Source organism: Ochotona curzoniae, unplaced genomic scaffold, assembly GCF_017591425.1.
Source record: "Ochotona curzoniae isolate NIBS_2020 unplaced genomic scaffold, NIBS_Ocur_1.0 contig_3819, whole genome shotgun sequence".
Lineage (NCBI taxonomy): Eukaryota > Metazoa > Chordata > Mammalia > Lagomorpha > Ochotonidae > Ochotona > Ochotona curzoniae.
The window spans coordinates 43404965-43477053 of NW_024466004.1; positions in this window are offsets into that span (position 1 = coordinate 43404965).

The window sequence follows — 72089 nt, forward strand, 5'->3', positions numbered from 1 at the left end:
TTTCATTTTGAAAATTTGTGTGACTTGAAAGAACTGCTACAGGAAAAACACTTAGCTCCCAATACACCCTGAGAATACCAATTAAGAGAAATTTCAACATATACATTGTATATACAGCTGCCTGGATTATGACTTGTAAATCAATATGGAGACTAGATTTATTTATTTTTTTATTACAAAGTCAGATATACAAAGAGGAGGAGAGATAGAGAGGAAGATCTTTTGTCCAATGGTTCATTCCTCAAGTGAGCTGCAACGGCAGGTGCTACGCCAATCCAAAGCCAGGAACCAGGAATTTCTTCCAGGTCTCCCACATGGTTTCAGGGTCCCAGAGCTTTGAGCTGTGCTCGACTGCTTTCCCAGGCCACAAGCAGGGAGCTGGATGGGCAGTGGAGCTGCTGGGATTAGAACCGGTGCCCAAATGGGATCCTGGCACATTCAAGGCAAGGACTTTAGCTGCTATGCCACACCGCAGGGCCCAAGACTAGATTTATTAACTTTGGTCATTTATACACATGCGGAGGATGTATTTCATCTATTTTTAATTTTGAAAACAAGAAATTACACTTTAGTTTGCATTGAAGCCATGCTTCTTTGTTGAAAGAAAAATCCAATCAGTTTAATATTGTATTCCACAAATTGTTTTTCATAGATTTTGGAATCTTTTCAGGTTATAGAACCATTCCAATATGAATGAATTAAAGTATCATTTCAATAAAGTTTTTGGTGAAATCAGATTGTAAAATTATTACTTCCCAACAACATTTACTAAAGAGGCCTTCCCATTTGCTTGGACTGTCATTGGTCTTTTTGTCGAAGATTAATTGGCTGTACCTGTGTGGGTTCCCTTTTGGTGATTCTATTCTATTCCATTGATCTTCCTTCCTGTCTTTGTGCTAGTACCAGGCTGTTTTGATAACCACTGCTCTATAGTATGTCCAGAGGTCCGGGGTTGTGATTCCCCCTGCTAACTTCTTATTCTTCAGGATGGTTCTAGCTATTCGTGGTATTTTGTGTTTCCAGATGAACTTTTGAATCATTGTATCCAGTTCCGTGAAGAATGTTTTGGGCAATTTGATTGGAATTGCGTTGAAAATGCATATAGCTTGTGGTAGTATAGACATTTTAATGATATTGATTTTGCCTATCCAGGAGCATGGTGTTGGGACAACTGGCTGATAGCCTGTAGAAACAAAAAGATAGACCCACATCTATCACCATACACTAAGATCCAATCTACATGGATAAAAGACCTAAACCTACATCCAGAAACCTTCAAACTCTTGCAAGAAAATGTAGGAAATACCCTGCAAGACCTAGGAGTAGGTCCTGACTTTCTAAGAAGGACACCAAAAGCAATAGCAGTTGAGAACAGAATAAACAAATGGAACCTCATCAAACTAAGAAGTTTCTGCACAGCAAGGGAAACAATCAACAAAGTAAAAAAGCAACCCACAGAGTGGGAGAAGATCTTTGCACACGATATAGGCGATAGGGGGCTAATTTCCAGGATATACAAAGAACTTCAAAACAACCAAAAAAACAAAACAAGCAAGCCACTCAAGAAATGGGCACGGGAAATGGGCAAACATTTCACAAAGGAACAAGTCCAAATGGCAAACAAACATATGAAAAAATGTTCCAGCTCCCTGGCAATAAGGGAAATCCAAATTAAAACATCGATGAGGTACCACCTAACACCAGTAAGATTGGCCCACATAAACAAGAACACCAACGACGCTTGCTGGCGAGGATGCGGGGAAAAGGGAACCCTACTCCACTGCTGGTGGAGCTGCAGATTGGTACAGCCTTTATGGAAATCAGTCTGGAGAACACTCAAACAACTCAAAATCTGCATACCATATGACCCAGCAATTGCACTCCTAGGAATATATCCAAAACACCTGTTTTATGACAAACCAACATGCATCCCTATGTTCATAGCAGCACAATCAGTAATTGCAAAAACATGGAGGCAACCGAAATGCCCATCAGCAGAAGATTGGATAAGAAAGCTTTGGTTCATCTACTCCATGGAATACTACTCAGCTATTAAAAAAAACAAAATGCAGTTCTTTGTGGCTAAATGGGCACAATTGGAAACTATAATGCTAAGGGAAATGAGCGAATCCCAAAAGATTAGATACCACATGTTTGCCTTGATTTAACTTGTAATTTTTGTTTGGTTGTTGGTTATTTTTTGAACCTGTCATTGATACTATCTCAACCCAAATGTTTCGAAGAATGGAACTTGCATTATTTTTAACATATTGTTTACCCAATACTATCTCAATTAATTCCATAATGTTGTATATTGATACTGAGGTTTTGTTGGGGCTTTTAACTGACCGGATCTTTACTCTATTAGCCCTATCTTCAGACTAGAGAAGGTCTCCCCAAGAGGCCACTGAAGTTATCTGGACAATAAGACGCTGGACTTTATGCTAGATATGTGTTTGCAAGGAACGAATCTCAACTGAACTTGAACCGTGGTTATGCATCAAGGTGGAGGAATCCACCATGGGGGGAGGGGTATGGGAGGGGTGGGGGGAATCCCCAGTGCCTATAAAACTGTATCACATAATACAATGTTAACAACAATAAAAAAAATTATTACTTCCATATATAGTTTGTTTTACCACAGCTTTTTTAAATTAAAGCTAGAATATAATTTTATTTTTTAAAGGTTTATTTTTATTATTTTTTTATTGGAAAGGCCAGATATACAGAGAGGAGAGACAGAGAGGAAGATCTTCTGTCTGATGATTGACTCCCCAAGTGAGCGCAATGGCTGGTGCCTATCTGAAGCCAGGAGCCTCTTCCGGGTCTCCCACGCGGGTGCAGGGTCCCAAAGCTTTGGGCCGTCCTCGACTGCTTTCCTGGGCCACAGGCAGAGAACTGGAAGGGAAGCAGGGCTGCTGGGATAGAACCGGCGCCCATATGGGATCCCAGGCATGCAAGGCAAGGACCTTAACCACTGCGCCACCGCGCCGGGCCCTAGAATATAATTTCAAAAAGAACCAATAAAGATTAAAAGGTTTAATTTGGAGGAAAACAACATTTTACTTTGAAGGTTAAAATTAGAAATGAAATGAGCTTGGTGCAATAGCCTAGTGGTTAAAGTCCTCTCTTTGCTTGGACTAGGCTCCCATATGAGCACTGGTTCATATACTAGCTGCTCTACTTCCCCATCCGGGTTCCTGCTTGTGGCCTGGCAAAAACGTTAAAGACAGTCCAAAGCCTTGGCACCCTGAACCCGTTGAGGAACCCAGAAAGCTTCCTGACTCCTGGCTTCAGATTGGTGCAGCTCCTGCCATTGAGGACAATTCTGGAGAGAAGCAGCAGACAGAAGATCTTTCTCTTTTTCCCTTTTGCTCTGTATAATCTACCTTTCAAAAAAATCTTTAAAAAAAAATGGAATGAAATACTTACCATGATTGATATTTAGACAAAGTAAACTGCTAATGGTGACAACTACTGGGTTATAGTAAATTAGAACTCTAACTAATTCAATATTGGATTTTACACAATTGCTATTATTTGCTAGGTGTGAATTTATCAAAGATTAACAATATTTGAAGACTGCTTCATTTGGGGGCTATATAAGCCCCGTGAGCAAATGTTCACCATACAGCATATTTTATTCTTTTTCCATATTTATGTTTTCATTAATGCAACTCTAAGATTAAACAATAGTTTAGAATTTTATGGGCCCAGAGCAGTGACCTAGCAGCTAAAGTCCTGCCTTGAATGTGCTCAGGATCCCATATGAATGCAGATTCTAATCCCAGCTGCCCCGTTTCCCATCCAGCTTCCTGCTTGTGGCCTGGGAAAGCAGTCGAGGATGGCCCAAAGCCTTGGGATCCTGCACCCACTTGGAAGACCAAGAGGAAGATCCTGGTTCCTGGCTTCGGATCGGCGTAGCATTGGCCATTGAGGCTGCTTGGGGAGTGAATCACTAGACAGAAGATCTTCCTCTTAGTTTCTCCTCTCCTCTGTGTATATCTGACTTTCAAATAAAAGTAAATAAATCTTAAAAAAAGAAGTTTACGAATAATGTTAGTGATTGAATTTCTCAAACACCCTGGAAATGTTTGGTTTTATAAATGCATTAATAAATATAGATCATCTTATTTTAATGTTACATTTTAAAATTGCTATTATTAAATTAATGAAAAGCAATTTTAATTATCTGTATTTATTATATTTAAGATGGAAAATATTTTTTATGAAACAATTTTGAGATTTGTATTTTAAATCAATACAATTTTTGAGAATCTTACCTGTGTACCATAGAAATTGAGTACCTTATTGTCCTAACTGCATTTTGGTTTAGTTAAGTACTTTCTTGTTAAAGATTTATTAATAAAGCTATTTTTGGATGGTTTTTTGAAACATAGCTGTGGTTAACTATGAAGAAAACAGATTATTAGATTTAAAATCTCGTGGCATATTCAGTTTATCATTTACAGTGTCATCAATAACTGATCATTTCATTAGCTTCAATGATAATGTTAGTCATACCAATGCTTTGTCTTATAGTAGGCATGCTAGCATTTGAATTTTAAAATGTTCATTTTCAGTTACTATTCCTAAAGGAAACTGTATTTAAAACAATATTTTTTTAGATATGATTATAGTAAGGCTATATACTTTAATGTTCATGGAACTAACCGCAGGTAGCAAAAGACAGTTTATTCATTGAAATCAAGGTCCAGCATGGTGGATCAACTGTCTGATCCTCTGCCTGCCAGCACCACTAGTGCATTAGCGTTTAGATTCTCATCTCCGTAGCTACATTTGCAGTGGAAAGAAAGAAAGAAAGAAAGAAAGAAAGAAAGAAAGAAAGAAAGAAAGAAAGAAAGAAAGAAAGAAAGAAAGGAAGGAAGAAAGAAAGAAAGAAAGAAAGAAAGGAAGGAAGGAAGGAAGGAAGGAAGGGAAGGAAGGAAGGAAGGAAGAAAGAAAAGAAAGAAAAGGAAAGAAAGAAAGGAAGAAAGAAAAGAAGGAAAGAAAGAAATAGAGAGAGAAAGAGAGAAAAAGAGAAAGAGAGAAAGAGAGAAAAAGAGAAAGAGAGAAAGAGAGAAGAGAGAGAAAGGAAGGAAGGAAGGAAGGAAGGAAGGAAGGAAGGAAGGAAGGAAGGCAGGAAGAAAATTGAGAAAAAGCAACAAGATCATCGAGACTTATTGAGGCTACTATCTCCAGGCTGCTCAACAGCATACTTGATGTCAAAAGTGTACAAACACACACACACACACACACACACACACACACACACACACACACACACACACATTTATCTTTTCCTTCATAACATCGTTACATATTATATGCTCATCTTGGTTTACAAACTAAAAAGTGAAGTTCAGGGAATTAAATAAATTAGTTCCCAATATCACAGGTAGATACTTTCATGTTTCCACTTCACATAATATAATAAGGTCTGGGCTATATCAGCTGTCTTAATGGCAGTATTAGTCTCACAGGTCCCAGTACACAGTATAATGTGGTATCTATTGTTCTGGGGTGCTCACTGTACATTCCAGTAAAATGCAATGTCAATGATTATTTAAACATGACCCACCCACCCACTGGGGTCTAGTTCCTAAAAAACAAAAGAAAATTAATGAAGATTTGTTAAGAATAATTGACTTCTCTCATAAGCGAAAAGTTTAAAATGTCTGAGTTAATTAACACCGTCTGTTAAAATTATATAACCTCCTTGTTATGCTATAATGTCTCAGAAGTTGTTTCCGAAAAGGCAATCATGAGAAAATGAGAAACAGAGAACAACCCAAATTTTTCTTCACTGCTTCTGCTAATAACAGTAAAGTGTGTACAGGCTCAGATGGATTTACACAAGTTCCTTTTTTGTTCTGGTTTCCAGCTTCAACATCCCACCTTGAAATAACTGTCTTTTTCTCCTCGCCTCCATTGTACGCAACCTGAAATATCTGAAAACTCCCATATGAATTGAACATTTCTAGAGATAATATCCACATGGGAGAGATAAGATTCATTGATCATGATACTAAAAAAAAAATCTTGGGATTATCAAATTCCTCATAAACATCAGCTCTCCTATTTCCATTCAGTAAAAACTGTGACAAAAATTCTTTGCAGACAGACTCTGGCAAGTGTTGCCCATTTTAGCTCTGCTACCTGAATTGATCAATACTCATAACAACAAAATTGCTTTAAAATTTTACAAGGATATTTCATTTTTGAAAATGCAAAGCAGCAACAGAAATCATTGACATCAAGATGGATTGCTTCTGTGTAGGTACACTTAAATACATATACAGCTGCGCTGACATCCAACGGCACTACGTGAAGGGTTCGTGTCTGGGTTAGACACCTGGGATTACAGGTTTAAGTTGTTGCTACCATTGTTGCTGGTAATGGTTTTTCATACTCTCACCTCTCAAAACCTGCATTCCCTACATACAAATTTATTTTGACTCAATGATCAAAACACCTTTGATGAGGTTTGGAAAAATTAAGTAACTGGGTGTTTAATCATTATCTACCATAGTATTGCCCGGAAGCTTGTTAAAATGGAACTTGAACCATGAAAATAACTTTGGCATTGCATTTATAATTTCTTCATATCATTTTTATTATGGAGCACAAGTATCTATTTCTAGAATTGTCCCCTAGGAGTGGAGTTTAGAAACTGTTTGGAGAGGCAGGTAACATTTGGTCTCCCACATCCCGTATACAAATGCCTCCTCTGCTAGCTTCTTGCTATTGTATTAGGGTCTTTCAGTCCATGAGCCATATAAACCCCACAAAATCATAGGTCTGATATTGCCAAGGAGGTGGCTACCAGTCATGAAATTATACCCTTCTTATCTGAGTGGCGTTTGGCAAAAGCAAGCAAACAACAAACAAAAACAAGAAAGAAAAATCCCCACACCTCTTAAATGGCTCAAGCAGTTTGATCTGTGTACCTATATGGAAGACCCAGGCTGGCATCCTGCTCCATCACAGCCCGGTCCTAGACATGACCCACCAGAGGGAAGGTGCCACTTTGTGTCTATCTCTTTGTCTTAATCTCTCATCCTTTTAAGTACAATGAAAGTAAAGAGGTACAATTTCTTACTGAAAGAATTTAAGTTCCCAGACTTTGTTTCCAGTGATTTCAGGGAAAGTTACATTTTGAAACAGTAGGCAATTTTGGTTTTAAGTTTTTAAATAAAATTAATTGTGTTAACATTAGTTTTTAAGAACTTGCATGTGACAGGTGCTGAAGTTGATATTGAGCACTCTCTTTTTCAATTTACAAACTAAAATATGCCTGCACAACATATAACTCATGGTTATTTGGCACAGAAGTTCATGTTAAACTCTCAGTTTTTCAGCTATTACAAAAAAATGCTTTCTATGAAGCATGCTTATAATACTCATGGTTGTTCATCTTACTGCAAAAGAATCCCCTAGTAATTGTATGTTATATTCCAAAGTTTTAAAAACTTTAAAACTTTACTATTGTACTTTGAGCTTGCTAGGGGTTTGTCAGTGGCTACCTCTGACAGGTCCCTATAGTTACATTGATTCTCTCTGCTTTAGAGGGTTTAGCCAAAAAGAAAATGCTTTTCTTGAAAATATTAAAGTGTTGTATAACTGTGCTATCAAAGCCCTGTTGCTAAGGGAACATTGGGCTCTGATTTAGCACCATGTCAATGGCAGCTTTATCTGTGAGTAGACTGGTAAATCCAGGGAGAGCTGTTAATCTTAAATTAGGATTTAGGATGAATTTCAAAAGAGCATTCTAAATCAAATCTAGATAAAACCAACATTAATTTGGCTTTGGTTAATAACAAAATGGGGTGGGGGAAGGATGTTGTACAACTAAATCTTAAGTAATTGTTTTGGATTTTTTTAACAAGAGGGGATACTTAGTGCTGCGAAAGTATGCTTAGAAATGCAGCCTGACTTCTCTGTCAACAACAAGTTGAGAGAGAGAGACAGAGAGAGAAGTTTTAATTTTAATCTCCATCCTGGATCTTTATCTTAAATGGTAAAAAGAGGTCAAAAACCTGTCAGGAAACGAGCGGCCTCTAGATCATAGATATGGTCCTCAATTTCACAATTGCAAATAGCACACTTCTGTCTTCTTTTCCTTCCCAAACACTGTTCTTGGTCAATTATATAGTACATACACACGCACAAATATAATTTTATTTCAAAACATTAAATTAGCCCTTGATAGACAAAAAGTGAGCATTCCCCTTTCCTATTTTTATCTCACTTCACATTCCTCTCCCCAGTTCTCTCTACAGTTTTCTTGAAATTAAAATATATTTTGTTGCATTGGAACATTCTTTTTATTATAACATTTTAACTATTAGTTTAAAAAGATGTAAAACAAAGATTGACAAAACTATATTTTCAGCAACACTGATACACATATCCATTTAGTTTCTTTTTTTTTTTATCTTAAGAGAAATAGCTCCCGCATACAACTGATTCCTATCAATATATCTTTGGTTATATCCACTTTGCTGCAAGAAGTAGAATTTCACTCTTCATTAAAACCAACTTTGCATACAACATTCCATCTCAAGGATGTTCTGCAGTTTAATTATTACCTAAAAGACAATTTCAGTTCTTTCAGTCTTTATTTTGGTTTTGGTCTTCTATTTTGCTTATTTTTTTGTCATTAAAGCAACACTGTATTGAATATTATGTAATAATCTCTCTGTGGACAAGGATTCACTTGTAATATAATACTAATATTACAGTTTCTAGATCAAATTATTCATGTTTATACTTTGATAGATAAATTACAATATTACTTTTTCTATTCTTTTACCAATTTATGCTCATGGAATTTTGCTAACACTTTAAATTACATAAATGTAACAAAATTATTATTCCTTCTTTGCAATTTAAAATTTCCTGGTTACTACTGAAATATATTATTTTTATATTTTATTTGTTAAATATATTTATTAATAAATAAATAATTAATACTATCCTTCAGTTTTTCTGCAGAAATTTTCCTTGTATTTTTAAAAATTTTTTATCACCTAGATGTTAGAGACAATACATGGTACTTGTATTTGTTTTACATATTTTGCTAAATATAATATACTCTGATTTCATCCATTTGCTGGCAAATTACAGGATTCCTTTTCTTCTTAACAGCAGAATACTATTTCATTGTGTATATACTGCCAGAAACTTTGGTCCTTTGTTTTGATATAGTTACCTCATTTCGTTGTATGTTTACCTATTGTGAACAATGTTGCCATAAACATGATGAAGCAAGTGCCATTCAAATGAGGTCCCCTTTCTTGTCCAGAATATATCAGCAACTCAAAAAACTCAACTGGTTAGCATATAGGCAAATGATTTTTTATATATAAATGCTCAGCCTCACTAGCCTCAGGGAACTGCAAATTAAAACCACAAGAGACACCACTTCACCCTCTCAGAATTCTTCACCCTAACATGAGGTAAGGGGGATGTCAAAGAACTGGTTGTTTTTGTCTGTTTTATATACATAAAATTGCATAAAATAGTCTATATTGGCTTTTATTAATTCTTTCTTGAACCCTTGTTTTCTCTACAATGACTATTTAAATTGTTTCTGTTAATCATATTCTTCCACAGAGAATCATTTCTGTTTTACAGATTGGAAACTGCTGGAAGTTAGAAACTGTATCTTTTAAATTGATTAGAACAGCACGAAGCATGATTACTTTAAAGATGCTTGATAAAACTGTGTGAATATGTGTTAAAATAATGACCAATATCTAATCCACACATTTGTCATAAAAATGTAGTAATGGGTCTTATAACCTGATTTTTGTGATTAAAAGTCAAAATAAAACCTTACTGAATCTGTGCAGGGTACACAGAGGATGTCTCTGAACTGCAGCAGAGTATCGGGTCATATGGTCATGTTCCTGTGGACTACACAAAGGTAGGTTCCTGTGTTAATTTGCTCAGCTGTGACATATATTTATAACCTATGATTAAACTCATAACAGTCTACCCAGAACAGAGCACAAGGTTGAGAAGAGTTTGAAATGGTAAATGAAAAGAGGATTTATGACTCTCCAACTTAGACATTTCTGCTCATCAAAACCAATTCCCTCAATTAGTGGTTCAAATAGTTCATTTCTCATTGACTTACCTAAATAATTGCAATCATATATATCCAACAATTTTGTTAACCTGCTTGCAAGATAAAAAAAAAAAAAACCTTCACTTTTAAATTGGTGACAAGAATTCTCATATCACAACAGACTTCAAGTCATTAAAGCATAAGGGGCATACTGGCTTTTGAAACAGGTTTGTGGATAGATATAAGTAACTGCCTTTCATTTTCTAGAATTTAACGGAGAATGTAAGCATTTGTAGGTACCACACTCTGTGCAACACTTACGAGGATGCTGGACATTTGATAAGGGACAGAACATTTGACTTTCTTAAAAAAAAATTAGAAATAGCTCAGTACATGAGTACTAATAGGACAGTATAATTTATGGTCATGACTAATTAGTAATGACTACAGCCATGTGTGACCCAAAAAGCAAATGATTCTGCCCTTTCACTTAAATATATTTTAGGCATTGGCATCAAATTAGAACAATTTCTCTTTTTTATTACTCTATTATATCTTGAAAAGAAAATATTTTTAAGTAACCTTAAAACTGTACAAGATACGTAAGATAGCAAGAAGGATTAGTCTACCAGAAAGATCATTAGGAATATCCTTCAGAAAGGATTATGTGTCAAAAATTCAACTTTCTTGTGTATAAAAATTTGTCAAGTGAAATGCATTTCAATATAGAAGGAAAAGCTATCCATGTGTGGTAATAAGCATTTTAATTATTGCAGAGTATAAATATGCATGTCATGTAGCAATAAAGAATAATCATTATGTAGCAGAAATAAGATGAATAAATTAAAAATAAGTTGATACATATATTGAAAGGTTTATGAATCTTGATGCTACAGATTTCTTAGACTAGCAACCTCTGTGTCTTTATTGCACGTTAGGAACTGTTCTATGCACTGCAAGATATTTCGCAGCATCCCTAAAATCCATCCACCAGGTATCACTAACACTACCTCTACCGTAAAGCTAAGAATGTCTATCAACAGTGTCGAATGTCCTCTCTAGCAGGCAATATCATCTGGTTGGGAATCGCTCACATATTTTGTTATTGTTATCACTGTGGAAGAAACTTCCTCACAAAAAGTTTGAGTCTGTATTCAGCGTTATTCTGCTTTTACTTGAAAATTTGTTTCAAAGTGGCCTCATTGGTTGTAGAAATTGAAATGATTTCATTTTCTACTTGATAGAACTTTCATAATCAATGTGTATGAGCAGTTTTAGTTAATAATCACTTAGTATGACCGCATGTTAAAATTGTTGATTTAATTTTAGACACTTATTTTTTTGCTATAGGCATATTTTATATGAATGAAGTGAAACAAAGTTATATTTATAAAAAAGTTTATTTGATCCTCTTGAAGAAATAGATAATTTTAACAACTGTAATAACTGGACATTGCTAGAACAATGCTAACACAGGGGGTAAACAGCTGGCACTTGTACAAAATAGTTGAAGTCAGTCAGAAAGCCATTATTATGACCTTGTGCTGACCACATTCTATGAAGTGTTACATGATCAGGGACAGGGAAGTTGGTTAATGGAAGTTATATAGTAGCTAGATGTATCCTTGTCACACTTCATCTAAACTGATACATTGCAATGGTCCACACTGCTCAGACCCGGCAATTACTGTCCAATTCCAATCTATTCCACACTGCCACTATAATGAAAAATAATTAGGAGCCTGAAAATGAGTTTTCACATGAAATGGTTTCAGTGCTTGGACACAATCGCCTTTGGCAGATGGCTTTGGGTTTGCTTTAATATAATAAAGACAGTTAATCATCTCTAAAGAGTGCACTGAATGAATAAACTTTTAACACTATTTTCTACAATGAAACTCTTATATTGATCAAATGTTTAACGTTCAGGAGTGGTGGCTGCCTTGGTTGAATTGTTGAAATGAGTGTGCAAATCACTGCAAAATCATGCACTAAAAAAAAGAAAAATGGTACAAATTAACAATCTCTTTTTGCTGGGAAAATTAAAAAGTAGAACCAGAAAATCAAATATTTTTCCTGAACATTACAATGATAAAAATAGTTGAAGATATTTTTACATGTGTGTATGAACACCTGGCTATGGTAAGCACAGCATAAACCCCTACATTATATAAGAAATGCATACCTGTATGTAAATATATCCACATATCTGAAATATAATATTTACATGTAACTATGTAATACATAAAATTTAAAGACATATACATTTCCTCTCCAGGAAAAGAAATCTCTTTGTGAGAAAGAAAGGAGGGGTGAGATGCTGGCACAGAAGTCACGACCTTTGGAGCATGCATGCCTCTATCACAGTACCTGGTTTCTGGTTGGGCAAGTGCTCCTGATTGCAGCTTCTTGTTCATGCTGCATTTTGCAAGCACAACATAGTGACCCCATTACTTATATCCTGGGCATCCATGTGAGATTGCCAGATGGCTCTTAGCCTGACCTATGATTCAACGAGTGAGTCTACTGGTAGGCTTGCTCTCTGTCTCTCAAATAAGCAGAAAAAATAAATGATTTTTAGAAATTACAAAAGAAAGCTGGAAAATTAGAAAAAAATAAATATGCATCAACATTCTATAAGAACAAGAAATCGATGAACTGCAATGGCCATTTCTCCACTGAAAAATGGTTTCATTAAAAAAAAGAGTAAAGCATAAATGATTTAGAATTAAATTGATTTATTACATTCCTACATGGGTAATCACTATTGAAACATTTGTGAACAATCTATATTTAAGAATTGAATTGAGTTGTGTTCTACAAGTATTGTTTATAGATACAATCTATCATTTTCAGAGATATATTGGTTGTACTTAGGTACTCCATTTAAAAATTTAAAAATTTAATTAAAATCTTATTAAAAATTGTATCCATATTATTTAGGGCAACTCAGCAGGAAGAAATATTTCTTCTCCAGATTATTTGATTTAGAGAATGCAAAAAGTTTCCAAAACTTCAACACAGTTTGAGTATTTATATTCAAGGACACTACTATTTAAAAATATGTGATGCAATCTTCTCTTAAATTCATACATATGTTTATATCAAATATGTTTATCTATTTTCTGGCTAGGTAAATATGCCAGCATCACAATCAATTTTCATTTCTTTATAATGTTTTATCTTAATCACCTGCCACTGAAGAAATATGTAATACTGTGAGATGTACTTAAACCTATTAAAAATGACAAACTTATTCTGAAATATGATTACTGTTTCCTGCTCTATTTGCTCACTCGTTGTACTTCATTAGAAATCATTCTTATAGATTTTGAACTCATGACTGTGAAGATGAGTATCTGTAAGCAGTATAACCTTTCTGGACACGGCATTCCTAATTTATTCTTGCTTGTTAACCTATATTCTATCTAGATATTTGATTGTTAGTTATTTCTGTTCATATTTTCCAAGAAACAACATATTTTAATATTCTGATGGCTTGATAATGTGCTTTTTGTTTGTTTATATGGTTCACTTGTTTAAACCTGGTTGAGCATACATCCATGAGCCACAATTCACTTCTGTATTTTAAATCCCTATTGTTTTACTTAATAATTAAAGTATAAGTCTTGTATTTCCCGTTTGTGCTCTTTTAAATTTATAAAGAATTAATACACAATTAAGTATTCATGAGTACAGCAATATTGGCAATCTATAATAGTGTAAACAAGATCACAATGGAAAAATCTTAAAAATGTCACTTTTTAAGTAGCTGAAAGAATATAACATGAGCCAGTTATAATCAATACAAAGAACAAGGGGAAGTTTTGCACAGTCTCTAACTGAATAAAACTATGCTAAACTTTGAAGTTTTATTTTGAAATTTTACATTTAAAACATATGCATACAAGCATAAATATTATGATTACTGATGAAGTACTATGTGTTGTTTCATTGCATATATACATTATATAATACTTAATTAGGATAAGTGCATTTAATATATACAGCATGTTATATTTAATCACAGTGAAAATATCCCAAATTCTATCTCTAGCTTTTCTATAGAGAAGCATACATTACATTACATTATTTTTAGCCATCTTTCAGTCCAATGGTACCCCACAACTTCTTACTCCTATCAATAATCTATCATGATTCTTTAAAGCTTTGTGGAACTAACATGAAGTTCCATTTTATAAGATTAATCAACAACTTTCTCCACTTCTGTACTCACCCTTTCAGAAATCCCAGTCTCAAGTCAAGATACAATCTCACTAGGAGGAGGGATAGCAGCAATAAACAGTGCGCCCGAATAAACTCGGCTTCACCGACTTATTCAAATAAAATTTCTCATGAAATCCATCGCATTCTTTTATACAAATTAGAATGTTACATCACAGATTAATTTTTTTATGTGATTGGATTTGTTAATATATCTAATGAGTGATATGTGTGGAAATTATCATAAATTTAGAAGTGAGAGACACATGTAAGAGTCTAGGATACACTATTTAGTCATAGGTCACTGTGAACTCAATGCCTCCAAAATGAATAAAGCAATCTCTGATGAAACTGTCAAGTATTTTAGCATGTATGTGTGGCAAAATAATTCTGGCTGTTACTGCATGGAAATGGAAAATGAGAGGCATAAATCAAATGTATATATTGAGAAAACTTCTAGGTAAAACAGAAGACAGGATTTATTTTGAACATAAACTGAACTAATAATATAACATTACACATTATACAGTTAAGACAATTGATTTTAAAAATATAAAATTGATATGTGTTGATGGAATAATGAAGAAGAGTAAAAAGCAAAAGACAGATTCTGTTTTATCTTTTTTTTTTTAAGGAAAAACAACCTTGTGGAATCCTTTCAGAATTTGTGAACCCAGAATGAATAACTTTGCATTCTAAGAGTCATTTTTAGACAAAAGAAAAAAGAATCTGTTTGTATACAGGTGTATATCTGCTTTATATTTTGAATAGTGCATATATGATCGATAAAAAGAGTGACAAAATGCCAAAGTTCATCAACAAGCAAGTTAGTAAAATATTCTTTTGAAAAAAAAGATTTTTACCTTAAAATAACTTCAATACAAGAGATCTGCTGCTACACCCCAATGAAAAATATTCATAAGTTGATTACAGAAAATGGTTATGTATCACGTAAGAGCTCATATTTTATACATTTCTATAACAAACTGGAATATGTTATAATAGTGATTTCCAAAGTAAAACAAAAAGGCCTATTGCGTCTATATACTTAAGCATGAGGGAAACTCATGCATATGGTACCTGCAAATGTTTAACTAGTCTTCAACTTGAGGGCTCGGTCATAAAGTTCCAAACCTTTCTTCTTATTAGAGCTTAGTCCTAATATATTTACTGCCTGCTTTCCAATGTATATTTCTTCTAACATAGGGAGCTACCAAGCTGAGTCATTAGGACATTTTTCAGTGTATTTTAAGAGTTGTGCTGTAGTTGATTGTATTTTACCTTTATATCTGTGCCTATGTTTCTGTGGAGCTATTTCTTTCTTTAACAAACTCTTTATTAAAATTTATGTCAACCACGTAGTGAAGCGTGACATTTGTTTGTCACAATCTCTATTTTTAAGATCAATAAACGCCTCCAAATTCACTTAAAATCTCACTAAAGCTGATCTTAACAGTTATCCAACATGCTTCTCTCTCCAGCTTGACATGTTGCCATTTATCATTATCTTATGTTTATATGTGCTCAGCCAGCTCACTATTCCTATGACAGTGCTCAGATCCAGGTCAATTTGAATTCATTCTGCAAGTCAATATTCATAAAATATGGTATTGAATGAGATTCCTTCCGTCAGCCAGAAATTGTGCAGTTTAATTTCCAAAGCAAAGCTTATACAGGAAAATATATTTTTGAAAATTAAAAGCTTATGGTCATTCAAAGTCTGTGGTTTCATAATAAAGCATCATCTTTTCAAGTATATCTATGCAGATCTTGTTCTTAGAAAATTCTATATACTCAAGTTTTGAAAATAACAAATGTATATCTTAATTTCTTTTGACATTCTTTGAATTTTAGATAATACTGGATACATATTTTTAAGAATTTGAAAAAAATTTAAATTTGTTAAAAATCAGTGAAACAACAGTGAAAGAAATAATAAAACAACCCATTAATGTTGTCAATACATGACTGCATAAAGCTTAGCAGGAGTCCAAATTCCAAATATCTTGCTTTACAAAGTTTTTTTTTTTTTTTAAAGATTTATTTTTATTATTTTTTTTTATTGGAAAGGCGGATATACAGAGAGGAGAGACAGAGAGGAAGATCTTCCGTCCGATGATTCACTCCCCAAGTGAGCACAACGGGCCGATACTATGCCGGTCCGAAGCCAGGAGCCTCTTCCGGGTCTCCCACGCGGGTGCAGGGTCCCAAAGCTTTGGGCTGTCCTCGACTGCTTTTCCAGGCCACAGGCAGGGAGCTGGAAGGGAAGCGGGGCTGCCGGGATTAGAACCGGCGCCCATATGGGATCCCGGGCGTGCAAGGCGAGGACCTTTAACCACTTGCGCCACCGCGCCGGGCCCAGCTTTACAAAGTTTTTAAATTCAATTTTCAGAAACAGTAATCAAAATTAAAAAAAAAAAACAAATATTTATACTCTTTGTCTACACTTCTATGGAAAAATAATCTTTCTGTTTTCTTTTTGTTTGTTTTGTTTATGTTGATGCTTTGCTTTATTCATTGAACTCTTTCTTTTAAAGAAATAAACATGTGAAATTCTAAATTCTTTACTATAGAAATTAAAAGCAAAAGGAAAGGAAGTTGCCAGGCACAGGGAGCTAAATGAGGGACATAATACTGGTATATGATTACAATTGTATCTGGAAATCCATTGTATCAACCATACCAAATTTTATGTTTGTTAAACACAGTTATGAAATCTTTATATTAAATTTTTTAAAAGAAGGAGGAAGCAAGTAATTTTTAAAAAGGTTTTGAGGTACTAAAAAGTCTTATAATTGTGCTAATGAAATTAAAATAAATTAATACCTGTAGTGATAGGATGGAAATATACTCTATACCAAAGTTCATTTTGTTACCTGTAGAATGTATACATTTGGATTAGTAAGTTACTAAGTTAGAGAATATTTTTCTAAATCCTCAGGATAATTTGAAAATTATATTTACAAGGAAATTTTTTTTTCTCAAAATTCTCTTCCGAGGCTGGATATATATATATACTGATAAAATTTAAATGCTAAAATGTAACGCTAAATAGGATTCCTGATTTTGGAGGCTGATGAAGTCATAAAAGAAGAGCCTTGTGAGATGACATCCATGTCATATAAATGACACCATCGAGAGATCCCTTCTCCTTTCCTCCATGTAAGGACCCAGAGGGAAAAAAAAAGAGGTATTAATCTATGAACCATAATATGGGCTTTTGTCAAACAATGACTGTGTCAGCATACTCATCGTGTACTGTCCTTAAAGAAATGTAAGAAGTAATTTCCTCTTACTCATTTTTATTGTGCCAACACAAACGAATTAGAATATATTTCTATCATTAGTTTCACATATACATTAGATAAGGAGCCATGGAAAACTTTGTTTCAAATCTGCAGAAACAGACCTACTTCAGGAAAATCATCTGCTGAGTTTCTCTCTTTTCTTTTTGTTTCTACTTTTTAAGAAACTTAATTGCATATGTTTGAGTATGGCCTCTGTCATTTTTCTTCTAACTGAATTCTTAGCAAAGAAAATTAAAATGCAATTGAGACACAATTTGTTAAAATAGACACCAAAATGGAACAACTTGTAAACTTGTCATATAAGCTATTCAATATCAACATATAATGAAAGACAGAAAGAGAGGAAGGAAGGAAAGGAGGAAGAAAGGAAGGAGATACTGAGGATAGGAGGGGAAAAAAGAGGGGGAAAAAAGGATGGAAAGAGCAAAAGGAATGATGGAACAGAAAAGAAAAAAAAGAATCAGAAAGAAGGAAAAAGGCAAAGGACGGGGAGAGGAGGGAAGGGAATGGGAGAAGAGGCAGAATGGAACAGTTAGAACTTAGGATGCCTCACCCATTCTGGAGAAGCAGGATTCTAGTCCTAACTTTTACCCCATTTTCAACTTTCTGTCATCGTAATCCCTACAAGGCAATGGTGATGGCGCCAAGAACTTTCATTTTTGGCATCCATATGGAAGACTTAGAATTCACCACTCTAGTCCCGAGTAGTTGCAGACATTTGAGAAAAGAACCAACAGCGCTCTCTCTTTCTCCTCTCTCCCTTTGTCCTGGTATTTCTGAAAATAAAAAAGAAATCCTTTTTACATAATTTGAAAATCATAAGAAATCAAACCTAGATGCTTCCCTTTTTTTTTAATATGGGACAGATTAGGGTCAGGCCCTGGCACGGAAGTTCAAATACCAGTTGGGACACCCAAATCACACATTTCACGGGTTCAAATTCTGGCTCTTTTCTAAATTCTGACTTCCTCTAAAGTTGAGCCAATGAGACAATAAAATGTTGACTGAATTAGTTGAATCTTTTCCATTCATGTTGGAGACAGTTTCTCTCTTTCGCTATCAAATAAAATAATATGCATACATACATACATACTCTTTGAAAGGACAAGGGAACAATTATAATGAAAAAACAGAGATAAATATACAGTTTAATTTCTAGTTTAATAGTTCAGACAAGGATGCTAATTTAAATACATATTTATGATAAATACAAGGTAGCTTACAAAATGAATAATTGTATGAAAATAAGTTAAAAATGTAGACAAATATGTTATGCTTGAAACTTAAAAAAATCCTGTACATGCATACTGAATTAGGCAAAATTGGAAAAACAAATGCAGAAGTTAACAAAAATTCAAAAAATAATTGTGTGAGCAGAACATACAAATAAAATTATAAGAAATATCTTTAAGTAATTTTTGAGAAATACTAGCAAAGATCACTAAAAGTATTTCATAAAAAACAAAATCAGAACTTCTAGATTCAAAAAAGTTTATCCATACCATTGATCAAAAATATGTAAATTTAACTCAAAATACCTCAGTGCAAAGTGTTCTCTCACCAGCTTGATTAAGGCAGTTCTAAATGGCAAGCTCTTCTGATCTTTACCAATTTATCAACACTCCTCAATTTCTAGAAATGTGTACATAAATTCTGTCATTTATTAATAAATGATTATTTAATGCAAGTTAAGTTTTAAGAGCTTTCCCATGAATTAAAAATATATTGATAAAATAATAGTGACTTCATTTTTGGGAAAAATATAATTATGAATGAAGGAGTTAATTAGCTGGGTAATTTTTTATTTCTGGATGATAAAATTCCTGTTGATTTTGTTGTAAGTCTGCATCTGCTGCTTCTAGATAAATCCTTTTATTTCTGGGTCAATATTTTTTTGAGGAGCAAGCAAAATTAATTTGTATTCTCTTCTCATCTGACAATTCCCATATTTTCCAAATTCTTGTGTAGAACAGCTTCAGGGCATCATAAAATATTAGGAAGTGAAGTGCACTTTCTAAGAACTTCAATTCTGTGGCCACAGATTGGTTGTGAAATTTAGCTCAGTTTTAATCTTTGTCTCTTGATAGTTATAAAACACCTGGGATTTGATTCTCTGCATGACAATCAAGATTAATAGGGGTGGAAGTATAAAGTTGTCACAGAAATGCTTTTAGATTCTCTAGTTTTCTTAAACTCTATGTTACAAATTTTTAGAAAACTAGCAATTGCTACTGTGTTTAGAGGACCAGTCAAGGTATGGGAGACAAAGAGCAGAACTATAGAAAAGAGAAGCCCTAATAGCTTGGCTCCACGCTGTTCTTGATGAACTTGAGGCTCTCCTGGCTGACTTTAAAAACAAAAGTGAAAATGAAAAGGAACAAGAAGAACCTTCGTTGTGCTAGTAACTTTATTTTTAGTCACAAGTGCATAATGAAAATTCTCAATCTCTTATAACCTAGAGTCAAGTTCAAGCCATCTCAAAGTTGGGAGTTGAATTACATTGACTGAACTGAATTGAGACCAATTATTCTTACTTTAAAATCATGTTTAATGAGAATTATTCTACTGGTACAGCCATTCAGTTTCCTAAGAATGTGATGTTGCAGAGTTTAATAGAAGCACATCCATTAAATAAAAAAATACCATGAATACTAAGCTGAGACTTCACTATGGCTTTGGTTAATATGATTGTGTAATGTTTCCATATTATGATTTTCCTAGTGATATCCAAATTCTTTCTCTGGAATTAGGACAGTTTCATGGAAATTATCATCTTACATACAATTTTGTGTACTAAATTTAGTAAAAAGATTTATTTATTTTTTATTGGAAAGACAGATATACAGAGAGAAGAGACAGAGAGGAAGATCTTCTGTCCGATGATTCACTCCCCAAGTGAGCACAATGGCCAGTGGTGCGCCAATTTAAGTCAGGAGCCAGGAGCTCTTTCCAGGTCTCCCATGCAGGTGCAGGGTCCCAAGGTCTTTGGGTCATCCTCAACTGCTTTTCCAGGCCACAAGCAGGGAGTTGGATGGAAAGTGGAGCTGTGGGGATTAGAACCGGCATCCATATGGAATCCTGGCACGTGCAAAGCAAGAACTTTAACTACTACGCTTTGGCGCCAGGCCCTTGTGTACTAAATTTTACACAAAATATGTGTAATTCAATTCTAGTAAATTGCTTGTTTTAGAAATTTATAATGATACAGAACTGTTTGATGACAGACTCCAAAGTTTTACACTGGATAATGATACAAGCATTTTAAATGAAGACTTATTCTTCATATTCATGTCTCAGATGGAATTATTTTCATATCAATGAAAACTGTTAGAGACAAAATTATCAGTCAACTAGTGCTCATTTTTCTTGAGTCATCACGCACTAAACACCATCGTCCTCTATTTCAGGATTTAAATAATCACTCTTTAGGATTCATTATCCAAAACTTAAAAAAAAAATAAGTGAAACAGTCATTTTTCAATTCAACGTTGAGAACCTATGAATATTTATATTCTCAAGATGGTCATTTTCTTTTCCAAGGGCTTATAACTCAACTGCCTACTTAGCACAGACAACTTCACGTAACCGTACTACTGTGGTTACTATATGCCCTGTTCACATTCATAGTGTTCAACCCATCATAAAATTATTTAGGATAAAGACTAGAACAAAATTTGATAAAGGGCATGGGCAGTTCACTAAGAAAGAGTGCGTCATCGAACTAAATTGTAACCTTTCTGTCAAAATATGCTTCGGAATTTCAATGACACATCTTGTGATTTACCAAGATTATAAGATTTATATTTCATTTTTACCCATGACATAAGCTATCCAAAATAGTATGCAGGTATGAGTAAGCAGAACTAAAAAGTAAGTTTAAAGTAAAAAACAAACAAAAAAATCCATTCACTGTATTCTCATAACCCACACTTTTCCATGAACTTTTTGAGGCCTCTTCATATACAACAATATTGATGTATCGAACTTACTAGTGCCATAGTTTAAAATTCCTATGAATTTCTGCATGATTTTTCAAAATGAATATTACAAATTTTTTTTTAAAAAGTAAAACAAAATGCAATCTTTAATCCTCAGAGTAGAAATCTGGGTTCAGTACAATGAATATGTGCAAAAATACATGAAATTGAATAATGTTGATGCTTTAAAATAGATGGAAAATTACTGCTGGATGACATAGTCCAGGAGAGATTTGTGTTGAAGCACATACATGATGCATGGGAGAGCAAGAGTTTTAATTGCAAAAATGGTAAATCAGGAGATGAAATAATAAAAATACACTTTTAGACTCGAGAGGTTTGAAGTGACATTGGGACAATCTTGTGAAGTTATGTGTTAATGTAAGACCTGAAACTGGAGAACTTTTTGGAGTATGTCAGGATACTTACGTTAACTCAAAAATCGCAGTCTTTACTACTGGCAGTAAATATATGAATTTAAAATTAGATTCAATAATTTTTTTTTAATGAGAATTGTGGGCTTTTTTATTTCTTACAGCACTGCAAGAAAACAATGTTATTGGGACTGGCTCCACTTGTGATCCAGCTCTGCTGGACACCTGCTAAGGCATCAGACTATGATTCAAGTCCTAGGGCCCCTTCAGCAACGTGGGAAACCTGGATGAAGCTCCTGGCTCCCAGCTTCAGATCAGCTCGCCAGCGGCCATTGTAGCCATTGGGGATTTAATGAACAGATCAAGGACTTCTCCTTCCAGTTGCCCTTCTATCTGTAAAAATCTGCCTTTCAAATAAAATTAAGTAAATCTTAAAAAAAAATAACTTATAGCGCAAGAATTTTAGGATAAAAATAACAAGTAAAACATTCCTTGTCCATGCATTCACTTCTTTCCTTAGACCTGAGCTTCTCACAAATGACAGAGAAGTGGCTCGGGCTCTCCAAGAACACTCATAAACACTATTTAATACCATCCTTGAGACTGGTTCTGCTCACTCTTCCAAAATGTCTACAAAACAATGATATCTTTGGTTGAGCTATGCTTTGCCTCTAACAACCTACCTGATCGCATTAGATTAAATCCTTGTTTTGCCATTGTTCATGAATATCCTTTTTTCCCAAACATGTATATATATATATATATATATTTCATATGCATTATATATACAGCTATATATATTATATATATACATTTATATACATTTTATATGAATTATATATTTTCCCAAATATATATATATTTTTATATATATATATAAAGAAAATACATGAAAACACGTGTTGCACCTTCCACCTTAGGAAGGGATGAAGTGATTTACCTGAAAAGTTTTAGCTAATCTTTGTTTTCCTCTAACAATAATCATTTATGCTCGTGTGTGTGTGTGATTTGTAGCTATATACATAATTTTATAATCCATACAAGTTTAAAATGAGCCTTAATTACGTATATATTACCCAATATTGTTGAACTTATGCTGGAGAAATGAGAGTGAATGAAAACTTTTGTTCAGAAGGTTCATAAATGAGGATTGAAAATAACTGTTTTTCTTTCAATCACTGTGTAGTGTGTTACAGGACATAACAGCATGCAGGGGAGTGAGTTTCCTGGCTTGTCACTTCCCATATTGAATCCCAACATTACACCACCCAGCAGGCAGGATTAGGTTCTTATAGGAAGCAGCAGGATCCTTTTCCTGAAGTTTAAAAGGCAGCGTAATTCAAATTTCAATTAAAAAATAAGGCTTGATTGGAAATATTTTGAATATTAAATCTGGATTATTTTTTCTCAGGGGCCAATACATAGAAACCTCATCACGTAGACCTGTGTTTTAACTTGCAGCCTTCAGACACGGTTCCATGATTCCTTCTAGGGCATACGCACCACTCAGTAAGGGGCTAATGTGAACCACAGACCTTACAATGTACTAGCTGCACACACCTCTGTGAATACAGTATACTGTCTTGTAAACTGGTAAAAGTCAGATATTAGGTCAGGGTTTTCTATAGATTAATGCAATCAACAATAGCAACAACAAAAAGCTATCTTTTATAAATTATCTTTTTCTGATGAAAAACATAACATGAAATAAATGTTATTGTACGTAGAAATAATCTCAGCAATTATTTTCATTTATCGCCTTTTTTGTAAATGCCTTCTTTTCCTTAATTCTTTATACAATTGTCTAAGAATAGTCATGAAATGATGCTTATTTTAGAGCTAATATTTGAACATTTGCAAAGACTCGGGTAAAAGTAAGTGTAAGCCCACCATGATGGCTCAGTGGCTAAAGTCCTTGCCTTGCGCATACATGCCCAGGATCCCATATAAGCACCAATTCATCTTCCAGCTGCTCCACTTCCTTTCCAGCTGCCTGCTTTTACCATGGGGAATCCATAGGAAGGCTCAAAGCCTTGGGGCTGGGCACATTCACGCAGTGCCAAGCTCCAGGCTTCAAATTGACTCAGATGCAGTCATTGTAGCCACACCAGAAGTGAAAAGTGGGTGGAAGTTTTTTTCCTTGTGTCACTCATTCCCTCTGTAGATCTGTCTGTTCCATAAAAACACATAAATCTTAAAAAAAAAAAAGGCAATTAAATGTACTACTTTGTAATCTCATGTATCATTCTGTTTTCTATTGTTGCAGTGGAAACTATTTTTCATCTCCCGCTCTTTTACTAAGGTGTGTAAAACTCTGATAAGTGTTTCAAGACAAGAAAAGTTGACAACTTACATATTTTAGTAGGACCATATTCAAATGAGTGTAGTAAGAAAAAAAAACAGCGTGCATGAGTCAGCAGTCATTTTGACAACTTCATATGCTTATATATGTTTGTGTAAATGAATATCATTTTTATTATTCAAGTGCATGTTGGGAGAGGCAAAGCCATTAATGGAAACTGAGATTTCATATTCAGTATGTCAATTCTTTTGACTTGGATCTGCATCTGCTGCTTCTTTGAAAGAAGAGTGACAAGAAATGAAGGTATCTATACATGCATAACACTTGCTGGCACGCCCCCCAAGTGAACGGTGTGGATGGCCTGGGCAAGCTGAATCCACACTGTGGCAAGGGCACAGACCTTGCCTTGTAATCCATTGTTTTTTCAGGCTCATTAACAGGGAGCACGATGAGAACTGGGGATCATGGATTCCAACTGACACGCTGATATGGAATTGAGGGTGTTCCAAGAACTTACTTACCCATCATAGTGGCTAAAGTCCTTGACTTGCACGTGCGGGGATCCCATGTGGGCGCCGGTTCTAATCCTGGCAGTTTCTTCCCATCCAGCTCCCTGCTTGTGGCCTGGGGCAGCAGTGGAAGATAGCCAATGTCCTTGGGACCCTGCATATGGATGGGAGCTCCTGGCTCCTGGCTTCGGATCAGCACAGCTCCTGCCATTGCGGTCAACTGTGGAATGAATCATCAGATGAAAGATCTTCTTCTCTGTCTCTCCTCCTCTATACATGACTTTGTAATAAAAATATCTAAATTGTAAGAAAAAAGAAATAAGTATAAATTTGCACAAATAATATAATTATAATGCTTCTGGAAAAATTAGCCCATTGTGGCTGAAGAGGAAAACTCATTGATGTAGATGCCCACCCACATTTCATACTGGGGTTTTGCTTCAGCCTTTGGCTTTTCCATTTCTGATGAAACTTTCTGCTAGTGTGCCTGGGAGGCAATAGATGAGACAGCAGATGGTCATTAAAGTACAAGGGACCCCTGGCACCCACAAAGGAAACCCGGATGGAGAGTTCTGGGCCCCTGGCACAACATTATCATGAACATTTGGTGAATCAATCAGATGAAAGAGCCCCCCCCCCAAACCAGCTCTCTCTTTCTGTTTCTCATGTCTCCTTCCATTCACTCTCTTATGTCTTTATATTTCTTCATTTATAAAAAAAATGAATAAGTGCACAGAATAAATGTTCCTAGTGTTTGAGTTGCGTGACAACAGACCCTTCTTTTTCTGAATTGTGACACGTAGTTTAGAGACACATATGTCATTGAGTGATCTCATGTCTGGAAACAATTCCTAAGGTGTTTGGAGTTCCCAACAAACCTTCCTAAAGAGCCTGGTAACTTTTGGGGAGCACATGGAAGTAAGAATAAAATAGGTCTGTTTTTCAAATTTGCTGTTAGAGCTGACACAGCTTAATGAAGTGTGAAGTGTGGAACCATATGAATTGCTCAAGGACACTGAGCATCAGAAATTTCCTTTGTTTTGTTTTATTTTGTTTTGCAAATTCTAATTAAATCTGGCTTTGGCTTCCACTCGGGACAGTCTGATAGCAATTCTGACTGCTCCCTCTTTCCCATTGCTGCTGCCCCTCTGCATCCCAGCTCACTGCTCACCCACAGAGACCCACATGGTTCTCATGCCTGTTCTGAGCAGAGCAACATTCCCCTGCGAAGGGCACAACGGAAGCCAGTCATTGTTGTAACGGATAACCGTGCTGAGCAATGGTCTGATTCCTTCAATGTCCTGCATGCCTCCAAATGAAAGTGCTTGAGAAAGATCCAGTCCCGGGCCTCCTGGATTCCATCCAATCATTATTTCATCCTCAAATCCAAGACAAACCTCACTCGATGGAAGACTATGGGTTTGACAAGCAGATACAAAATGTTGTACTTGCCTGTGGGTAGGAGAAAAATTATCTTTTTATCATTTCTTTTTGAATCCTTGATGTAGGGGAGAGAAAGAGGACATTGATTAATTCAATATAATTGCCTTCTAGCTAAAAAGCAAGTGACTCTAAGACTTTCAGCTTACCTTTTTTCTTCTAATTTAGCCTGTGTGGCTGTGACAAAGGGGGGAAAATGTTCCCACTGCCTACTTTAGTTCTTGTACAATTTCCACAAGAATTCTATGATTCCTTTACGCGAAACAATCATAACTTTGCTGACACATATAAAATGGTTAAATTTATGTTAAAACTTCTGATTGTCTTCTTTTTTATCAAAAGAAAAAAAACATACTGAAACTAACTTCAAGCTGTTCTGTTATTTATCTTCATTCTCAAGACCTTGCAGCCTTTTTCCTATCACGGAATTGAGAGTCTTGAATTCCAGATTAATTCATTTATTTTTTTTTTTGCCAAAGATTGGATTACAATGTTTTATAGATCTAGATCTAGAGATAGACATATAGATATAGATAGAAATAGATAGATAAAACTAGGATAATTGTATTTATAATGGGAGGTAAAGGTACGCGTAGACAAAAAGTAGCGATAATGGTCTATGGGAGAGTTCACTAACTCAACAGAATTATGAGCTGTAACAGAGAATGTAATATGAAATTTTTAATTTATTTTAAACAAATGATAGCATCTTATTTTAAAAATATCTCCACACCGACTGAAAATGAAAGTATGAAAATATCGACTACGTGTTATCAAAGTAGATTTGTTAGTTGTAACACACACAAGCTTTTGTCTAGTAGCTCATGTGGTCATTATCAAAATATTTTGTGCAACTTGTAAATATTTTCTCTAATTCTGTTTAGCCAGTATTCATTTTATTGTTTGATTCTGTTACAGTACAGACGTCTCTGAGCTGGCTCTAGTACCATTCCTTCAACGTTGATTTACCTGACTGTGTTTTGGAGTTCTTGCTAGGAAGTCTTTGTCTACACCTGTATCTTGAAAAGTGTTCCTGGTATTTTCCTCCAGTAATTTGATGCTGTCAAGTCATATGTTCAGATCCTTGATTCACTTAGAGTTTATTTTTGTTTCTGGTAAATGGTAGGGGTCTTGATATTTGCTTTACTTCTCCAGGCATAGGTCCAGTTTTTTAAAAATCCCATTTTGTAAAAGAAATTATCCTTTCTCCCTGGGTTATTTTTTTCCAAAAATTGGCTACGGATTGTGGATTCACCTCTGGGATGCCTATTCTATTCCAATGATATTTAAATCTATTTTTGCACCAGTATCAGGCTATTTCGATTACCACTGCCCTACAGTACATTTTGAAATCTGGTATTGTGTTACCTCCAGATTTGCTTTTCTTGTTTAAAATTGTATCGCAGATAGAGGATTACTATCCCGGATTTACAAGCAACTTCAGAAGCAGTAACAGGAAAACAGGAAACAAATGGGGAAAGGACACAAATATAATTTTTGAAAGATGAAATTCAAAAGACTAACAGAAAGGGAAAGAATCCTTAGGTTCCCTAATTATTAGGGAAACGCAAATACAAACCAATGTGATGCTCTACCTAACTCCAGTGAGAATAGCTTACATTCAGAAATCAACAGATAACATCAATGTACATTTCCACTGCATTCGAAAGATCAACCTGGAATCCAATGTTTATAGCAGCACAATAACAAAGACATGGAAATAACCCAGATACCTATCAACAGAGGAATGGATAAAAATAATTCTGATTGTGGTATATATACTTTCTAGAATATTTCTAAGCCATAAAAAATGAAATCTTACTGTTTGACACAAAGTGCTTCCTGCTGGAAACAATTATACTCAGTGAAGTAAGTAGTTTACAACAGAAAAAATATCATATGTTTTCTCTAAGATAGCCAATATGCAAAGAACATACACAAACTGTACAAGGGAGATTAATATACTGGAAAGTAAGGATACTAGGCAGTATGAATCTCTACTCCTGATTGGATGTAGGAACCCCAATGAAACTTATAAGCATAACTTTAGGTTACTAAATGAGATTTTCTACTTTTGCCTATATTTATCATATCATTATACATTTAAGTATCAGAAAGTTAAACTTGTAACTTCTATTAAGGAAATGAACTATTGATATTACACAGGGACAAATGGGACGAATGGAAAATGGGGATGGGGAAGTGCTTTTATAGATAAAACTATATTGGGGGCCTAGAGTGACAGATCAAATATCTAATCCCCCTCCTTTCTTATGGCCCAGAAAAGCAGTGGAGGTTGGCCCAAAGCTTTGTGAACCAGCACACATGTGGGAGATCTGGAAGAAGCTCCTGTCCCCTGTCTCAGATCAGCTCACTTCTAGGTGTCACAGCCAGTTGGGGAGATAACCAGTGTAGGGAAAATCTTCCTGTAAAATCTGCATTTCCAATAAGATAAATAATTCAAAAAGACGGTACAATGGAAAATAAATTTAAAAATAAAAAATAACTTGCTTAATTGAATAGAAGTAACTATACAGTCTCTTATACAACCCAATGAGGTACCCATACTAGGGGGTAGAGTATATATTTTCAGAGAAAACAGAAGGAGGAGTTCCAAAGATCTAAACTCAAAGTAATAAAAGTGAGAGGGAAAACAAATTACACTTATTTGATCAGTACATAGTATGTAAAATTATTGCAATGTCACCCTGTATCTCCAAAATATGAGTGATTGTTGTTAAACTTCTTAACATGTAAAAAAGCAAAAGTGCAAACTAATTTAGTGTACCCTTCCCACATTGAATGCATCTTCTTTTTGATTAAATTTTGTTGTAAAATTGTTTACACTTTTGAAAGGGATGCATGTCCTTGTCAGCCTCCATTAGGGTGGGGAATGTTGAGACACGGAGGAAGGTTGGTGGGACAAATGTTTTAATACTTTTTACTCCTGTGTCCATGGGGGCAAGAGATATGGGCCCCTACTTTCTGTCAATCTACATTGGCACCCAGGATAGGGGACAGTCCTTTGATGACACTTCAGGGAGCCCAATGTGGAAAAGAGTGTTTCAAGGGTGTTACTTGAGCAGTTTTGATAGTTTTGAAAGTGGTCCAACCTGTTTTGCTTTCCGTTCTCTGATGAGGCACTCAATATCCTCTGCTGGAGTGGATGAGTTGTCTGTCATACCCATCATGTGCATCTGGGCATCCTTAGTTACTAAGGTGACCAAGTCTTCATACATGCACTCAAAGGCCCTTGCACATATATTGTGATTTTCCCTGTTATCGGCTCTAAGTTCAGCTATCTAGTGGGGTGTCCCTCAAGAAATCTCACTCAGGGTGACCTCAAACTTGATTCTTGTGTACAATCAGCCAGTGCAGGGTCAGCTTTGGTCTGTCACATTCACCAGTCAAATACTTATTGGTGGAAGCAACTGCCTGGTCCTTTGCAACTCTAGGCCTGTCTTTGATACAAACTGGTTGGTGCTGCATCCTAGCTAGCCTAGCCTGCCACAGGCTCAGTCTTCACCCATACCAAAGGTGCCATGGCCTACTCAGGGTGACTAGGTCTGCCCAAACTCCATAGCTCTGGTTTTTGTTTTGTGTCAGCATGTGCTGTGGCCTAGCCCAGTCTATCCCACATCCTATGGGGCTCTCATAAACACACATGTGTGGTGCACCCTAGTTTAGTTGAATTATTCCCCAGAACCAGGCCACATGCAAACCAATGGTGCTGTTCTGCCCACCTGTTCCACCAGCAGCCCAGGCTCTTGTGCTCAGTAGCAGGAGCTATAACCCGAGGAATAATGTCCACGTTACCTAACAGGCCTTCTCCAAGCCCTGGATCTTACATCTGCAGATGGTACTATGGTCCAGTCTGACACAACTTTTACTCAGTCACAGTATATGCCGGCAGGTGCTGAGACCCAATTTGATATGGCCCAACTTCAGTGTTGGCATTGGCCAGCAGGTGCTAAAACCTGCATCAGCTCTTCCCCACCCCATGCCTGGCTCTTGCCTCTGGGTACAACAGCCCATCCCTAGCCCTCATGTGAACTGGTAGATGTTGAGGTCCAATCTGGCCTGACCTGTACCCTGTCCTGACGCTAATGTGTGCCGACATATGCTGTGGACTGTCCTAATATGGCCTGTCCCCAGGTTCTGCTAACATGTATACCAAAGAGTGCTGCTACACAGCCTGGCCTGGCCTGCCTCAGCCCCTGCTCTCGCATTCACCAGTGGAAACTATAGCCTTTTAACAGGAGAGTTCTCCAAGTTCCATTACAGGCTCACCCCCAGACCCAGATCTCATATGTGCTAATAAAATGCATCATCCCAGCCTGACATGGTCCTCTCCAACCCTGGCACTGACTGGTCGGTATTATGCCTAGCCCAACTGGCCTATATCCATTCTGTCTCTCACTGGTGGTTGCTACAGACTAGCCAATCTGGCCAATTCCCAGACCCATCACTGATGTTGACTAGTGGGTACCATAGCATTCTGGCTCTCATGAGCACTAGCAATGGCTGGGGCCTTAGTCCAGCATGGCCCACCCCCAAGCTCAGCCTTCACACATGCAAGGAAATACTGAAGCCTTGCACATCCTGGTCTGTCTCTAGTTCCAGCCCTCTCTCACACACCAAAGAGCTGCAGCTAGCTAGGGCAACTCCAGAGTTGCTCCTCAAGCCCGTTTTCAGCCCTAGATCTTGCACATACTGGATAATGCTGCAACATGTCTGGCATGGCCCACCGATAGTCTCAGCTCTCACTGGTGGTGGTTCAGCCTAGCACAGCCAGGCATAGTCCACACCCTGTGGAGAACCTGTCATGGCTCTCCTGTTTGCCAGTGAGTGATACAACCTGACCCAGCTGGCATGCCCTCAGACTCAGTCTATACAAATGTTGAAGAGTGCTGCAATTGTGCCTTGCTTGGCCCATCCCTAGGCCTGGCTATTGTGTTTTGTCTGTGAAAGCTCTATCTAGGCAGACTTTTCCAAGTTTGCCTATCAGGCCCACTCCAGGCTTTGGGTCTTGTATGTCCCAGTAGGTGCCATGGACTTTTTCGGCATGGTCTGCACTCACTGCTAGATTTTGCATGTGCTGGCAGGTGCTGTAGCTAGGCTAAGCTGGACCCCTCCCAGTCCCAGCTCCTGTGAATGGCTCAGTTTGTCACCATCCCCAGCTCTCTGCAGAAACTGGTGGGTGATGTAGTTCCATAAAGGCAAACCCACAAATCTACTTTAGAATCTGCTCCCAGATCTAATTTTCTATTGTTCTTGTGGGTGCTGTGACCCAGTCTGATGTTACTCACCTCTGTTACAACCTTGGCAAGTACAATGTCCTGGCCCAGCCAGGCATGCCCTTTTCCTCAGTCTCAGCCCCAGCTTTGCCTTCTGTCAATAGGTGGCAGGAGATGTTGTTTTTTAATGCAGCCTAGGTCTCCCATGTGGGTTTTTGCTTTGGCCTGACTGCATCATGTCCTCCAGCTTCCTTTCTCTAAATCAATCCATTCATGTTTTCCTCATCTACCTGCAAGTACAGTGGCCCGGTTGATGGAAAACCCTAGAAGTTAATTCCTCCTCTGTCAAGTATGCTCTTAGCTGTTCCTACTCCAATACATAACCACACTCATCCTCAAGCAACATGCAGTCCCCTTCCCTGGCCAGGGGCCAGGATGTCATGACCCATCCCAGCTCCCCTATCTTCTCCACATACCATTAAAAATACACACAATATAGGTAATTATCCTGACACACAGGTTTGGGAAGCACAAATTTGGCATTAACAAGGCCCAGAGTGCCTGCCCACTATTATTATTTTCTCCCAGCAGTGTAACACTTGGCTAGGCACAAGGAAACAAGGAATTCCCCACAGCTGGATTTTGAAAGTGTCCCCTCGAGGCATTCTAGAGAGGTCTTTGGTGGTTTGGTCTCTCCCTGATCAATAGCATTGAGTTGGGCATAATTCAGAGACTTAACTTTTACAATTTTTAATCCCTTAAAATACAAGAAAGAAAGTGATTCCATTCCCACTCAGGTATTTCAGTTCCTAGCTGGGATTATTTTTAAGGGACTGTCTGGGCTACAATGGGGATATTCATCTTGTCTCTTAGTGTTTTCCACTGGTTTTCATGATAATTGTTTTCAGCCTCATGAGCCTTTTCTAGCATATTCCTTCTAGAAAGATCAGAGTATTGTCTAACAATAGCATTACATTTTTCCAAGCCAGGTCGTATACAGACCAAAGTTATTCAAACATCTGCTATTGATCAGGATTGTCAGCATACATGTGTAAATCCTTTATTTAATTTCTTTTAATTATTTTAGAAGGGAAGGCTTATGGTTAACCTGCACACCAAATTCTGCCTTCACTGTTGGAAGAGGAAACACACTGGAAGACTTTATTTTTTTCCCTGAGTGATTGGGATAAAGAAGAGAGGGCTGCTCTGTGGGAGGTAAGCATAAATAAATCCCTGTGAGGGACAAGAATCAGAAGGAAGGCTTTCAGGTGTCTCCTTCAAAAAATGAGGTTGCTTTTTACCTACCTCAAAATTATGCTTATCTTTTGAATCAGAAGATGCCAAATGCCATCTCCCTAGTTGATTACACTATTTTTTTTTTCCTAGCTTGCAGTTCTTACATAATTCAGAGTGGTATCAGAACTTAAAAAGAAAAATGCACTTAAGGTACTCCTGCTCCCTTTCCTCCATGCCTACAAAAAGTCTAATACGTTATCAGAAAAGCTCAGTGTGTTCTTTCCTCAACTTAATACAGAAATAGAAAGCCAGGAATCAGCTGCAGACAGAGAAGTTTTATTTGCTAAGTGACCAGGAGAACATGGAAGGAAGAGGGCAAGGGAAAGCGCCTGCTGGGTAGAGCCAAGAGGCGGGTACCTTGGGAAGAAAAGCCAGAGAGATATCAAAGGCTTGAGGAACAGTCCCTCCTTGTGCAGCAGACAAGTACAAGGTAGGTCAAAGGTTCTCCACGGGTAACCTCTTAATCAGTTAGGAAATTGCTGGGCAATTATTGTGCCACCCACTTGAAGGTGTGGCCAAGATTTCAGCAGGCTTGGATGGTCTCATAATTTTGTAATGAAGTTTCCCCTTGGAGGCCAGGTATCACCAACAGAGAGGGGGGTATTTGGGTCAGGCCTTCATGCACAAGTGTATAGTCCTTTTGCTTGATCTGGGTCTTAAATCAGTCCCAACGTTTAGGAATGCAAGTGAGAGAAGTTCAGGGTTGTACTCTTGAGATGGGAGCTCTGATTTCAGGGACAAACTACAGACAAGAAAGAGGATAGAGAAAGAGATAGCCATTTCTCCCTGTCTAACCTCAGCCTGCATCGGAACTGGGGGAGAACCCAGTCTGATTTGTATGCATGGCCATTTCAACAGTGTCCCTGCTGTCTGCAGGATGGGTTCAGTGAGTGTAGGGCCTATCACACCCACTCCTGCTAACCTTTTCTTCAGTGCAACCTCTATTTTCCAGAAAATTTTAAGGTAGGCCAATAAGCCCCCTGAGCTAAGGAGGGTATCTGTTATCACTTGGATTCTCATGTCTTGGTCTGATTAAGAGGAGTAGAAAAGGCATACAGGTTTCTGTTTGATAGTCTAGTTCTAAATGGATGAGGCATCTATGAGATGGAATCGTGGGAGCATGCTCTGCAATGAGTCTGAGGAGAGTGCTCCATTGAAAGAAAGAGAAAGTTGTCCTCAAAAGTGAATGGGGGAATTTAACAATAGGCAATTAAGAATCACAATGGGGGAGGAACAGAGCCCAAGGACTGTTGCCCTAAGACTGCCTGTAACTGTGGTTGGAGCTTCTGAGGCATAGACTCCCACTGCTTGATTCAAAAATGCCCTTCCTTTTGTATGAATGATTTGGTTTCAGAGGCAGGCAGTCATTTGTGTGATAGAATTTTTCAAAAGAATCAGTGCAGGCAAGGGCAGAGCCTGGGCTGCTGGTCTCCCTTCACCCCTCAGAGACTCCCTGTGGCTATTGAAGTAGCTACAGGGCAGATCCTCTGTACAGCTCCCAGTGTGTCTCCCAGATTCAGTTTCAGAGGCAGGAAGTCATGTGAGCGATAGAATTGAAATGGTTGGAGGCAGAGTGAAGGTACTGATCTTTTCTCAACTCATCTGGGACATTGTTTCTCAACTCATCTTGAGTCATCCAAAGGTCCACACAAGTCATTTCACCTGGGGAGTTTCAAGTCATGCAGAAAAGTGGCCCTTGCCAGAGGCTGTGCCCCTTGCAAGAAATTTGCTCCAAACATGCACACCCATGGACTCCTAAAAGGAAAACAAAAGTGATAGCAAAGAGCAAATAGGTAGTCAGGGATCAGAGCCTCTGATGCCTTAAATATCTGTACTTCCTATCTCCACTTCCCTAAAAATACAATAATTCTGGAGGTTCAACTGTAGCTAAGCCCTGGACCGGCTGACGCCCTGGACCGGCCGATGCCCTGGACCGGCCGACGCCCTGGACCGGCCGACGCCCTGGACCGGCTGCAGTGGTGGGGGAAGCGATATCCATGTTCCTGCAGAGACTTGGCATGCTAAGGGTCACTTTCACAGATGTAGTCTGATTTGAGGGAAGGCATAGAGACCTTGTGAAGTCTTCTCTGGTTCGAGGTGAGCCATGTGGCCCTGCTTTAAGTACCAGCAACACTTTACACACCCCACCCTGGCTACTAGGGATAGTTTTGCTGGTAAAGATCTTTGAGTTCTTTCTTCAGCTTTATATAGAAATTAAAAAAATAATAAGAGTGGATTGAGACAGGGTCAAGGTGATAAAGTGAACATGGATAAAAGAGGAAAGGGTGACTAACCCCTTGGGAAGCATTCAGGAGATGGGTGCCTCTTGAAAGGAGAGAAGACACCCTAGTCTGTCTTCTAACTTACCATGATTTAGCTTGTGAATATGTACAATTAAAATAACCTGAAAATAAAATCTTATAGTAATTTAAAAATATTAGTATGCTTACATTGGATTACAATCATATTTAGGGTTAATATATATATATGTGAAACGATGGGACAAAACACATTACCAAATGAGTCATTTATCCGTGTTATTTACAGATTCTTCTAAAAACCTAGACCTCACTATCAGCAATAAAAATTTTATTTCTCTGCATAAGCACAATGCTGAATAAGGTTTATTTAGTGACAGAGAAGCCTGTTTTTGTATGAAAGAATACTACAGAATTCAACTAGGATTTTTTCAAATGTTATATTATAGCTCTAAATTTTACATTAATGCTAGTAACCAGCATCTCATTTAAAAATCACATCCATTATTGTATTTACTCTGTTAAATAAAACTCATAATTGTATTTTCAAAGCTTAGCAATAGTAACCTAACAACTAGTATGTATTAATTCCTCTAGTTCATGTGTTGTTCTTAGTTCTGTTGGAAAATCAAAATGAGATAATTTTCATTTTTAACTGTAATGCTTTTGCCTTTGAGACAATTAGCAGAGTGTAGCCAAGAAGGTCTAAAGGTATGGAAAATGTGATAAAGAAGCATGATGTAACATGACGTTGTTGAATTTAGGGAGATTATAAATGATGTGTATATAGATTGAATCATAAAGATTTCAAGTATCGACAATGAATTATAGCTTTGCAAGAATGGCTGAGATTTGATCAATAATTTTTCCATGAATATAGAAAATATTAATTCTGTTCCTATAGATTTGGTTGGTTTCATTTCTGACTAATGCTCATGTATATATAATATATATAAATATAAATATATGAATATAAATATAAAGACATATTTATATATATATATACTCTTGGGTAATACTTATAAATTAACTAACATGATTTATACACAGATCAGAAGCCAAGAGATTACTGCCAACATAGTGGAAAGATAATAAGATGCTGAGCTTGGATGGAATTCAGCTTGCTTAAATACCATTTTAAAGAAAATTGTTAATCATTTAAGCTGGTGACTTCCACTATTACCAACAAAAATGGAATTTGGAGTAATAGGTTATTTGTATTCATTTGGTGTCTGCTTATTTAAACAGAATACTTTCACTTCAAGGCTATGCTTGGTCAGCCCCTTCTTTCTTGTGAATAGTGTTTTAATTCAGTTCTCAACTCATAGGTGCAAGGAACAGAGGATTATTAGGCACAATATCATTAGGCAAGGGGAGACTGAACCAGGCCTCCATATCTGCTACTTAATTGTGCATACAAAAAAAGTGTGTCGGTGGATCCCCATTGATGTTTCTCATCAAACAATATTCAAATAAATATGTCCATACTTAAGAGATGCTCTTCTCCGTGGGTCTCTCAGTGCCGGGTCTCATTCCCTAAGACTGAGTCCTTTTGACACCTAATGATCAAATCCAGTCCACCATTGTTGTTGGCTGCATATCAGTCCTGTTGTGACCTTGCCTGGATGGTGGTTTTGCTCTTCATTCTACATTTCATTGTTATTTATATTGCAAGCAATTCTCAGTCTTTGGGCAAAGGTAAAATATATTTCAAGCTTTGTCCAAGACAAAGAAGAGAACATGCAGCTTGAAAATGTGCTTTACACATTGCTGATTATTACTGTCAATTTAGAATCCACTCCCAGGACACAGTCTGTTTAATCGCAGTCTCTCACATGTGGTACCCACCATCTCTCCCCACTGCCAATACCTCCCTCCAGCACAGTAAGACTGTTCAAAGTCCAGATTTCCAAAGAAAAGCTGAGATAAATTACGAGGTTCATTTAACACATCCCTTAATCCCGCTATGGTTTAATTGCCTCACTAACAAAATGGCATGGGATGAAATATACATATTCTTCAGAAGAAAATGAACAATGTCAGGATGGAAGCAATGTTTTGGATGATATAAGCAGATCTTATCTAGCCTCAGGATCTTTGCAACATTCATCATTGGAAGTAGTGCTAAAAATTATTATAATATAGTCAAAGCCAAAACATATGTATTTAAAAAGAACCTCCTCATTTTAATTGTAAAATATTTAAATATGCTTAACAAGAAATGCTTAAGTCTTTTAAATGTATCTCCCTGTAAGCCAGTATATTCAAAAGCAGAAATGTCTCTGGACAACTGTCAGCTTTTACAGCTCTTGATGTGTTCACGTGAGAATCACGTCCAGGTTCAGTGTAAAGAAAAGACTGAAATATTTCACACCTAAAGGATGGAAGATGAGATGGTTACAGGCTGCTTAGTCTAAGACTGCAAGTGTGTATAAACTATGTTCATAATGAAGGTCATACTGTTGAATTTCTGATGATAAACAAACCCTGCTCCTCCAGCGCTGGGATTTTATTTGTGTTGGAGTTGCGAGAGAAGGCCAAGGGTTCTCTAAAATTGAGTGACTCCAACTTTTCAGTCGTGTGCATCACTCAATCCACCTATTTCAGGATTTGATCCAAAATTTCAGCTTTGAAACAGAAGAAGTAACAGGAACTATGCAGTGGTGTTGCATCCATGCTTATAAAATGTGTAGCCTTGTGTTTAGCAGGCAGTTAACTCTCAGTGAATAGCAGGTTGCATTTTACAGCACAAGAAGACCAATTGTACAGATGCTCATGTCTATCGCCCCCTCCCCCTTAACTTGCTTTAGTCCAATAATTCAGGTGTAAACCTTTTCGTGCGTTTTGTTATATTGTGATTTGGAGAACAATAATTAATGACATCACATAACCTCGCTATATTACCATGCAATTTACGTTTTACAATGCTGTTAATTTTTAGGCACTTTTCTATAAGGAGAACTATTTCTCCTTTTTTTCTCTCTCTCTTTATCTCTCTCTCTCTCTCCAAGGAAACATAAGGCAAACCCAGAGATTCTTGTGCACTTCTAAAATTCATAAACATATGTTTAGTGCTGTAAAAATTATGAGTGTTGCTGTATCACTGCTTGATAACCTTCGGGAATAGTCATAAATGCTTTTTACATGATTGCTTAAAAAAAAGTCTTCAAAAAGGCATTTAGATCTGGAAGTGCTGTCCTTCCTTTAGCTTTATCATTTCAAAAGGCATTTGTAGGGCCGAGCACCATAGCGTAGTAGTTAAAGTTCTTGCCTTGCATGCACCAGGATCCCATATGGGCACCGGTTCTAATCCCAGCAGCCCCGCTTCCCACCCAGCTCCCTGTCTATGGTCTGGGAAAGCAGTTGAGGACGGCCCAAAGCCTTGGGAACCTGCACCCACGTGGGAGACCTGGAAGAAGTTTCAGACTCCTGGCTTCAGACTGGCTCAGCCCCAGCCGTTGTGGTCGCTTGGAGAGTGAACCACCTTTCCAATGAAAAGCAATATTTTAAAAGCAAAAGGCATTTGTATACATCAGAAAAATTATTGAGTTAATCTGTATTCTACCAAATTCATAAACTTTGTATTATTGTGTCTTAGAATGTGTCAAAACACAGGAAGTGAGTTCGTTTGAATTCTATGTATACTTCAATGTCTTTATTAAAGACGTATCTATATATTTGATGGTATAAACACATAATGTGACAAATATTTTGACACTAATGGCAAAGTAAATTATAGGATGTAACGAATCAGAAAGATCCATCAGAAACAGCTAAGAATAGATGTAGGTATCACTTTAGAGCAATCACCACCACCAATACTTTTTCCTCCATTCTGTCCTTTTTTGGCTTATTTCATTTTTACAGCTTCTTTTCCTTGCTCTAATCCTCATATTTCAGTTATTTTCTTAAAACAAAATCTAAAGAAGATTTTTAGCCTGGATTTTAAGACATCTATATCAAGATTCAGCTCTGGTCCCTGTGACTCTACTTCCTATCCAGCTCCCTGCTTTGTGGCCTGGGAAAGCAGTCAAGGACAAAGGTCCTGGATCCAGGCTTTGAATTAGTTCAGCTCTGGCCATTGTGGTCACTTGGTCAGTAAATCATCAGACAGAAGATCTTCCTCTCTGTCTCTCCTCCTCTCTGTATATCTGATTTTCTGATAAGAATAAATAAATTAATATATATATATATATAGATATATATATTGACAATGGGAGACAATCTGAATGGACCAAATAAAACATGTAAGGAATCTGAATTAAATTGCTGAAACTGGCTGGAGACCCAGCCTAGCCCCAGAGAAGCAAGCAAACATGTGGAAGATTGGGGTGAGTGTCAACAAATGGTATCCATTTTTTCTCTCTCTCCATCTTTCTTCTCTGTCTCTCAAATAAATAAAAGACAATGATAGCAGAGTAAGTGTAATTTTATACATAATTTATATTAGAAAATATCAGATGAACAGATAAAGGCAATGTAGATTTATGTACACAATCCAATATTGTTGAGTTATAAAAATGAAAGTACAAAATGGATGCACCTGGAGGACATAATGTTGAGTGAAAAAAGTCAGACCAAGCATGCCAAATCATGCACGTTCTCCCCAAGCATGTGGAAGCTAGTTTAAAAAAATCCTGTGTGCATCAACATTGTTGTAAATCTAGTTGTGTAAAACTTTGTTTTAAAACTTTATCAAACCAGTAATTATATAACTTTTAGTAATCTGTAATTACTTTAAACTTTATTATGTATGGGTTAAATAGTTATTTTTCCATGCAATTATTATTTATACACATTGTATCCTCACTAAACTAGGGACTTTCCAACTTTTACTTTTTAAATCTCTTTTTCAGTGAAGTACTAAGCCTTCCTAATTAAATTGAAATTAAAAAATGTTACCTCAGAAACTAAAAAAAATAATAATAAGAGGAATAAAAGTCAGAAGGAGACAGGATAGAAAGAAGAAGGTGGAGGAGAAGAAGTAAGTAGACACCAGTATATCCTGAAAAGTATATCTACCAATGAATTATGCTAATTTAAAATAAAATACATTAAAATTAAAATCATGAAATTAAATAATGAAGACTGTGAATTATCATATCCTTTTTTGAGTAAACTAAATTCTGAAGCAAGTGCTGTGATCAGTGGGTTAAGTCAATTCATGTATCCACTGCTACTTTTGATTCTGTTCCCTGCTCATGTACTTAGGAAATTATCAGAAAATGATTCAAAATAATTGGGACCCTACAACTGCCTTGGTGACCCAGAAGAAATTCCTGGCTTTTGACATCTGCTTGGTCTAGCCATGGCTTTTGCACCCATTTGGGAAGTACAACTGCAGATTAAAGATTTCTCTCTCTCCCTCTCTGTTTCTTCTCTGTAACTTTGCTTTTCAAATAAAGTAATAGATCTATTAAAAGCAGAAAAATAATGAATTTTTATTGAAAATGTCACTGTATTGGATCGGCTACTAGGGTGCTCCCAGAGACGAAAGTAACAGCACTAACAATGGACAATTGTGGTGTACATATTCCATCCAAGCTTACAGAGAGGCTATCAGTGAGGTGAAGAATTCCACACTGTGGGGCTAAAAATGAAAGTAAGATTCTTGGGTGGTTTTCAAATTAATATGCTGTTTTAGATTTTTTTGGTATAATGAGAACATGTTTCATGTGTCAGAACAGGTTTTCATTATAACTAAATATGCGAAGGCAGATATATGTTGATAAGGTGACCCTTACCATAATGTTTGAAGTTAATTATCTAAAGTACTTTCAGAATAGGCAAATGTTGAAAGAAATAAGGCACACATACCACAGGACTACCTAGATTCATTGGAAGCTTTGTGTTGGCATAAAACCAGCAATGTCAAAATCAAAAAAATAAATAAATAAATAACACTAAATTCCACTAAATGAGATTCCAACACTTAATAGGGTTTCCTCTTATCAATAATAATCATGACGATTATTTGACTAAGTCAATTTTTATGTTAATTAATGCTTTTACCCTTCCCAAAAACATTCAAAAACAGAGTGAGCAAAATAATTGATAGATATGTCACAAAAAACAATACATTTTTTCTTTATTGTTAGTGTTAGCCTTGTATTTAGGAAATGTTTCCTTCAAACATTATAGTTATATTTTGTAAATGCAATGTTGGTTTGCAATGAAAATGAATCAGGTATATGTTGGTTGAATATTGAAAGTGGCTTTCGGTTTGGAGTTTCATATTCAGGGACGGATTCGTTTTTTTTTTAAGGTTTATTGTATTTTCTTATTGGAAAGGTAGATATATAGAGAGAAAGAGATACAGAAAGAAAGCTCTTCTGTCATTTGGTTCAACCCCAAGTGGCTACAATGGCTGGAGCAGTGTCAATCCAAAGCCAGGAGCTTCTCCCTGGTGTCCCATGTGGGTGCAAGGTCCCACAGTCTCCACCTGTCACTCTACTGCTCTTCCAGGCCACAAGCAGGGAGTTGGATGGGAATAGCAGCTGGGATACAAACCAGTGCCCGTATGGGATTCCCGGGGAAGCAAGGGGAGGATTTAGCTGCCAGGCTATTGTTTTTTGGACAGGGATGGATAATTTTTAGCCACTTTATGTAAGTCCCTTCCAAAGGATCATAAATGATACTAAAAAACAACTCACATAAAACATTGAAAACTCCTAATTTCAACATCCTGGTAATGCACAGTCTTATAGGTACCAGGTGATGACTCAATTCACCCACACAGAAGACCTAGATTGAGATCTTAAATCGTGGCCTCTTGGCTTCTTCCCAACCCAGGTTCAGCTATTGCAGTCATTGGGGAATTGAACCACCAAGTGAAAGAGAAGATCCTCTTTTTCCCTGGCCCCGCTACCCCTTCTCTCTTTGCTTTGCTTGACACAGTCTTTAAGCTAATAAAATAGTCAAATGATACAGTTTTTCTTTTTTTTTCAAGATACATTTATTTTTATTGAAAGGCAGATTATTACAGAGATAAAAGGAGGGACAGAGAGAGAAATCTTCCATACCTTTATGCCAACAAGCTGGCCCCAAGAGATACAGTTTTATTTGCTGACAACATGCTGTTGCCTGAAATCTATTCTTCATTTGTTCCAAGTATGCAAGGAAGGTACCACTACTACAATGTGAATATTAGTAAAGGAAGTCAAGAAAGAACACAGACTGTTATCTCTACAGGATTCTTGCTTATCTGAAGTCTCAGAGTCATAAAAATTCTGTCATACACAGAAGCTGAAATGCCACTGAGACTGTTTCCTGTTACCAATGGAAAATACAAAAATGGAAACCAGCACCCAGACTTCCTTCATGGCATCTGCAACTAATAAATACTTAGTCAAATTTGTGTTTTATTTTTTCCTTATGAAAAATACACTTAATTAGATGTTTCCATTTGTGAAAATGGAAATTTTATTCATATTTTAATTCACAATCATGTCTTTTTATATGGAAATTTCTATTCCTCAAACACACCAGTATAAAGTCTATCTTTTGTTACTTCAAACTTTGTAGAGAAGTTCCACATCTTGCTGTTATATGCTGCATAATGAATATTTTACAAGAATTTTGAATTTTACTTACAATTTGCTAACAAAATCATGTGGATGCTTTAAAAATTAAAAACATAATTTAAAAACAATTAAAATAGATACAAAAACTTACATAATCCCATTAATTATATGCCTATAATTAAAATGTATGCAATATAATGAAATGCAATATCATATTTTATTAATTTTTCTCTTACTGATTTTTCACATACTAAATGCTTTAGTGTAACACTTTATCCTGGATATTGCTTAGCAAACTCCATCTAACCTTCATGAATTTTCATCACATTGTAATAATGAAATGAATAACTGTTAAATAAAGAAAGATAGTAAGCCTATATTTTAAACTATTTTCTTAATTTTGACACTCACAGACATTAATAGTACTATTGTAAATGGGAAGGTTTTTAGTAGTCATCTGGACTAGTGAGTTGTAACTTAATTTTACCATCAAAAAGAATTTCTTTTGTTGTCTAAAAGTGTATTTGGAAACTCAAAATAGAAAACAGATGGTTTAAGAGAAAGAAGCAAAGCTGTCCTCAGCCCCTCTGGCACAACTCTGAAGTTCCCAAGATTTCAGTTTGATGACCGCTGATCTGCTCAGAATCCTTTGGAAAACGTTTTGGTCTTTCTCTTAAGAAATAATCATACTGTGTTTTATATAATACTTTTGGGAAAAGGAGAAGAAGTTACATGGTGCTTAACATACAGAACATTTTTTTTTTGTATTGGTAATATTGAATTAAAAAATCCTCTTTGCTAAATTGCTAGAAAGTGTTTCTTCATGATCATATTCTTGTTCAGGTGATTATTATACTTCATTCTATGTCACTGCCTTCAAAAACAGCTTTACTAGGACTTGAAAATTCCTTTGTGGATTAGGAGTGGCATCTTGGGGCTCCTGTGGATCTCCCTTCGTGATGAGAAAATAGAGCAGCTCTGACTTTTGATTGTGACCATAAAGCAGAATCATACAGAAAGTGTTACAAGAATTTTGAATTCTAAATTAAAACTAACAAGGGTAATGCAAAGAACATAACATGTTCAAATTGTTGAAATATGTCTATATTGTATATATTTTAATAGATATATAAAAGAAAACATATATGTGTATATATTATATAGTTTTTCTATAGTACATGCTATGTATTCTATATTATATTTTTTATAAGCTATATATTATATTATACACATCATATTGCATATTATATGTGTGTATTTTATACATGTGTACATTTATGCACGTGTATAATATGTATGCATATATATAAAACTAATCACAAAATAATGGGCACTAAAAAGGCAAGGGTTTAATAATTTGATAAAAAAGAGTACAGAATCTAAAGAGCCTTTACTGAGCTGTTTATCCTACAAGAAGAAAATTTTCTGATTAAGTTTAATGAAATGTTTATATATTACATCTACAAGGAAACATCAACCCAATGAAAGACTACCAAAGTTTTTCAAATCCAAATAGCCAACAGTAAACACCCATGCCATGCAATCATTTGAAATATTAAGTGTCATCAAATGAGATATTTGGATACACCAGAATTAAATAGTTTTATTAATTCAATACAAAGAATCAGGGCTGTTGTAGTGGCATAACAATGTAAGCTGCTGGGCCCAATGCAATGGCACAATTAGGTAATCCCCCTCGCAAGCACTGATGCAATATATGGGTGGTGGTTTATGCCCTGGCTTCTCTACTTCCCACCCAGGACCCTGCCTGTGGCCTGAGAAAGCAGTGGAGGATGGTCCAAGGGCTTGGGACCCTGCATTCACCTGGGAGACCTGGAAGAAGCTCTTGGCTCCTGGCTTTGGATGAGCTCAACTCTGACCATTTTAGCCATTTGGGGGGTGAACCAGGAGATGGAAGAACTTTCTCTCTCCTTCTCTCTGTAAATCTGCCTTTCCAACAAAAACAAAAATGTTTAAAGAAAACAATCGCTAAAAACAATGTAAGATGTCATCTGCAATGCTAGGTCTGATATGGGAATCATTTGAGTCCTGGCTGCTCACTCCAGATGTTTCACCCTGCTGATGTGCCTGGGAAAGTTGTAGAAGGTGAGTCAAGTCCTTGAGGCCCTGCAGCCAAGTGGGAGACCCGAATGCAACTCCTCTTCTGGCTTTGGCTTGGCCCAGCAAGGGAGTATACCAACAGACTTTCTGTCTTCTCTCTCTTCCTACGCTCTGCTTTTCAAACAAATAAAAATTATTTTTATTTTAAAAAGTTAGACCAGTTATTTAATTGGAAAGAAAGTATGTTAAAACTTAGCGGTAACAGAGGAAAAAAAGTATTATTATTCACAAGGAAAACCAAAGATAGGTAAGGAATATATACCAGAGCAGAGAGAAGTATAATAAAATTACACAGGTCTCCTGGAATGAAAGTGTATTTTTAGTTAGAGTACTAAAACTAAATCATCAGAAAAAAATAAGTGATAGTGCAATAGCACCAATTATAGAAATTGAAATAACATATAATATAAATGTAGTGAAGATTAATGATATGCATTTATGTCCTTGGGGCCTGTGTTGTGGCACAGTGTGCAAAGCTGCTACCTGCATCATCAGTTTTGCATAGAGGCTCATCTTCCAGTCTGGGCTACTCTGCTCTACTTTCAATCAGGCTGATACACTGGGAAAACAAGCAATGGTCTAAATCCCTGAAACCTTGCACCTTTGTAGGATGTCTGAAAGAAGTTCCTAACTTCTGACTACATTCAGCCCATCCCTGGCAACTGTAGCTGTTTGTGGAGTGAACAAGTGGATGGGAGATCTGTCTCTCTTTAAATAAACCTTAAATATCACCTGTGGGCCCAGTATGATGGATACATGGCTATCATCTTCACCTTACATGTGCCAGGGTCTCATATTTGCACTGATCCATATGCCAGACGCTCCACTTTTCATCCAGCTCCCTGCTTCTGGCCTGGGAAAGCCCAAAGCTTTAACACTATGCACCAGACACTGCATACTGGCCTAGCGGCTAGAAAGTCCTCGCCTTGAACGTGCCAGGATCCCGTGCATGCCGGTTCTGATCCCAGGCAGCTCCACTTCCCATTCAACTCCCTGCTTGTGGTCTTGGAAAGCAGTCTAGGACGACCCAAAGCCTTGGGACCTTGCACCCACGTGGGAGATCTGGAGGAAATTCCTGGCTTCAGTCCTCGGATTGACTCAGCTCCAGCTGCTGTAGTCACTTGGGGAGTGAATCATTGGGTGGAAGAAATTCCTCTCTGTCTCTCTGCCTCTCTGTACATCTGATTTTCCAATAAAATAAATAAAGATTACTTAAAAAGAAAAAAAAAAAAGACTATGTACCCACGTGGGACTCCTGAAAAAGACTCCTGGATTCTAGATTCAGATTTACTCAACTCCAGGTTCTTCTCTCTAAGTCTCCCATTCCCATTCCAATAAATACATCTTTTCTTAGAAAAAGTGCATTAATTAAAAATATATATATATATACACACACACATACACTCACACTTTTAATCATGGGTATTGTTGGGTCTGGCCTGGTAGCCTAGCAGTAAGAGTTTTCGCCTTATACCTGCCTGGCATGCCATATAGGCACCAGTTCTTGTCCCTGCAGCACGCTTCCCCTCCAATCCCCGGCTTCATTGCCTGGAAGAAAAGTCGAGGATGGCCCAAAACCTTGGGAGCCTGAAGCCCTGTGGAAGACATGGAGGAGACTCCTGGCTCCAGGCTTTAGATTGGCTCAGCTTGGACCTGCAGCCACTTGGGGAGTGAATCAGCAGATGGAAGAATCTCCTCTCTGTTTCTCCTCCAGTCTGCATATCTGACTTTCCAATAATAAATGAATTAATCTTAAAAACAAATGGATATTGTTATATTTGTCACTTCAATAGCAATCAGAAGAGATGAAGTGTTTTTTTTTTCTCTATGAATAAGTAAATAATTTCAACAGTAATAAAATGTCCCACACCAACAAAAGAACATCAGTAAGGAATAATGTCATGAAAGGTCAATTGCTCAAGTTCTAGAACCAGTAAATATTTTTGTAGAGCCAGTAAATATTTTGCTCTCATTTTTTTCTAACAGAAAATTATTGTTATCTAACAGAAAGTGCATCATGAAACAAGCAGATAGAGGGCTCATGGTAAACACTTCATAAATATTTGATAAATAATGACATTAACAAATTAATGTCATTGTGTACTGTATTTACGAATCAACTAAGTTCATATACAAAATAAATAATAAGCAACAGAATATAATTGAAAATCCAGTGGTGGAGTGACTATGTTGGAACTCTCTAATGTTAAATATCCAGACAGATTGCAGGGACAGCCGCCTCCGCCAGTTATTACGCACTTTCCATTTACCAGGTTTTTATTAAGGATTTACAGACAATATTCACATTTAGGCTTCCTAACAGGTCTATGCATTGAGTATTTTTACTATAATGATTTTAATAAACAAAGAAACAACACAGAAATAGAACTTTTGAATGTTTTACATTTGCTGAGTGACATAGCAAGCATTTTGGCTTAGATGGGCTGATGGTAGAGAGCTCCTTTTTTCACAAATCGCTGTTCTGTCCAGTAATATCTCCAAATTGCTGAATCTTAGCATAGTTAAAACGACACGAAACCCTTCTGTGGTAGCTTTCTGCAAGTGAATTATCAATTAAAAATGTGTTTCTAATGTTATATTTCCAGAATATTTTAAATTTTAAAATCATGTATTTCACCTACTCATTTATTCATTGTCACCTTTCAACTACATTATAAATCTAAATTTAATTTAAACTTTATATTCAAACATGTTTCAAAATATAAAACACTAGAGAACGTGTTGCATGAGCAAATATTCTTGTATTTTGCATTTTTCTTTTTTTTCTCTATTTTTTTTTGTCTCCATCTATAGTTAATAGACAATAGAAGAATTAGGATTAAGGTAACTAATTCTCTGTCTTGGGGAAACCTTGGCAAAGTTTAAGCAAACCCACTCATCTGGGGAGCCTGGTTTTCAATTTAGCTGCACCAGGAGGGTGCGTCTGAAGGATTTCCCTCTCCTTATCCCACATAAGCTCTACTTATATAGAGCAAACAATACAATGAGTTAAGTCAACTAATTAGACAGGTGGTATGGAGAAACAGAGTTGCAACCATTTGTACAATAATCAGGGCACTGAAAAGACACAAGTTTGATCTTTCCCAAAGCATCAAATGCTTTCACATGTTTTGAGAGAGGGTTTGTCATCCAAATTAGAAACAAAAGCTACAAGGGCAAAGCAAATGTCTTTCTGGTATATCTCATGTGTACAACTATTGTTGTCATAGCTAAAATTGGAAGCCTAGATAATGTAAGATCCTTTTTTTAAGAATTCATAATCATCTTGGTAAAAAAATCAATGTTTGTACATCAAATCTTCTGTGTTTGTTCATAATTATGTGACAAAAGAAATTATATTTACTCCAAATGAAGTATCAGAATTTTTTGCAAGTTTTTTTTAATATTATATGTATCTGTTTTTCATTACTACTATTAAAAATTCATTTTGGGCCCAGCAAGATAGCGTAGCGGTTGAAGTTCTCACCTTGAATGTGCCAGGATCCCATATGGGAGCAAGTTCTAATTCCAGCAGCTTCATTTCCCATCCAGCTCCCTGCTTGTGGCCTAGGAAGACAGTCAAGGATGGCCCAAAGCTTTGGGACCCTGCTCCTGTGTGGGAAAGCTGGAAGAGGCTCCTGGCTTCAGATCGGCTCACCCCAGCCGTTTTGGCCACTTAGGGAGTGAACCATCGGATGAAAGATCTTTCTCTCTCTCTCCTCCTCTCTGTATATCTGCCTTTCCAATAAAAATAAATAAATCTTAAAAAAATTCATTTTACAAATTTGGATGTAGAATGCCTATTGTTTTATTCATGAAGTCTAATAAACATCATCACAAATCATGTAGAAATATTTCAAAAAAAGAAATTAGCAAACACTTATGAATATTGATCTTGTGGAAAAATTTAAAGAAGCAAAACATTAGTAAAAATTTAATACATTTCTCTGAATATATTAAGTGTGGCAAGATTATTTCATACTTAACCATCTTTTAGCACCAAACTGCACCTAACAAACTCCAAATTATCAATACCAGTATAAGAATGCTTCTTCTTTAAACATTAGTCCATTTGAAACACAAAAGAAGAGACACAGACAGGGAGTGAGAAAAACACACACAACAAGACAGAGAGGAAGAGAATGAGAGCAAAAGAGAATATGCTCCATTTACTATTTAGGACTCTGGAAACCCAACTGGTTGGCAGAGACACAAGAATTTCGACCATCTTCCATTCCTTTCCCAGGCACATTAGCAGGCATGTGAATTAAAAGGAAAGCATCTCATACTATAGACATGACTCCAATTTGTATGTCAATATTGAGAGCAAGGCTTAATTAGCTCAAAGTACCCAGTAAATGAATGAACTTTGCAATCCTGAACATTTTAATTATTTCTCAGTTAAAATGTGAGCCCCAAATTCATAATTCACAACAGTACATTTTAATAACCATGCTTAAGTTACAATTGACTACTGATGGTGTTAATGTGATTGATTATAATTCCTCAGTTTACTTTTCAGTAGCAGGTTCAAATTAACTAAAAGTTCACCTATCCTTTAATTTTTTGGGACTAAAATATAAACAAAATCATCTTTTTATTAATTTATTTATGAGCCCTCAGTGGCTGCTCAGGATAACAATGGGGGCAAACAGGGCTTACACAGTTCTCCCTTCATGAACAAAACTCCTGCTTTCTCTCCACACCCTCCCCACTCTCCTCTCCTTTTTTTTTCTAGCCACATTTTGATGTAATACATTGATTTCTGCAGGATTATGTTCCAGTTCATTGGAAGAAACAACCATATTTCTATTTATTGGAAAGAATCAGTGTTAGAAGCAAATGCTTCATTTTCTGTTTTGTTGTGCTTTCCACAAGCCCTGTTTCCAGGCTTTCTGATAGGGCTACCATATCTTCTAGCAGTACTATAACATTACTCAGAGCCCACTTTCCTTTTTTAACCAATGTAGTTTACAAGTCATTCTGGTTCTAAAGTCTTTGCAGGATAATATATCCTTTAAGGAAAGAGGACAATTCCAGGATAGAATTCTGCATAAATATTCCCTTGTGAAACTGATATTTACAGCAGTCACGCACGATGCACTTCAACGCATGGTCAAAAAAATTCAATTTCTATTATTATAAATCAAAACATAACATGAAAAGACTTCCTAACTATGTGTAATGTATTAGTTAAGTCATCTTTCTGACGCTATGCTTATTCTAGTTAACATTTATTCACATTGGCAACATGGCACAGATGCTAGAACAGAAAGTGCTAACTCCTTAACTCTTTCACTCATTTCTCATTGGTAACGCTGTGAAACGCCACAGACAAAAGGTGATCCCACCCACAAGTTTAATGAAATATAGCATCAAAAATTATCATGGCACTTTTTAGTAAATTATGATAGAATACACTGAAATTGTATTGTAAAAAATTGTAAAAAATTAAACAATTTTTCTTTATATATATATATGTGTGTTTATTAACCAGTAAAATGCAAGAACTTTAAAAATAAAAATGATAAAAAAATCTAAATGAATTGATGATGGCATTTAAATTTCCAGATAATGAACTGCATATACAATGACATTATGTTTCCTATAAGGTCATAAACTATTAAAATGTGTTATTATACTCTAACATTAACATATGCATATACATGACTATAAATGCCATGTCAGAAGTGGAGACAAGAGAAAGAAATGAAGTGGAATGAAAGCCATAATTGTAGCCAAGATTAAAGACACATAACAACCAGCAAATACTGCCTCAGAAAAGTTCATGGGTAACATTTCATAAAAGATAAAAACATTATCAAATGTATTTTAGGGTGCCAGGAAAAACTCCCCAGATTTGAACTTCAGGAAGTGGAACCAACCAGCAAATCATCTCCATTTTAGATCAGCTTTGCCTTTCTCCAAGATTGCGCCTTTAGGTGCTCTCACAACAGTCTCCAAACAGGTGAAGCACTCTATCAGTCCTTCTGGCAGTACCATCCAGATAGCTGCAATCCCGTGCCATGTTTGCCAACCAACTCAAAGAAAACACAGGGATTAAAAGAGGTCTGTAGGCCTATTAATATTCAGGAATCACAGACCTTAACAGTTATGCATAAGACCTAACCCTGCGTGTTAACCTAAAGATTTCTATATGAACACAGGTTATTGGAAGACAGAAGGAAGATGTGAGCCTCCTTAAGGGAGGTACAGTGAGGGCTGTCATTACCTGGTTGGCCTGGGAAGGAAAGTTGGCCTAAATAGGAGAGCCAGCAGAACATTCTGCTCTGTAGCTAGAGGTCTATTAGCTCAAATTATATTATGCTGATAATGTTCTGGAAGCATTTCAGAAATTCTGCACAGATGAAGCACTCCAGCCAGCAATGTTCCAGAAATAGTGCTGGGGGAGCATAGTTAAAGAACCCCAGAGTGGTTTTTGAAAAACTCCAGTCTGAATACAGGCTGGGCTCTGGGTTCTTTGTTATGATTTTTGCATAGTCTGTCAGGGTTGGTTTATTTGTTAAATCTACCTGGCATATCTACTCAAAACAAAACAAAACAAAAAAGGAAAGGAAAAAAGGCAGGGGAGAAGGAAGGAAGGAAAGAAGGGAGGGAGAAAGAAAAAAAGAATGAGGAAGCAACAAAATTATACAGAAATGGGATCTAAACACCAATACAAAGAAAATTAACATTAACAAGTTACAAGAAACCTAAGAGATTTGAAAACATTGTGGTAAGTATCAATGAAGCCCTCTCAGGGTCAGCATTGTGGAACAGTGCTGAGTCAATAGCCGATTCCAATGGCTGCATCCCTTATCAGAATGCTGATTTGAGTTTCAGCTGCTCTGTTTCTGATCCTGTTTTGAAGTACACGCTCAGGAAGTAGCCAATGAACGTCTCGTGTACTTGGGTCCTGCCTCCCATCCAGCACAGCTGAATGGAGCTCCAGTATGCTCGGATGACTGCTGTGGCCATTTCCGGAGTGATCAGTAGGGGAAAGATCTGTGTCTACCTTTATCTGTTATTCAGCCTTTTCAACAAACAAATAAGCAAATGAAAATAAATGTTTCTCTAGTAAATTACTCATATTGCAAATTAATTATTAAAATAAATGTGTTGGAGATCCTGATTAAACTCCTGTTGAATAGCACACAGACAAATGCAATTGGAAGGTATAACACTCTCTGAACTACTTTTGAACTGAGAAATCCCTTTGTCTTATTTTTTAGAGTTGCTTTTATTCCACAGCAAAAGTGAAAGTAAAAACACAAATTTGCTGTTTCATCACTGTGTTTACACACGCACAGGTTCTGTGGGAATCGGCTCAACGCATTCTGAACTATTTGTGATCATAACTGCAATCTTGCCCTATAGACATTCCCAGAGGTCATTTGAAGACAAATGGAGTAAGCAAAGTCATTAAAATAAACTACTGCTCTTTCCTGACACTTGGAATATCTTTTATGAATATTAACACCTATTAAAAACTCCAGGAACATTCCAAATTTCCTTGACACTTTGCATTGAAAAAAGTTTCTCCTGCCTGGTGGAGAAGAGATCTCTGCTGCATGACCACCCGGGACGGCACTTCTGTTCTTTATTTCCCTCCATATATCATAGTCGATGTGATATGGCATTTGTCTGATCCTGTTCCATTGTTTTTTGTTTTTTCACTTTCTGCTTTTACAGCTGGATTTCATATGCTTTTTCCCCTGACATAAGATTCCCAACCTCAATAACCCCCTCTCAAATGGTATGCACCTTACTATAGATGGACTTGTACTGACATACCATTATCACCAATATGTTTTCACTGATGTTTGTTCTTTGGACTCAAAATTGATTAAATTAGCAGTCATATATATATATGAATGAATATATATATATATATATTCCAATAAAAGATCCAATAAATATATATATTTTCCAATAAAAGATCACATGCTGTAAATGCATAGCCCTTGAAATCCTTCATGCTTTGCCTATTAATCTTTCTCTTCCTACTTTCCTTAAAATAGGCCTATTCAAACTATGTTGATTCTCATGTTACTTGTAGGTGAGTATTTTTCTCAAGAACTTGATTCACTTGCTTAGATTTTAAATTTGTAGACTGAGCTTTGTTCATAGCTTCCTTTATCATCCATTCACTATAAGTCTTGAACAGTAATCCATTTATTTCTGATGCTAACAGTATATATCACTTTATCTTTTATACTTGAAAGCATAACTATAGGCTTTCTGCTTTTATGTATGTTTCAAAAATAAATCTCGGTTTTCACTGATGTTCTCTGTTGTTTTCCTTTTAAAAGTTGACTGATGATTATTTATTCTTATTGCTTTATTTCTGCCTACTTTGTATATGATTTGCCTTTTGTTTTTCAGTTTTCAAAATTGGTGGAAAAATTCCCAATTTTTGATTTAGCCTCTTTTCAATATATGTATCAGATTTTAGGTTTCTCTTTGAGTATTGACTTAACCATTCTGTCTGGATTGACTGATATGAGTTTCTGCTCTAGTAAGTTATGATTCTCTGAGAAAAACCGTCTCTTCAATTCGGAGGTAGTGACTTACTCTGTGGCCCTGATTTTCTTGTGATCTAAGAGGGGATATTGATTTTCTTTTAGTTTGTTTAGCTTTTCGCTTATGGAATTTCACATATGGAGCTTTTCACATATGGAGTAGTGAGTGCCAAACTTCTTGCACATGGATGTAGAAGCTCCAAGGCTAGCACAGAGTAAAAGGATAGATTCTAGCTTCCAGTACCATCTATAAGGGGATATACAGAATAGTCACAGGAGGCTGGCTTTGTGATGGAGCAGGTTATGGCTTCACGTGTATTACTAGCATCCCACATCACAGTGCCAATTTAAGTTCTGGTCACCGTGCTACCTACTCAACTCCGTGCGTCTGGCATCGCAGGAGCAGCATTATCCACTTGATGCCACAATGGTGACCTAATTTTTTTTTTTCTTTTTGTTTGTTTGGCTCCATAATTCCAGTCTCTGTCTTTTTCACCTAATCTTCTTCCTATCTCTCTTTCATCTTTTCTCTGTAGTTCTTTGGGCAATTTCACAATTTTGTGATATGCTCTGTTCACTCTAAGATGCACTGCTATACCAATCTCATTATTAACTATGTGCTTTTATTTCTCTTCTGACTTGTATCCACATTAATATTGGGTGTTGCAAGGCAACAGGGCTGAGTGGATTCCCAGAATCTGATAACTTTGGAAGTCCTAAGTGAAAAGACTATGGTAATTCTCTGACTGCACTGTAGGGTATAAATATCTGACATTGGAGACCAAGAGATCCCAGATTGCCTACGATAAATCATAGCAGGGTTACAGGCTCACAAGTTAATACAAATATCTTTTGTTGAGTTTGTGTGCTGAGTGGAGTCTGGTTGTAATCATGGTGGGTTTAACCCCAGGCATCGATCTGCATAAAACATACATGACCATTTCCTTCCCACCTGCCAACAAATAAAATAATCTTCCAGGCGAAGACAGATGTCACGCAGGATCCATCCCACACTTGAGCATTGGCCAGGATATCCTGGACTCACCCTGACTTTCCCTCTGGATTTAAATTGAATGATCAGTCACTCCACCAAGAAACAGAGGAAAAGTTCAAAGACAAAACCAACAGAGAAACCCAACAGCTATATTGACAAATGCCTAAAAATAAATGTAGAAATATAAGAGAAAAGCAAGGAAGATAATATCATACCCAACGATACACAACAACTTTTAAGTGTTACGATGAAACACCTGAGACCGAGTGGTAAGAATTATCACAAAATGAATGTGGATATGAATAAAATATTATGCAAAAAGGTCAAGATATAGAAGGGAAATAAAACTGAAATGTTCAAAATAAATAATTCAATATGTCAAACTGAAACACAGTGGACATTTCAAAAACGGGTTTTAGAAAGAAAAAGAAATATACAAAAAAAAAATCAACAAAAACAAATCCTTTGATATTTCAGCCAGGTCTCCCAAAAAAGGAGAAATTAGAAAAATTCAAGATCTAGGGTACCGAGGAAGTAAGCTAGACCACTTATTCAACATATCTGTATATCTGAATCTTATTTTCTCATCAAGTAGGTTTTATTAAGATCTACTCCCTTTGAAATGAAGTGATTTGGAAACTTTCTAAGAGAAGATAAAAAAAAAGCATTAACGAGAGCCTTCTTTGCTTTCCTTTGAAAAACTTAGAAACAAACAAAAAAATCTGTGTTGATTCTGTAGATAGAATTTTAGGGTATGGATTTCCATTGGAAGGGGATACTTTCTTACAAAAACTTTGGACCTCTGAAACTTGTTTTAAGCAAGTCAGATGCATGAGGTTTAGTTAATGACTGTGTACATATGTTATTTATAGTAAGTTATTCATATGGAAAAGAAGGAACCCAGAGATATAAGTTTTGCCATTTTTTGTTCCACACAGGCTTTCTTCTAGCAATGCTGTGTTCACCTCATGTTATGTACATGTGTTTGTGTATCTGGGAATCTGCCATGAAACGGAAGTAATGTCAACCCACCTGTTTGTATGACAATCAATAAACATACAAGAGGAAAAGGTGCTTAATTCTGAAGGGAACATACTGCAAAATTGTTTAAAATGTAAGTATAGAGAGTTCAGAAGAATTACAGAAGATACTGGAAAAAGAGGTTTACAGATTGATGAAGCACACAACTGAATGGTGCAAAACGTGTGAAGGTGTGTAAGTTACCGCTGAGCAATGATCAAGAAGATTGACTGTGGCAATGCTACATTTCTTCAAAGCATGGGACTATTACTTGCGTATTATACACATTAAAATTCTCATCTATAAAATACGAATAGTATTTACATTATTTATAATATTTTGCTGATTAATATAAAGCAGATATGTAGATTCCTTGACAATGCAATCACAGCCCACATTTGCTCTTTACAATCTTACCACCATCATCATTTTCTTCCCTTTCCAAAACATTTCATGTTGTTTAAAGATGCCTTTAAGAAAAATTCCACATGTATATTTCTTAGTTTCACACTTGATTTTTTTAAAATAAATCAGGAGCAATGATAGATAAATTACATCACAGTAACATAACCTGTGTTTTAAGACAGATGAGCTTCTACTTAGACTAGCATCTAAATATGTATATTGAGATAAAATTGATTATGCCATTTGCTATTTATCATTATGTTTTCTATCATTATCTATATCCTCTTTTTGACAATGTCCTAAATATTTTGTTTTTTTAGTATAAAGCTTTATGAAAGCACAAGTGATTGCTTATTAACACATCATTCTTGTACCAGTACCCTAAGAGTTTTATATTAAAATCAAATGCTTTAACTGAGAATATAAATCACTTGAAAATTAATCTTAAAATATGAATGAATGCAGAATTTGTTTGCCACATTCACATAATATTTATATATTACTGCATTTAGATATATATTACAGTCTTATTTTATTCAGTATAAAACAGACCTTTCACATAAAGTAGTTCAGATAAAGTCAAGATAATTATATTATGCGTGCTTGTCTTCAGTTCAGAATCTTTTAAAAAGTATTCCTTCTAAGTGCCTGTTTACGTACAGAAACACAATTACTCTTATTCATTTTTATCCAAATACTTCACAAAAAAACCAAAATGATATATTTTACTTTTATGATTTCTTAGTATAAGCTAACAGGAATAAAAATATTTGGCAAATTGTCAGACACTTTCTTTTTATTACCAGCACAGCATAGATAGAATAATACATTGTCAGAGGTACAAAGATTAACTTCAATAATTATTTAGTCAATGTTATTTATTTTAGTCAAGCTCAAAAACATTGTTATCCAGATCCGGCTCTGTATCTTCAATCCTACTATGAACCATATAAGCAGGAGATTAAATAGGAAAAAAGTTGCATTAAGAAAAATTGATAATTTGAACTCAACAGGTTGTCCATTAGTGACATAAAGTGCTGACAAGCAGAACAAGCAATGAGCAATATAATGTCAAGGCCTCTAGTAAAATGAGGCTTTATAACTTCACTAGGTTTGACGGATGGGTAATAATGACATTTCAAGTGTAGGAATATATTCTGTTAGAAACAACAGAAATTTCCTGAACAAAGTAGTTGTCACATCTTTCTTGTTTGGGAAAGATAACTACTGAGTAAGACAATGGTTGTGTGACTATAAATATTGAATCAAGTTATTATTCTGTTACCGTTTCTCGTGCCAAAGAATATCAGTTATTGGAGAGTAATATTTTACAACAAAATTCTCTTCGACAGTGAAAAGATTATGGAGAATTTTACAACACCAAATTTTCAAGTACTTGACATGAACAACATTGTATATCTGACATGAGCTATTTATCAATTTTTAGTAAATCTTCACAAACACACATTACCAAGACTATTATCTGAAGTGTAAATAATCTTTTAGATCTTTCAAAAAATGCAAGCTATAATATTTTAGAGATTAAATTTCATACAATTATTATCTTTCTGCCACTCAATTGGCAAGAAATTATGTATTGCAAATTTATGTCATATCCTTAGAAAAACTGCTTATAATAATATGGGGAGCAAAATAGCATATCAGTATCCTCATATGCACATTTTCTATGTTTAAGATTTATTTCTTTTTATTAGAAGTGCAGATCAGAGGTACAGGGGAAATGAGACAGAAATATTCTCTGTCTACCTTTTCATTCTCCAAGTGACCGCAGCAGTTAGAGCTAAGTCAATTGGAAGCCATGACCCAGGAGCCTCTTCCAGCCCTCCCACATGGCCTCGGGGTCCAGAGATTTTGGAGCACCTTCTACTGCCTTCTCAGGCCATAAACTGGGAGCGGGATGAAGGTGAAGCAGGCAGGATGTGAACTGGTATCCAGCTAAAACAGCTGGAGCTAGTCACCTGCTGGTCAGGAATTGCACCTGTGTGCCCCAAATGTGTGACACATTTTTAATACTTAGGCTTTAAGAATAAACCAAGGAATTTTCTTATTAAAAAAAAAAAAAAAAGAGAGAGAGAGAAGGAATTTGCTATGAAAATTCCATCCCAGATTGGAGAAGTGATGGCATACTAAGTTAACACATTAATGCCTACCATTAACTTTTTTGTTGAAATTCTGAAAAATATATTTTGTTTGAAAAAAAGTCAACACTCTTGTCCTGTAAATCTTGAGAATTTTAAAATGTTGATGTTGGATTTTAACAGGTTGTATTTAACAAGAGGAATTGTCCTGTAGTTTCCTGCTTCTTTCTCTTTTTTCCCAAGGACCACCGATTTGCCTTACCAGTTCACAGATATGTTCTGAGCATTTCCACTTAGGATTCAACGTTTCCTTTGAGCATAATTTAAAATTAATGCTGGTTCTGGTCTAGCATAACATTGACTGCAGACACCAAGAAGGAAGTTGACATTAAAGACCATCATTTATTGTCTAAAATGTCAGTCTGCTTTCACTTACAGTATCACAGCCTTAATATGTAACAAATACTTCATTTAATCATAAAGAATTTTAGGAAAATTTTGATTAATTTAAGAAGAAAGTGGAAATCCCCCAACCAGCAGTCATTAGATTTCAACATTACGTATGTATGATTATTTTACAACATAAAATTTGATAGATTCAAAAACAACTCATTTCCAAACCATTCTCGGTGTTTCCAGCACCAGCTGTTTACCTTAGGAAAGAATGGCCCACATTTTTCTGCTTGTTTAAATGCAGAGTAAACCGATGTAAAATGTGTGTCACAAAGACAACATTCTAATACTCAACTTATATGCACAGATGCTTTACCCCCAAGCGTTTCTGTAAAAAGTATCACAGTGGAAAAACAAAACTCAGCACCGCAAAAAAAAAAAAAAAAAAAAGAAAAAGAAAAAAAAATCCTTCATTCTTTATATAGACATGAATGAAATGAGTTCAGTCCCAAAGTTTTCAGTATTTTGCTTTCTACTGATATAATTATTATGTCTTTTGAGTTCTTTCAAGTTTTCTTGGATACTAGAATGAAAATCTCCAGATCGAAAAGAAAATAATAGAAAAATATTTTCCCATCCATAACATTTGTTAAAACGCTTTGTGATGTTTTTGAAAAAAATAAGTAAATTTGTTTCAGTGTAGACAGCTAAAAGAACTCCTTACCTTTCATAATCCATGCTTCATTCTCAAGCATCAATACAAAGAAGAAAAATGTATGTAGGCATGTCCTTTCCTTTTGTTTTAAAATCTGAGGTAGTACGAAAAAAATCGTATGAGACCTAGTAAAGCATGCTAGCATTCCTTATTACTTTGCAATTAGAAAAATAAATTCACAAAACACTAAGATTTCTATATACGTATGCACACAATGGGAGATAATTAGGTATGCAATCACTGCTGGAAAGGAAATGGTGATTTTAGGACATTGATAATTTTTGAAAAGTAGCATTACAAGCAGACTTAAATACACAAAATATTCTTTAATGCTTCCTGAAATTATAGCTACTGTTTGTAAAGCCCATTACATAACTAACATAAAGATGTGGATAGTGTTTAAAGGAGAATGATAGACACAAGGCATTATTTGCTGTCTGAGGAGAGCTCACACCAAAGGCACCATGCGCACTGCTAGACCAGACGCTGAACAGACGATCGCCCAGCACGCAGGCTACTCGTGTCACAGGCTTGCTTCCTATTGTTGACTGAGACGAAATTCAATCTAGCACTCAAGATATGCATAAGCAGAGCTGTTTTCTTTACAACCTTTCTGTGTCTTTCTTTACAAAAGCACACACCTTCTTTTTCTAAGTCCCCAATTAGAAGGCTTTTATTGTCACTATGCATCATTTGTACGATATTTGTGGTCTACTAGCCTCAAAGTCTCATCACCATCATTATACATCTCCCAGTTTCAACCCCAGTTGAGCTCTTTTCTTTAGATTAGCTTCCTTGAAAAAAAAAGTTGTATTTTTATTGACAAGTCAGATATACAAAAAGGAGGAGAGAAAGAAAGGAAGATCTTCTCTCCCATAATTCACTCCCCAAGTAGCCACAATGGCTGGTGCTGCGCCGATCCAAAGCCAGGAGCCAGCAACTTCTTCCCAGGTCTCCCACATGGGGGCAGGGTCCCAAGGCTTTGGGCCGTCCTCGACTGTTTTCCCAGGCCACAAGCAGGGAGCTGGATGGGAAGTGGGGCTGCCTGGATTAGAACCAGTGCCCATATGGGATCCTGGGCACATTCAAGTTGAAAACTTTAACCACTATGCTATTGTGCCGGGCCCTAGATTAGCTTTCCACAAGTACATTACCCTGTGTTTCTATGAGAGTCTAATTTGGTGATTTCCCTTTGTAATTCACAGTAGCTGATCGCTCAATATCTGTAACGTAATTGTTTGAAATTTGCTGCTATACTTTGTTTTGGAATAGTTCCCTGAGCTCTAAATATCTAAGCACTAAAATAATTTAGGTGATTTACTGAACATATTGTTTATTTCATACAAAATATTCAATATAATTTTTAGGTTTACGGCATTAAAAAGGCACACTCTGAATGCTGTTATCCCCCATTTTGCCGCTTATGCACAATCTGTAAATACTACTGCTTACACATTTATTTAATTGGCAGCAGCATAAACTTACGGTATGGATATTATCCAGAACACTTCTGAAGAGAACTTAGTTGAGATTCTCTTGCAGACCATTTTATTGTGTATAGTTGTAAGGAAGGAAAGAACAATGATATTTAACTTGCTTGCGCCAATGTAGAATTCCATGCTTCAAGGTCTGATCTAGTTCTGACAAGTGTACCTCAAGATTAATTCAATTAGGGTGTTGGACCAATTTATATTGCACAGGGACAAAGCAATTAATTTTTGACATTGAGCAGGCTGCTAATTTATGTTGTAAATTATGAACAATAGTGGCACTGCATTTTATTTTCAAACTATAAGTAAAAACGGGATATATTTTATATTATGTTTAATCCAAAACATGTTTGACAGAGAAGCAGTCATGGGTACAGTGTAAGAAATATTCTTGTATCAGTAAACATGATTAACAGCTCCACCCATTTCTTACCCAGGTATTTGGTACATATATATTCAATGATGTATTTCATTTCCTCTAAGCAAGAAAAGATAGCTCTGAGGCATGTGAGTCATGACTGAAAGAATAAACGCATAGTCCATAACACAAGCATCGCAGACAGGCACAGGTGCATGCCCTGGACGCTTCTGACCCTCAATGCTAATGGCCAGGATAAGATGATAGAAGTGCTGAGTCTCTGTCTTCCAAGGGCAAACGCAGGTGCATCTCCCAGCTTCAGCCTGGCCCAGCATCCAGCACTGGTCTTTGTAGTAATCTGGGAAGTGAAGCAGCAGACGAAAGATGTACTCTCTACCTCTCGCTCTCTGTAACACTGTCCAGCAAATACACAATAAATCTAAAAGAAAAAACATGAAATCAAGATCTCTGAAAAGAGAAAAGGAAAAGGAAACTCTTAGGAAAATGTATTCTAAAATATAGTTTATATATGGAATTGAGAAGCAAATATTTTCTATTCAGTTGGCTATTCTATGATACAGATTGGAAAATTTAAAAATACTTAAAAAATGTTTTGGAGTCCTTATTGTTATAGCATAATGTATTTTTATTCTATAGCTGTGTCTACGTTTAAAATACTTCCCTTCTTAAAAGGGACTATGTATAATAAGATAGCCTCACTCAGAACTAGAGCATTTTTAGCTGTGAATTTAGACAAAATATTTGCACATTAACTTTCGGTGGATAAGCTTTAGCAAGTTTTGCTGCATTATTCTAACTTGAAAATTACATCAGTATTAGAAATGATGTAAGCTATCTGTATATTTAAAATGTCTGATTCTACAATAAATATATGGAATAATTTATAAATATTTTCTTAGAGGGAATCAATGCATTAAAATCATTGCCTTGCTTTCCATGCAAGCATAAGAATACTTAGTATTGCAATGGGTAAAAATTGTTTAGAAGGATTATTTGATTTAAAGAAAAATATCATGCTTTACACCATGAGATGTGAAAAATTTCCTACAATTGCACATATTTTAAATTTCTTTTTTATTGTTTGATGATACAGTTTCATAAGTTCTGGGGGTTCTATTTCCCCTCTCCAAGTTCTGTCTTCCTTATTCATTTCCTATTTGGTATTACAATGGGTAATCTTCGTGAGAAGTTGTAAGTGCATTCCTCTGCTACTGAATTGTTTCCTGACATTGTAGGCATGGACAATGTCAGAGAGTCCAACATCCTGCTGTCAGGCTGCATTCGACAGTTCCACTGGGAGTCCATCCTGGGTCTGGGTGCAGAGAGACATACTGCACTATGTCTCCACATCTGAACATGTCACTCACCACTACACTTCTGTTACATATCCTCTTAAAAACAGAGTCAGAAAACAGAAAGAAAACCAGGACATTTTCATCAACATGAAGTTAACAACATGTGAAAGAATGACCCATGTGTTACCAATGTGATGAAAAAGAAAATCAAAACCTTCTTGTAGAAATTCATGCTACTGCATGATCCATGTGGTGCTGAAGCAATGACAATAAAAAGAAGAACTTCATTGCCCAAGAAATGTACCAAAAGCAGTCTTGAAAGGGACATTTACCTCAGATGCTTACAAGTGATCTTTGGGGCAAAGTTTTAAAATAGATGCCAATGATAGTAATGCTATTTTACTATTTTACCATAGATCGGCTTTCTGAGTTTTACATGCTGGGTGATATTACTTTCTCCTGGAAGGCTTTCTGGGTTGTACTCCACATTTCTTGCTGGCTGGCAATTTATCACTGATCCCACTTGTAGACTAGCTGCATTTTTCCAGTAGATCATGCAACATAACACCACTGGAGAGTAAAAAATGTGGCTGACTTGGGCCTAGCCCAGTGGCCTAGTAGCTGAAGTCCTCGCCTTGCCTGCGGCGGGATCACATCGGGGCTCCATTCAAATCACGGCAGCCCCGCTTCCCATCCAGCTCCCTGCTTGTGGCCTGGAAAACAGTGGAGGAGTGCTCAAATCCATAGGACCTTGCACCTGAGTGGGAGATCCAGAAGAGCTTCTGGCTCCTGGCTTCAAATCAGGACAGTTCAGGCTATTGCAATAATTTGGGGAGTGAATCATTGGACAGAAGATCTTCCTGTCTGTCTCTCCTCCTCTCTCTCTATAGCTGTCTTTACAATAAAAATAAATAAATCTTAAAAACAAAAAATAGAATGAGGCCGGTAGGCATAAAACGTATCTAGTATTCTGTTTTGCCATCATCTGAGATCAGAGTTGACTCCGTTTAGCTACATTCCAGGTCAATTTGCTTTATCAGTAAACAACTTCCAGTGCTGCCCTTCAATGGGCAAGTTAGATAAATTGCATCAGGAACGTGCTGGCAAAAGAGAGACAGGTTAATTGTGCTTGTCGTTCTTATTTAATTATTTGTTACAGTAGGCACTCTGTTCTCAGTGCAGATGGTGTACATTCTATCAGAAGACCATGACAACCCGGGAAAGACAAATCCCATACCAGCTTTGACATACTTCTCCAAAGCTGTTAATACAGTTTTTTAAGAAAGATTTATTTATTTTATTGGAAAGGCAGATGTACAGAGAGGGGGAGAGACAGAGAGGAAGATCTTCTGTCCCATAATTCACTCCCCAAGTAGCCGCAATGGCTGGTGCTGCACTGATCCAAAGCCAGGAGCCAGCAACTTCTTCCCAGGTCTCCCATGCAGATGGGTGCAGGCCCCAAGGCTTTGAGCCATCCTCGACTGCTTTGCCAGTCCATAAGCAGGGAGCTGGATGGGAAGTGGAGCTGCTGGGATTAGAACCAGCACCCATATGGGATCCTGGCGCATTCAAGGAGAGGACCTTAACCACTATGCTATTGCGCCGGGCCCCTGCTAATACAATTTTAAGAATGAAGAATAAATAAGTGCTGAGAAGGATGTGAAAAATAGAACCATCCTGGGCAAATCTGGCATATTTTCACTTATCCAATCTCTATAAATATTCCAGCTGGGTAACTGCTGATTTTTCTCTGAAACACTGTGTATTTAATCATGCTCTAACTCCTTGCTCTCCTAGTTTTACATTATCAGTGGTCCCCAAACCACCTTTATCATGCTGAACTGCAGATATATCCGTAAGTGCTTTAATTTTTCACTGTTCATCATTATTCCAAACTGTTACTCTGTACTCTTTAACATGTAAACTTTGCCCTCTAAGTCCCACTTGCTTATTTCATATTTTGTCATGACATAAATCTGCATGTGTTCTAGTGTGAGTATCACCACTGATAACTTCCAGAACTCCTGACACATTTATTTTTTACCACCACGCAGGTTTCAAGATCTATGAATGGACTGGGGCATTCTTTGTGTCTTGGAAATCATTTTGCAAGAACTTCAATCAAAGTTTCAATTTTTTAATGCTCGTAGCACCAAACTATATCACTTACCTTCCTTTCTTATTTAAAGTAAAGACTTTATTCTTTTTTTTTTAAGAATTATTTTTATTTTTTTTTTCATTGGAAAGGAGGATATACAGAGAGGAGAGACAGAGAGGAAGATCTTCCGTCCGATGATTCACTCCCCAAGTGAGCGCAACGGGCCGATACTATGTCGATCCGAAGCCAGGAGCCTCTTCCGGGTCTCCCACGCGGATGCAGGATCCCAAAGCTTTGGGCTGTCCTCGACTGCTTTCCCGGGCCACAGGCAGGGAGCTGGAAGGGAAGCGGGGCTGCTGGGATCCCAGGGCGTGCAAGGCGAGGACCTTAACCACTTGCGCCACCGCGCCGGGCCCAAGACTTTATTCTTGATGTTTAACTTTATATGTCACAGTGAATAGGATTTGTGGTGGCACTAACGTAATATTTTGCTTATTTTGTTATCATTTTTCTTGTTCATTTCATATAAGGATGCTATACGCATGGGCATATATGCTACTTTTTGTCCAAAACACTGATGATTATTGCAAATTGTATGATTTATGTCAATGGTGATAATGTGGTAAGAAAACTATATATTTTCATATACATGGTATGGCATGGTTCAGTGAAGCATTCTTTATAATTATGTATCAAATGTTATTATATTCGTATAATTTTTATACTTTATATACATGCTCACATAAGGAAAAATGCAAAACTTGTCTTTCTGAGTCTGGCTTATATGATTTCAGTTAATGATCTCCAACTTCATTCATTTTATAAAAGCATCAGATTTGCATTGTTTTTTAAAGGTTTAGTAATATTCCATCATATAAAAATAAAAGATGTATGTTTTATTAAAAATACACATATATGACATATATGTTTATGTGTGTATATGTATATGTGTATCTCATTTTCTTTGTCCAGTCGGCACTTGGCAGAGGTGCAGGCTCACTCCACATCTCCAGTATTGTGGATTGTGCTGCCACAAGCATGAGAGTGCAAGTATGTCTCTCCACGTGCTGATTACTTCCGGTAACCGTATTTGTGGCAATGAGATACCAGGGTCATACACTAGATGAACATTTAGCTTTCTAAGGAGTCTCCATCCTAGTTTCCACAACAGTTGCACCAAAGTGCTTCAGCAATAAGGAAGGTCAATTAAGGTGTCGTTTTGTACACAAACTCAACATCTATGCTTTTTTCCCTTAATTATTGGATGCTAACAATTAACCCTGAAATAAGGTGATACCTCATGTGGATTTATTTGCATTTCCCTCATGGATATTGACACTGTGCATCTTTTCATATCTATGTTAACCAATTATATTTCTCCCCTGGAAAAATGCCGGTTCATTTCTTAACTGATTTATTCTTTTTTGCTGTTGCTGATTTTTTATGCTTTTTCGATACTCCGAATATTAACCATTTATCAGAAATATACTTTACAGATATTTTGCCGGAGCTGTCATATGTCTGTTCAGTTTCTTATTTGTTTTTGTTTATTTATTTATTTTCTCATGCAGAAGCTCTGTAAATTAATGCAGCCTAGCTTAATGTAACAGCATTTGTTTAGTTTTGCTCTTACCTCCTGTGTTTCATGGTATTACACAAGAAATTTCCTTAGGCCAATGTCTGCACTATTTTAGTTATGTTTTTCTCCAATAGTTTCATATTTTCAATTTTTACCTATAGGCATTTAATTAATTTTTAGCTGTTCTTCGTTAAAATATAAGTTAAGAGTCTTCTGCCTGTGAAAATTTCCTATTCCAAACTTAATTTGTTGAAGACACTGTCTTTATTCCAGAAAATGATTTTAGCTGACTTATTCAAGATTACTTGATCTTTGATGTATAGGCTAATTGTTAGAGTTTCTATTCACTTTCATTACTGTATTGGTCAATTTTATGCCTGTACCAGACTATTTTGATGGCATGATATCAGTATGCTATATCCTGACACAGAATTGTGATATATTTTGAATTATTTGTATTGTTTAAGACTTAGCTGACTTATTGGGCCTGATGCAGTAGCTTTGTTGTATCCACTTGGGGAATGAAACAATGGAAGGAAGATCATTCATTCTCTGTCTCTCCTTTTCTCTGTAAGTCTGACTTTCTAATAAAAATAAAAACCATATCTTAAAAATATTACTCTGAATAGTTTATTGTGTTTTCACATGTATTTTAGGGATTTTTTTTTTCTAGTTCTGTCAAAAATGTCTCTGGGATTTGAATATGCTTTCCTTTAATCTACAAAACTTTGGTAGTATGAAATTTTTGGTATTAGTTCTTTCTATCCACAAACAGAATAATTTACCCATTGTTTTGAGGTTTCTTCCTCTTCTGTTAGTATTTTGCTATTTTCATCATAGAGATCTTTCATTTCTGTGATTAAATTTAGCCCAAACTATTCAAATTTTTTTAGTTTCCTTTCTTATTGGGTCTTGGATGTACTTCAAGCATTTATAACTTGGTATTGGATAAAGAAGATTTCTGAGCTTCTTAAAACGTTGTACTTTGTTATCGAGAATAACCTGACCTCAGTAGCTGAAAACATTTTTAAGAAAATCAAGAGGTTAAGAAATTAGTGATTTTAGACAAGTTATTTGGCTTCCTTTTGTTCACATATACAACGGAAGTAATAAATTCTTATACGTATAACACAATATGCTGTCACATTCCTTGTGTCACTTATGGGTAAATTTACATAAAGTTCTTAGAATAACCATTGACATTCAGACCTCACTGTTGACCAAAAAGTCAAAGTGATCTGAGCGTGACGGCAGACGTCCTTGTCTGTGGAAGGTATCAGTAACACCAAGAAGCAAGAATGCTGGAATATTTCTGGTTTCCATTTAGCTATAAACATGGGTTTCAAAATTAAGTCAAGGAAATTGACAGGTTCATGCCCTGGTTGCCATGTGTCCCATCCAGCTCCCTACTTGTGGCCTGGGAGAGCAATAGAGGCTGGCCCAGAGCCTTCGGACTCTGCACTTGCATGGGAGATCCAAAAGAAGCCCCTGGCTCCTGGCATCAGGTAGACTCAGCTCTGACCATTATAACCACTAGAGGAGTGAATCAGCACGTGCAAGATCTTTCTCTATGTATTTCCTTTGCTCTGTAAATCTGTTTTACCAAATAGAGACGAATAAACACTCTTCAAAAGAAGAAGGTATTTCATATATATTTCATATATATAATTCTAAGATATAATACTTCCTTCCTTTCATCTTGCTCCTTTGTTTAGTTCATTTTCTTTTAATTCTCCAAAAGTCTATCTTTAAATATTCTTTATTATCATATTAATACTACATGAAATAAAATGCTCAGTAGTAGAAACTAAAAAAGACCACTTTTCTGCAGAAAAAGCAGAATCTTAATTAAGATAATTAGAATATAATTCACTACTCAACTGTCATGAAAATTGTCTACATTCAGTTTTAAAATGAACTTAGAGTACATAAAAAGACAAAGCAGTTAATAATCTAAAAAAAATTTTAAAGATGAAACTGTTTATTAGCTATTAAGCACTATAAAAAAAAGATTGTTTACAGAAGCATTGGAGCAAGCTTTGATCTTAATTTCTAATAATATAAAATAATCACCTTCTAGCATCATGTCCAAAAGAGGAAATTAAAAATTGAATAACATGTACAGATATATAATTTTTGTCTTGGAATGCTTGTACTATATGTAACATGCTGTTCAATTTTAGACAAATTCATTTATTTTCTGCTGTGTGGAAGGTTACAATAGGTGGCTTAATTGGAATTCTTTCAGGTGAGTTGGCCATTACTTAGCATTAAAACAAGGAAGCTTCAACAAATTTGCTTCCATTATTTAGATGTTAATTTAGATAAAAAATGAAGGGTGAGTATTAAGTACCAACAAGATAAAACAAAAACAATGCAACAACTAAAAAAAAAATCATTAAGCCAAATAACATTTACAAATATTTTTAATCTCAGCATATATTTAAAACAGTTTTCTAAAATAGTTATGTCATCAAGTAAACCTTGGGGTATTTATTATTGTATAAAATAATTGTTAAAATGTATTAATATTTAACTTATGTGTTGGCCTTCATTTCAAATTTAAATACATATTATGTTTCTTCCATTTTCTCCAGATTTGAAAAGACTGAATCTCAGCATTATTATTTTAACACTTTGACATACTTAATTTTCTTTCACCACAGTATATTCACGATTTATAACTAACACATACTATCCATATCCACTTTTACTTAAGCCTTAAATTGGCAAAATTGGTGCCTCAATCATCGAGCAATAGTGTATTTCATCCATTCTGTAATTGCCTAGATTTAAGCAGAATTTCAATTTCATAATCATTGCCTCACAAAAAATCTCTTTTCATTGATTTTGTGCTTATGTTGATCTCCTGCCACTTTCATAGTTTTCTGTTAACCAGGTCACTTTTTCTGTATCATTGATGCTATTTTCCAAGGCTCCTTGAAAGTGTAAGGTACATTGCAACATGTCTAAAAGTGTTTAAGTGAATGTGAAGACAAGGTTTCAGATTAAATATATGTGTTTTCTCCTCCTCCCTACATGGAATCATCAAGCAATGATAAAGGAAGGAATGTTTAGCAATGAGTGATTGAATCAAGTTCAAATCAATTTACAATAGGGATGACCCAAAGTCTGGCATTGTAGCATGTGTTAAGCCACCACTGAGGCCAGCAACTAGTACAGGCTCCAGGTTGTGTCCCAGTTTCTCTATCTGATCTCATTGACTACACAATTGTTTTGGGCCTTTACCATGCTGGGACCGAGATGAAGTCATTGACTCCAGGCTTTAACCTACCCCAGTTCAATGTTTTGAAAAGAGAAGTGAACAAGCAGATGGAAGATTATATTTTCTCACTCTGCTTCTGTCTCCCTTACTCTCTTTCTCTCTTCCCCCCGCACCATTTTCTTTCCTCTCTCCCCCATACTTATCTCTCTGAAACTGCTTCAAGTAAATAAATCCTGAAAAGAAGAACAACAGCAAAAACAATATACAGATTAATGTGATGCTAATATGGATTCAGGCATCATTCACCTGTCTTTCTCAGATATGCAAGGGGACAAAGCCCCAACTATATCTCCCAAGGAAAATACTAAGAACTCATTTCTAAATCATTGATTATCTTGGCAAAAAGTGAAATACACTTTTTAAGAGGTTTATATTAATTCAAATATTTTGACACATTTACTTTCTGCCATTCCTTCATCTAGCTGTCTAGCTGCCAGAAATAGAATGTTGAACACAAAGTTACTTTCTTTCAGTGTGGTTTATTTCAGAAGTTCACATGCTAGCCAGAATTAGAAAATACACTAATAATTTCATTAATATGAATTTTATGGAGAAAATTTAAGCATATTAGGTTGCGATGTTGTATATGTACATGCACAATTTAAGTAATCAGCGTAAGTGTAAGAAAAGATGGATTAAATAGAAATGACATTACAGAAAGATAAACAGATGATTCAAATGCATACAATAGAATATCGAGGGGAAAATGATAATAATTTTATTTTGAATTTTGAAATCTCAGAAGTAGCATGCTTATTGTGGCAAGTAAGGCCAATTAAAAGGCATATATGTACAATCAATTTTTTGTTTTGTTTTGCTTTGTCGTTGGTATCCTGTTGCTTGCTATACTCTTCTCAAGTCTGCAGTAAACAACTTGTTGTATGTCTTTCTTCATCATTCACCTTCTTCAGCATGCTTGTACAATTACACCAAACACATGCAGGAGCATTTTAAAAAGTTTGTAGCAAGGGAAATTTTAATACATACATGGGTTTTTCACAATATACATTTTCTGTGAGTTTTGTATTTATGCCTTTTATTTTATAATTCTGTTGCTTTTATTTATATAAGAACAGATATATATTATATATATATACATATATATATATAATTTTAAGCCAATGCTTCTTTTACTTTCTCTATACCTATTTGTCTTTTTAATTTTGGCTATAACATACTTTCAATTTGCTTTATACTGAAAGAATTAATCCTTCTCTAAGGAAAGGATTCAACAAGTAAAATGTAGAAACTGTTGGTTGCCAGGAATATGGATAAAGCCTATAAACAATAATCAAATCTCAACATGTCAATTTTACTCATACATTGCCTTTTCTTAAAAGATTTATTTTTATTGAATGGTCAGATATACAGAGAGGAGGAGAGCCAGAGAGGAAGATCTTTTACACGCTGATTCATTCTTTTTTTTTTTAAAGATTTATTTTTATTATTTTTTCATTGGAAAGGCGGATATACAGAGAGGAGAGACAGAGAGGAAGATCTTCCATCCGATGATTCACTCCCCAAGTGAGCTCCCCATGCTATGCCGATCCAAAGCCAGGAGCCTCTTCTGGGTCTCCCAAGCAGGTGCAGGGTCCCAAAGCTTTTTGGGCCGTCCTCGACTGCTTTCCTGGGCCACAGGCAGGGAGCTGGAAGGGAAGCAGGGCTGCTGGGATTAGAACTGGCGCCCATATGGGATCCCGGGCGTGCAAGGCGAGGACCTTTAACCACTTGCGCCACGGCGCTGGGCCCACGCTGATTCATTCTTCAAGTGGCCGCAATAGCCAGAGCTGAGCTGATCTGAAGCCAGCAGCCAAGATCCTCTTCCAAGTCTCCAACGCAGGTGCAGGGTCCCCGAGCTTTGGGCCGTCCTTGACTGCTTTCCCAGGCCACAAGCAGGGAGTTGGATGGGAAGTGGGGCCCCCAGATTAGAAGTGGCGCCCTTATGCGATCCTGGTGCATTCAAGGTGAGGACTTTAGCCACTAGACCACCAGGATGGGCCCATATATATTGCTTTTGTGTACTCTATGGAAAGTAACTTCAAATTGAAAAAAAAAAATCACTATTTGTCTTTTTTGAGTCTGGTTAATTCACTAAATTTAGTGGTCTTCAGTTGCATTTATTTTCCTGCAAAAGACAGAACTGCATTCAATTATAGCACATTTTAAAATCCCTTCACAATGTATGCAGTCAGTCCTTTTATATCACAATGGGAATAGTCCATGTACCTTATTCCAAAACCTCATTTTTTTTGTTTTAATCTAATATAACTTTTAGCTGTCATATGATATTATAATATGAAGATAGTGAAATTTATTAATTTCGCTATTTATGCTCATAGTGTTTCCAGTTTTTGCTACTATAAAGAATAGTCCATTTTTAATGTTTCATCTTCTAATACATATAATCAAAAAGTAGATATGCTTGGTGAAAAGGTTTATATTTATCAAAATTTTCTTAAAGTTCTATTTATTTGAAATTTAGAGTCACAGTATTGGGGCAGGGACAGGGAGAGAAAGCAAGAGTGATGGTTCATCCCTGGGTTCACTTCCCAGATGGACCCATGGCCAAGAATGTCCCAAGCCAGCCTGTGGCCAGGGGCTTCTTCTAGATTTTGGATGTGGGTTGTAAAGATACAATCACTTGTTTCTGTTGCTTTTCCCAGGCTAGTAGCATGGGGCTGAGTCAGAATTAGTTATATTTCAGTTGATTTTGTTTCAAGTGCACATTTAAGAATCTTCCCTATGTTTGATTGAAGAGAGCTTGATTATCAAGTGTCTTGGTGAAGATCACTTTTGCTCAACCCTGTTGGGACTTTGTGCCCCTCCTGGATGTTGTTTCCAAATTGTTTCTCTAGATTAGGGACATTTTCCCTCATTATTTCATTAGATATATTTGGAAACCCAGTTTCTCTTTCTGTACCTTCTGAGACTCCCACAATTCTGATATTTGGCCGGTTAATAGTGTCAATTCTTGAATACATTTTTTTTTTAGCTTGACTTAGCTCTGTTTCCAGCTTTTTGTTTGTTTCCCCCTGGTTATAGGAACTATTTTCCAATTCTGAGATTCTTTCTTCTGCTTCATTCATTCTATTTTAGTGACTCTACACTGCACTTTTAATTTGCTCCACTGTATTCTTCATTTCTGGTATATCAGGTTTCATTTGATTCAC